The sequence below is a fragment of the Haplochromis burtoni genome, unplaced genomic scaffold, assembly GCF_018398535.1.
Source record: "Haplochromis burtoni strain Fernald_Lab_line unplaced genomic scaffold, NCSU_Asbu1 Contig_88, whole genome shotgun sequence".
Lineage (NCBI taxonomy): Eukaryota > Metazoa > Chordata > Actinopteri > Cichliformes > Cichlidae > Haplochromis > Haplochromis burtoni.
Window position 1 is genome coordinate 663,415 of NW_024582449.1, and position 72,089 is coordinate 735,503.

The 72,089-nt window shown below is 39.9% G+C and overlaps 3 protein-coding genes across 8 annotated transcripts in view; 1 reads left to right on the forward strand and 2 right to left on the reverse strand.

Annotated features, from left to right (window-relative positions):
* Positions 1-11,917: 11,917 nt before the first annotated feature.
* Positions 11,918-39,774, reverse strand: kcnj5 (potassium inwardly rectifying channel subfamily J member 5). The gene is made up of 4 exons (XM_005927286.2): positions 39,328-39,774; positions 29,419-29,498; positions 26,427-27,300; positions 11,918-17,727 (listed from the first exon to the last, which is right to left on the reverse strand). Exons 2-4 carry the CDS (start codon positions 29,479-29,481, stop codon positions 17,342-17,344), a joined length of 1,323 nt encoding a protein of 440 aa, XP_005927348.1. The 5' UTR covers positions 29,482-29,498; positions 39,328-39,774; the 3' UTR covers positions 11,918-17,341.
* A 7,406-nt stretch (positions 39,775-47,180) lies between these two features.
* Positions 47,181-50,816, forward strand: kcnj1a.1 (potassium inwardly rectifying channel subfamily J member 1a, tandem duplicate 1). Its single transcript, XM_005927288.2, has 2 exons — positions 47,181-47,322; positions 48,937-50,816. The coding sequence occupies exon 2, from the start codon at positions 48,975-48,977 to the stop codon at positions 50,094-50,096; it is 1,122 nt and encodes a 373-aa protein (XP_005927350.1). The 5' UTR covers positions 47,181-47,322; positions 48,937-48,974; the 3' UTR covers positions 50,097-50,816.
* A 3,396-nt stretch (positions 50,817-54,212) lies between these two features.
* fli1 (Fli-1 proto-oncogene, ETS transcription factor) overlaps positions 54,213-72,089 on the reverse strand; it is a 34,125-nt gene continuing 16,248 nt past the window's right edge. For 3 of the 6 annotated variants that reach the window (XM_005927289.3, XM_005927292.3, XM_005927295.3), the window contains 7 exons: positions 71,467-71,621; positions 70,401-70,604; positions 63,705-63,773; positions 57,860-57,919; positions 57,402-57,461; positions 56,518-56,565; positions 54,213-56,363 (listed from right to left, as the gene is read on the reverse strand). In XM_005927289.3, the coding sequence (XP_005927351.1) occupies positions 55,834-56,363; positions 56,518-56,565; positions 57,402-57,461; positions 57,860-57,919; positions 63,705-63,773; positions 70,401-70,604; positions 71,467-71,621 (1,126 nt within the window). In that variant the 3' untranslated portion in view covers positions 54,213-55,833. The remainder of the gene's footprint in view (positions 56,364-56,517; positions 56,566-57,401; positions 57,462-57,859; positions 57,920-63,704; positions 63,774-70,400; positions 70,605-71,466; positions 71,622-72,089) is intronic. The other 3 variants (XM_005927290.3, XM_005927293.3, XM_014335173.2) reach the window with 2 other exon arrangements.

Genomic DNA, 72,089 nt, shown 5'->3' on the forward strand with positions numbered 1-72,089 from the left:
TGAAGACTATTAGTTTTATTGGGAACGACTATTCAGCATCCAAAAGTATAGTTCATTTTGACTGACATGACATAAGCAAATGATAATGTTGTAGACGGTAGAGAATTGTATGAAAGCAACTGATACATGTCCAAGAGCATTTGCATTTGACGTCTAAAGTGGAGAAAATTGCAAAAACCCAAAGTTTCCTCTAGACCTCTAAATAATTATTCCAAAATAACAGTGAATGCTGTACATGTATTGTCTTCAAACAACATTACAAAACTTTTTTTCCATACTGCTCCACAAATGAGGACAGGCTGTTATTAGTAATAGTAACCCAGCACCAGTTCTACAGCCTGACTCGTTGCGTGAGCAGTGCTGGAAATGATGAGCACATCGGCTCATGCTATCTGCGTCATTTCTTCTTCTGTGCCATTTGTTTTGTTCTATATGTTTCTTTCCCTTTTATCTATCAAACAGCTCAGATGCCTGCCAGTGTGTATTACAGCAGTGTCCTAGTTTACTTTCCCCCAGCATTCTAGCCTTGGCACAGTCAGTGCTTTAAAAATCAGCCAGTGTATACAAAGCAGAAAGGATAAGTAAGGTATTTACCTAGACTGTCCTCTAGCAGGTAGGCCTGAAATGATTACTGCAGAAGGCAAACATGAATTTCAATTTTATGCTTGGGTCCAACTAAATATTGCCAACACGTTCATTTGAAGTCTTCAGATGAGAAAGATGTTTAAAATGTATTATCTTAAGGCAGTGTGTTTGATCATCTTATACTTTGCAGTAAATAACAGAGGATTAGTGCATAATATTCAGGATTAATATTGGTGTTGCATACATTTGCAACTGTGTTAGACTGACAGAAAAAAAGAGTTGTGTTCTTCTTACTTCAAATGCATTTTCTTTTTCTCCGTCTCAGTTACTTTCCAGGTTTATATAGCTATAGGATGCATTTAGAGAAAGCCAAGTGTAACTGATGGGAAGAATTGGCAGTGATGCACAATTTCACTCCCATATTTCTGGCTCAATATAAACTGCCATCTGTCTGCATTTGACTGACAGCTGTCGCAGAAAGAACACACTACTGGGAGAGACAGAGAGAAGTGCTCAGGGTGTAATAAGACATACTATGGTAAAACCAGGCAGTAGATGAAAATAGGGAAAGTATATATTGACTAGCAGCTGGTGAGGTGTGTGAGATTTGGGTGGAGTGAAGGGTGGAATCAGAGCTATTAGACAGGCTATCCACGTTCAGCGTGCTAAATGAAAACGCTGGCTAATAAAAACTCAGCCACAGGGCCGTATTTTATTCTGCTAGCCTCACATCAAAAGGTGGCTGTCTAACTTTGTTAGAGGGTGATTGGTGTAGAAAAAGTGAATGAGTTAAAGCTCCAGTCCAGATAATGATGGTGTCACAGAGAGTTAGACTGTTCAGCACTACAGCTCAACTTTGGTAGCATGTTTGTTGGAAGGCATCCAAGTTGTAAATTACCTTTACACACACACACACACACACACACACACACACACACACACACACACACACACACACACACAAACACACACACACACACACACACACACGAAACAGGTACTTTCAGCTATCAAATTCATTGTTCAAACATTTGGACACATCTCAAACACAGCTGTCAGAGTAAAGGCAAGAGACTGACAGTTACTCTGAAATAGGAGCGTGCCACACTGTGCACAGGGAGCCACACAAGACTCACTGTGATTGCCAGTAGACACTTTACACAATAGTTCCTTCTGAAACATCTCTCCCCCCAACTTTTACCTAATATTTTAGTTAATTTGCATTTTTCACATTTTCTCAAGCACACACAAGCGGATAAAACGTACCTTCCATTAGGGGAAACTGTATTCAGGCTTTTATGTTTTAAGAAGAGAAAAAAGAGAAGAAAGAAAATTGCCTTACTGCAAGTAATCATCTTCATCTCAAGCACCACAGGTTCCCCAGAAAAGAAGGGAAAAAGGGCTTAAGGCCAGTATATGAAATTTTTAATACTCACCCAGCATAATCTCTTTGCCACCTCTTACTCAAGTTGAGGCCTCAGCATGTGTCATAATAGGATGCAGGAACACTTGAGGCTGAAACCGCAAGGTAGGCAGTGCAGGCCAGTCCTCACAGATTATAGGCTTGGAGATGTTTTCTAAATTAGGCCTCTCATCTGCATCATTTCCACAACCACCCTTTCCCTTCCTTTACTCTCATACCAGTGTGTTAAATTCTAAATTCAAATTATACTGACACACTCAAATTGTACCTTTAAATAAAATTAAATAAAATTAAACATTGTCACGGTCCTGGGTCTTATGACCCAGTGTTTTGAGTTTGAGTTCATTTTGATGTTTATAGTTTATGTTAAGCCCTTCAGGTTTTCTAAGTTCATTTGTTACCATGTCTAGGTGATTTTAGTTCTTATTAATTCCCCCTCATGTTTCCAACCCATGTTAAGTCTCCCCTGCTCTTCATGTGTTTCATGTCTGTGTCTTACGTTGTCAAGTTCTGTCTGCGTTTCATTATGCTTCCTGTTTTATTTTGGAAGGAGTCGTGTGTTCTTGGTTCTTTGTATTTAGCTTCACTGCTCCTGTCATTAGGTTCATGTTAGTCAGCTGTTTCCTCATGTGTCTCCACTTCCCCTGATCACCTCATGTGTGTATTTAAGCCCTTTGTTTTCTGCATGCCATTGTCGGGTCGTCTGTTTACCTCACCTCAGTCATAGTTATAGTTTTGGTCTCAGTACCGTTTAGTATTTTGTTTCTTAGTGTCTTGTCAGTTTACTTTGGTTTCCTGTTTACTTCCGCCGTCATCTAATAAAGGATCACTTTTTCTGTTCAAACTTCAACTCCTCGTCCTCATCTGCTTTTGGGTCCTGTTTCCATTACACACCGGCGCACCCCGCCGTGACAAACATTGGGGGAAAAATGCCCTAAAAGGAGAATAAAACATTGGTACCACAAGGCAGTAAATCTTAGATCAAATCCTGGGTGAGCAAATACATTTACTCTCCATCCATCAAATTCAGTCTTGACAGTTGCATTAATCAGAGTTTGGGCCAGCATTAATTAAAGGTTGTGTTACCTGTAGCTCCTCATCTTTGGTGTATTACTTTGCCTGTCATACCTGCTGCTTCACATATTTTTCATTTGGTAATTTCCTCCCTGCTACCTTCATTTTCTTTGATTTCTATTTACTGCAATTATGTTACTACAGTGTTATTCATCCACATCATTTTCACAGCAACATCCAGACGTAGGCCACAAGCTGACAAGTTGAAATCTGTTTTCAATATATATGTAAATATGCATGTATGCATTGTATCGTCACCGATATCAGTCAGTGAGGCCAATAAGTTGTTGCACTCAATTTAAGGGTCAATTGGAAATCTTTGGTGTTTTAATGAGAATCAGTGATAATAACTGGTGTTGCCTCTCTGGTAGGTTATTAATCATTTGGTGCATGTAGATGTCATGTTTAAAAAACCTGGTACAATTTTTGTAGTCAGTGAAAGAAACATCTGAAAAAACTGGCTGGGAATTTGTATTTCTTGCACAGCTGATCTTAGCCAAAGCAGCTCACATAACTGCTGTAAGTGGGCAGGAATTTCAGCCATTTAGATCTGGCACGCTGAGCAAAACAGACTGCTCTGATGAAGAATATTACCTTTTCAGCTGGAAGGAGACGAGACAGTTATTTGGTGATTCTGTCTGTGCCAGCAGGGAAGTGTCTAGTCGAGTCTCTGATCAGCTAAGAAACAGTTTACAAACACAAACCCACGGGAAGAGATTTATGTCATAATACTGAGTACTTGTTTAAACTATTTATGAATGGGTTTCATGTTGATTGCTGTTGAAAGCGCCACGATTATACACTGTGGTTGGCAGTAATTTTAGTACCATACTTTAAAAACAACACTTGCTGAGAGAAAAAGAAAAGCACTAACAGACAAATAAGTACAAGCATAAAAAACAACTGTGATCTAAATAAAGAAAACACAGGCGGAAACATTTCATTTAAACATTTCATTTCTCTGTTCCTTATAGAAGCTGCTTTTCACAGTACAGCACTGCACAGTACGTGTCACCAGGGTCTCATAGGAACTCATCAAGTCATATGACATTGTCCTGATTACGCTGTCACACTGCAGATGGCTGACATCTCCTTCACCCGTAACATCTACCCAGTGGGAATATGCGTGGATTTAGAATGACATTAACAGAAGCCATCAAAAGACATCTGTCAGATGGCACATTAGTGTTTTTCAAACTACCAAATCATGTGAAGCCATTGTTGCTTTGTCATCATTCTGAATGCCACCGCCATGGAGGACACAAGCTAAAGCAATTAAAGGCATTTGTGAGAGAGATTAGTTTTTAAATCTAGTTAAACAGCAAAAACACAACTTAACACCTAAGTCCACACTATACAGCATAACAACAGAGATAAATATGAGACCTATTGTCTTTGATGAATAAATATAATGATAGCAGAAATATTAAAGAAAAAACAAAAACAAATAACTACCCCCCACCCCCCACCCAGTTGTCCATGTCTAATTTAGGGAACCTTTTCCCACCGGAGATCTGCCACTGTGATAACTGACAATAATGCATGAAGCCATCCAATCCTAATTAAAACCTTTTACAGCTGAGTCCTCACAAAAAACAGACATGCACAGACAAACACCAGTACACGCATGCAAACACCAGCAAGAACAGTGCTGGCAGCCATGGGTGCCACACATCTGCAATGGCTAGAAATGGAAACACACAAAGACGAACACACGCAAAGACAAACCATAGTGAATTTTCTGAGACTTTTTAGAGTTTAATATCTAAATTAATACTTTGACACATTTCTTGTCAAGAGTTAAGAGACAGCTTTAATAAAAATGGAAGATGCAGAGAAGAGATGGCTAGCTCTGTCAAAAGGTAACAAACCCTGATTAATCAGCACCTCCAAAGGTCATCCAATAATAATTAGTATTATCTTTATTTTATTTTTTTAAACAAGCAGAAACCAAATTCTGATGGGATGGGATGGCATGTCACTGCAGGATGCTGTGGTAGCCGTGGTGGTTCAGTGTGCCTTCAGTTTTGAATAAATCCCTAACAGTGTCACCAGCAAAGCGCCCCCACACCATCACACCTCCTCCGTGCTCCATGGTGGGAACCACGCATTTAGAGACCATCCATTCACCTTTTCCACATTGCACAAAGAGACAACGGGTGGAACCAAAAACCTCAAATTTAGACTGCTCAGACCAAAGTACAGATTTTCATTGGTCCAGTGTCCATAGACATTTGACCATAAAAGCCTCATTTGCGCAGTCTCCTCTGATCAGTTGATACAGTGATGTGTTGGAACTGTGGCATTTATCTGGGCTATAATCTGAGGTGCTGTTAACATGTGATTTCTGAGGCTGGTGATGCGATCGAATTCATCCTCAGCAGCAGAGGTGATTCTTGGTCTTCCTTTCCAGGTGCGGTCCTCATATGAGTTTTGTCGTAGCGCTTCATGGTTTTTGCAACTACACTTGGGGACACATTCAAAGTTTTAAAACTTCAGCTTTTAAATTAATGATGAACTGTCATTTCTCTTTACTTAGCTGATTGATTTTTGCCATTATATAAATTCTAACAGCTGTCAAATAGGGTTGTCAGATGTGCACCAACCTAACTTCTGCACAGGTTTCTGTAGTATTTTCTGTAGTTTATTCTGTAGTATAGGTTTATATTTTAGATGGTAATTATGAAACAGTGCGTGCCAGGTAATGCAAAGAGTAGTGTAATCAATTACTTTTTCCTGGGAGATAGTACTGCATTAATTGTAAGAAAGGTTTTCCCTGTATTATATATAATACATTGCTTTTTTTGAGTAATGACCCCAACATCACAACAAAGAGAGGAAATACTTCCATCATGCACAAGTATTTCACCTCATGACATGCAATTAATTTGCACAAATGTGATGTCTTTGATATGCTGCCTAGTGATGGTGGCGACCCTCATTCATTTCATAGCGGAGCCAGTGAGATCCCAATGAGAATCAGTGAGCAGATCGATAAGGAATCACACTGATAAGTGATATCAATAATGGAATCGGAATTGCTAAATTTGTATCAATTCTGAAAACTGCACATTTACGTGGATACTAAAAGACGACACAACTTTCAACATTTTGCTTTAGGTCAGACACTTTGACCCTCATATTGATATCAACAATAGAGGCTTTTGATGGCAAGAATAGAAATTAAGATTGAAATGATGGAAAAGGCAATGTAGTACTGTCATGCCAGTGTTTTGAGTTTTGGGCACGTTTGGGAGTTTTTTCGTTTGTTTAGTCAGTCTGAGTGTGCCTGTGTTTTCAATGTGACCGTGATTTCTGTCTGTTTCCTGTTTTATTCTAATAGTCATTTGTCCTGTTTGCGTCATGTTGAGTTTTGCTTTGTGTCTTGTCAGTCAGAATATGTTCAGCCTTGTTCCCCAGGTGTTACCTCTCTGCCCTGATTCCCTGTGTGTATAAATTGGCTGCATTTCCCTCTGTTCCTTGTTGTGCTCTCCTTCGTCCTCTGGCTGTGTTCTGTCTGTTAAGTATATCTCAGTCTAGGTTCCTTGTGACTTCTTTGGTAAATGTATTCGATAATTCAGCAACAAAGGTGCATTTAAGTTTAGTTTTACCTGTAAGTCCTGCACCTATGGGTTCCTTCCTGCCTTACACAGAAATGACAAATACTTGGTAAGGCAAGGTGATATTTCATGGAATGAATGGCCACACCCACCTTTTATGTCAATCATGGTTCTTTGCATGTAGCATTCAAATGTCAGAGAAAATGCCCTTTCTCTGAATGTATTTTGACCATCTTTCAGCCTCAGTTAATGGTATAGAGGCATAACGGCATGCCCGATCAGGAATAAAAACATGCCCATTCTTAAAATGTGACAGACATGAGAATGTTATGTGGACAGTTATGTTCATTTATGTATGTAAAAATGGCATGCGTTCCAAATTGGCATCATTCAGGCATACAAACATATGATCATTGCAGTAGGACAATAACAAATAAGAGGTTTAATGCATATTTGCCGTTTCTCACAGTTTTCTTTAATGATTTCAAATCTGAATTTGATTGTGCAGATAAATATGCTGTGAATGGATGCAATGATGAAAATCAGGTTAACATGAATTCAAAATGACCAACCACCAGCTTTATAGTTAAAATAGCGATTCTACAAGAAAACTTTAAATCATATTGCACCTTGACTCATCAGCAGTAGAGAGGTTAATCAAAACAGCAGCCCATTATAGTATCACAAGAAGCTGATTTCACAGCCCATCACAGTTTAGTAGCACGTTAATAAGAGGCACATCAGTGGACTGAAGGATTTACTAAACATTATTCATCATCTCCTGAGAGCCATCGAAAGTCTGCTATCATGGGATATCTGCTTGATTAGGTGATGTGGAGTGCGTGCACATGAGATACGAGGGATGAGGTTTTATTATGCAAATGATGAAAACTTCGAGCACCATGTCTTGATGAGCCAACATCCGCCTTAATCTGCTGAGCCACGGGGAAATGACCAGTGAGGATTTTTAAGAGCTTTAAAACATAAATTTGATCCATCCCGGTTAAGGTTCAGGAATATAAATTGCACTGCACCGCCATGGAGATTTTTAAAGTTGTCAGACTGCGTCCATCAAGAATCAATACCCAGATATCACTGCCTGCAGCGAAGAGCAATCTGTAAAACCACAGAAATCCCAAAGCGTCTCGTGGTGAAGGTTTATTTGTTAAACGAGTTGGTAAATTGCGTTAAGCTTTAAAATGTAACATATCTGGATGTATTCTGTGGTGTAAAACAAACAAACAAACAAAAACTGGTAACTTGGTATTTCATTATTTGTAAGGGAGAGTGTGATGAATCCAATTTACTAATATTTTCCCAGACAAGTCAATCAATTATAGCTTCAAAATTACAAACCTATGGATAAAAGACAGTTTTCAGAATTTGCACATGCTATAGATTTACTTGTCCACATAACTGTTTCAACATATACGGCATGGTTTTGGTAAAGGTTAATTAATCATTGTAACATAGAAAAGGTGTTTGCTGCTCGTTTTTGTAATTTTTCCTAGACTTTTAATAGTTTACATTTCCCAAAATGTGTCTTCTAATATCAGTGCAGATGGCTACAAAAATCAATACATGTGGTTTAAAAGCTTCCTGAAAATAACTTCCATTGATTTCAAGAAAACCGAGTGCTGCTTAATTAGAAACAGTAAGCAGTGCTTTATTTCTTCCCTCAAACAACACTTCACATCAATATAAGATTTAAATCAATGATGTTTGTCGGGTTGATGATTGTCCTTGCTTTTTTGAGTGTATCTGTTAGTCTAGATAGCAAAATTAGCCTGATCATTTATTTTTTAAAATGAAACTGAAAAATAATTTGGGTTTGGTGAAGGCTGCAGTGTTACTTTTGTCTACTGGTGGATAACATGACCTGACAGGCTAATTTAGATCGTAAAATTAATATAAAAAGGTACACGTGTGTGTGATTCACCAGGCTACTCAGCTCTGGCTGGACAGGGGTCACAGTTCTAACTGCTATCTGAGAAAGCACAGTTACGCAAGAGTTTTCTTTCCTCCTGTCCTGTCCAACAGTGTAGCAATCAGAATTGTTGTCTTAAGGCCAAAACATGCCAAAGAGATTTACTTTCACAAGTGCAGCATTAAGGCACTTGCTATAATGATCCACTCGATAGTCGTATTTTATCAGAACTTTATGAGGATGTTTTTTAATTTTGGGTTATTACAGCCACAACAGAAAAGATTGAAGGGCAGAAAAGAAAAAATAAGTAAGAATGTGAAGCTGGTGAGAAAGTTAACAGAAGCAAACACTGCGAATCTGCTTCAACACTTGCTGAGAAAATAAAAGAAAACAGCAAAGAAACATCAGCAACAACCAACATATGCATAAACAACAGTGAAGACCCAGGCCCCACCACCCCACCGACATCCAGGCCCTGCTGGGAGCTGGCTATGTCAGAGCAGACCGAGCTCCGGCCACGGAGACCTGAGACCCAAGGACACCCGACAGAGCCAGTGGGCCTGGGTCCCGCTATGGAGCCGCTGGGAGTAAGCCAGTACACACCCGAGCACCCAGCCCCTGACACTGGCAGATGGGGATACCAGCCACTGGCCACTGGTTTTCTTTCACAGGGGAGGTCTGCTGTCTGTCAAATTAAGATGCATTTCAGCAACCAATAAACATCCTGCCACCCTGTGCACCCATGTCAACCTTATCTCATGCAAATGCTTAAGCATTTTAACAACAAGACGAGTGAAGAACAAAAAAAAAAAAAAGAAAAGAAAAAAGAACAGGGATAAAGATTCTGGATTTGGCAGAGTGTGGTGGAAGCTGTCAGATATGCCTTCCAGAAACTAGGTGCTCATTAGCATACTTCATTGGGCTAAATATAGTCCTAATCCAATGCTGAAGGGCAAACAAGCAAATCGCATACAGCATGCGAGTGTGTGTTTGGTGGGTGAGGCATTTAACAAATTCTTCACCCCTAAAGTATTTTGGCATGACAGCACAGTTTGTGTAAAAAAAAAGAAGAAAAGAAAATCACCTCTGATGGTTGACATACAGTTTATGACCCTTTTGGAAACGTTTACTATGCTGCCTATGACAGTGCACACTGCAAATGACTGCAGGCCTCAGTGATGCCAAGGGAATCTGTTAAAAGGTCACAGGCAAAACAAGTAGCTTGGCTGGAGGGAGGACATGCAGTGACAAGGAAGCACGTGTCGAAGATGCACAAAGCTTCTGGGACTTCAAGAGTCTTTGAGACTCATTGGCTTAGTTTGCACAAAAGGACTAAGATGTACGCAGCGTTTCCCTCAGCGGTGCGCTCTGAGTGGCATTCTGTCAGCGCATGTGAAACAGGAGCAAAGGATGTGTGGTGAGGTATATGCTTGATGTGATTATAGTGTGACTCACAGAGGGTGGCTGGCTTATGCGTGAAGAGATATATGACAGAGCAGTTCACAGATGCATGTTAATGCCAGGACCCAAAGGAGACAATAGGCCCGGTTGAAAATGCTTCAGTTTAGTACAATTTGCTGCAGCTTGGTTTTGTCACATCTATAAATATTTGATGTTTCTCTCCTAAACCGAAACCAACCCACAGCTGAAGTGACTTTGCACTACACAAGTGATGTTATTTGGTGGTGTGAGTAATAAATGAGCATGTTTTATAAGAGGCAAGGATTTGCCCAGCACACTCTCACACTGTCAGCTGGTTGAGTTGCATATTTGTGATACAGTCCTTAAGGAAAAGCATTAAGCAGAACTTTCTAGTGCTAATCTGGTAATTGAAAATTTTGTTGCAATCTTCTGCATCAGCCAAAACATATAAGCAATCATCTACAGGCAGGCAAAAACTGGACAGCTCTCTTTCCTGTTCTAGTACTGTTTTGCTGCGTAGGAGGGAGAGGAATCATGAAGGTTACCAACTCAATGAGCAGGAGCAATGGATAAAGAGAGCGAGAGAAAGAAAGAGGGAGAGAGAAATAGAAAGATAAATTTAGAATACAAGCTCATCTCTGCATGAGGTAATTCGGTTTCCCACAGTTGCCTCTTTCAGATGCTGGTGAACTGTGCATTATACAGTCAAGCATTATTTTACGATTTGCAGTGCTTGTTTTTCCAGCACTGCAAGTCTTTGACACACAGTGCCATCTTTATTGAGAGCACACAAAACTTTTTGCACTCTTGCGCTCTTGCAATGTTACTATTTTCTCAGGTAAAATCACACTTTGTTTTGTTGCTGCATAATGCACGGAGTATTGGACACATGAATAAGCTTGCTGTAATTTAAACTGTATGATTCACAGAAGGAGGCTTCTTCATTGGTTTAGGAATTTAATCAAACACTGTTTGTCACTAATTTGCTATCTGTTTTTATTGTCTTCTCTTATTTGCTTTCACAACACACATAAAGAGGTTTCAAGTGAATGGCAGTCAGCCTACTACTTTAAACATGACTGCTTGAAGTCAAAAAAAGGGCTTTTTTTAAGGCTTGATATCCTTTTAAAACAAAGTGCTTCTTGGTAGCCGAGTTCTCAGAGAAAGACAACCCATGCATTCATTTGAAGCCATTGTGTGGAAGTATTGATGTTATCTCTATCACTGACGTGGGATATCTCACACGCTTTCTCTCGCCTTTCTCCTACTCATTCAAAGCTTCTCAAGTGGGCTTAAATCCACCAAGAGTTCAAAAGCAAGCATCAGTTCCACACCATTTTTCCTATACTTACCACTGTGATATTGAGATAAGAGAGAAAAACAGGTTCTATGTCATAACTGAATAAAAATATAGCTCACAAAGTTAGAAGTTGTAAAAAAAATACTCTGAAGAGACTAGACAGTACTCCAGGAAAGTCTTGAGACACGCGAGTTCCTTTATATTTTTCTTCCAAGGAGCCACTCTTTCTTGTGACTTTTTAAAATTGGTCTCAAGGAACAGTTCCCTGGATTTCTGATGGCTTGTATCTTGCCACTTTCCAATTTTTTAATTTTATTTTCATAAGTGACCTAACAATGACCCGTGATTCATTCAGTGCAGTGCGCCGTTAAATATTTTGAGTAAATGAATGACAAAAGAAAAGGTGACAGGCCTAACTAAAAAAGATCTATTGCAGATGAACAGTATCTAAAGTCATGAACTTCAGAAATAAGAACAAATAATCAGCAAACACCTGACATAGATGCATCTGGCCCCTCAGTTGATCCATCTACTGCTTACTGAAGCCTCATGGAAAATGGTGGCTGTGAACAAGCCATTCGTAAGGAAGGAAAACGTATGCCAGATTACACAAGATCAGTGGTTAAAATCAGTGGCAACAGATCTTATACAGTGATTTGAACCTAAAAACCTTGGTTCAAATATTAGTATGTACAGTGGAGGTCAAGGAGTGTTTACACCCATCTGTAAAACATTGTGGAGGCTCTGTCATGGTTTGGGCTTGCATTACAACAGTGCTGTTGGGGATCTTGTTAAAAATTGTGAATCCAGAAAAGTACATTTTTTTCCACCATGCAGTACTACCTGGAAAGCATCTGATTGGGAACGCCTTCATCAAAGTAAAGAAACCTCTCAGATAATCTGCCTGTTTTGTTAAAAATCTTAAGCATCTCAAGGTTTGCGGCATTGCTCTTATTTCCACTATCAGGATAAGCTTGCAAAGTGGTTACACTTTTCTAAGGCTTCTCTCCCACACATACAGTAAGTCTAAGTTCTGTTCGTGTATCACTGCAGTATTAATGTAGAAGCAATGTCTGACAATGACGCTAAAAGGTTACTGTTAATTAATCCAGCAGTGTATGCTCCATTGGTTTGTACAATGGTGTTTAAAACAAGGCCTTGAGTGATAGAATTGGCTCACAGGGCATTAGGAACAAAAATGCTCCAGAAGTTTCCAACATGAAGCAATCCTTTGAATTTTCTTTTATGGTTTCTCTTCTATGGTTTGGAAAAACTAGTGCAGTGCTCACTATCACAGGCATTTTGGCATCATTAGATGTACGGTCACAGTCACAGTCTGGTAATTTATGAACTATGTGATCAGAACTGGTGACATCTTTATCAGGTCCCAGTCCCTCTAATGATGTTGCTTAGCAACAGGGAGATGACCCCAAAAATGAGACAACCACTCAAGCGTGAAACAGACAGAAATGGAGATCCCTTGGTTTATTATAGCGACATATGAACAGTACTGCTGTCGCAGGTCGATTCCCCCTGACCCCTCCCCTTTTGAGCCTTAACGTTGAGTTCTCCAACAGGAAGTAGCTAGACATAGTTTGTTCATCTTAGCTTTACTGTTTAGAATTATACAGAATTAGAATTTCATCGACATAATGTGAGCTATGAGCAAAAACAGTAGCCCACCATAAAAAAAAAAAATTCACCCAATTATTCTGAAAGATTTTCTGCATTAGAAAACTTTGTCAGCCAGGTGCTGGCTATCGCTTCATATTTGCCTTACCACACAATCTTATCAGCATGAATTTTTTGGATTCTTAGTGTTGTACTAATGCTTTATTAACTTTAACACTAACTAGTTCCTTCAGTATGTTTGGTTCTTCCTGGTTGTCTGTTCTTCTTAGCAGGTAAATTTGAGGGAGCTCAATCTGCAGCCACACTCTACAGCCATAGAAATCCTCATCAAAGGCTGCCATTGACATCAAAGGGTAGACCTCTGTCTACTGGCTGGAAAAGGCAAAGGTTTCTCTGTTTCACTCTGTGCCTCCATCTGTCTGTATCATTCAAAACTCGGGAAAAAGATCATTCCTCAACTCGCAGTGCTATCGATTTTCTCTTTTTATACATCTTTAAAAGTTTTTGTGTTGACTTAACGGTGGAGTGTGTGGTGATGATGCTGTCCTTAACACAAGGGTTGCAGCATATTTGTGTTCTAAGAACAACATAGCTGCTTTATGAAGTTCAGAAAACTTTTTTATGTGGATTTGCAACTACTTGAACCACAGACTGTATAACTGACTTGCAGCAGACAAATTTTCATCATGAACAAACAGCAGACTGAATTACGTCACCGCGTAAATTGCAATTGGTTCCTTTCCTCCATCTGAAGCTGCATTACATAACGTTTTCTAACACGTTCACTGCTGGATTCAAGAGGATTTCAGCTTCTGTTCTGACTAACACTGCAGGGAAAGATTCCCAGGAAACCCAGCAGACCACGTGCACAGCTGTGTGTGCAAAAGTGCCTTCTGCTGATGTGTGTAGCACACGCAAGCGAAGGAGTTAAATTGCAGCCTTTCACGAAAGACAGAGACAAAGAGGGAGAGAAAAGATATAAGTGACACGAACCCGTCTTTTACCAGTGGGAGCTTCAAGGGAATGAAACGAGGGGAGTCATTACAGTATCATGTAAGAGGAGATTTGAATGCTTAATAAGATATAATTGCAGCAGGGAGACATAGTTGCTAAAAATGGGACAATGGGGTTTAGGAGCTTGTCTTTTAGTCTCTGGATGGGTTCTGAAAGAAAGAAACGTCTCAAATCAGCACGGGCATAAAGTATTTGCTCGCCTTACTCGGCTCTGTCAGTTTGTCCGTGTTTGTTCTCGGTGGGAGATGTTTGACAGGGTCAGCTTGTTTGCAAAACAAAACATGATGGACAGAAAAAGAATATGGAAAAAACTCAAACAACTGCAGAAGTCATCCCCGCCTGCTGTCTCTCAGGGACTGTGATTCTTTCCCTCATGCAGGATGCTTTATTCTGACTACTGAGATGTTAATGGCCAACGTGCTTTCTTCTTCATTCAATACATGCATAATTTAACAGAAGGGGGAGCGTTTTAGCTAGGCGTCTTAAGCAGACGAACAATAGTTAGTGTCTTGAAGTGGTGCCATTCATCTTTATCTTTAGAAATGTACCTGTCTTTGATTTCCTTTTGGCAGAAATAGCATGTGCAACTTGGCAAAATAATAAAAGAACATTTTGTGTGTTGTTTTGTTTGCATGTGTCATTGTTGGCACGAGGTTGTCATGACTGTGCAGTCTTGTCTGTCTCCTCTTTCTCTCTCTCTTTCTCGCAAACACACACACACACACACACACACACACACGCACACACACACACACGCTCATCCCCATGCACCTGCCTTGGGTATCTATTTCAATGCACCACTGAATGGATGCATTATATTCATCATCGTACATTATTCAGATTTGAATCAGGGTCTGTCAGCTTGCTGGCAATTCAACTTCCACATTTAATAGCTTGGACAAGAATAGCCTTGACAGCACATTGCTGTGATTCACTGAATTTCTATGGCACGCTGGCCACTGAATGTAACACCATGTTTCATTTTCCTAACTGGTTGTACTCTTTGAAATGTCATTACCCCTGTGACTTCTGCAGTGTTTTCTCTGTTGGTAGTTAATAGCTGCGGTGCCTTTCTTAATCAGTCTGCTGGCTGTTGTGCATGCAAATTCAATCGTAGTCACAGAAAACACAAAGCTGACTCAGGGAAACTGTTTAAGTCCTGAAGGTTCTAGCAGCCACAGTAATGTTAATCCATTTTTTGAAATTCAGGTGTGCGGTAGGGGCTGGGGATGTGTGGTGGAAACAAAGTTGCTCTAATCTTCCCACATTTGTTTTCCTTGCCTCAAGCTTAAATGCAAGACGAGATTGTTCTGCACTCATAATTGCTGGTTGCTAAAGTTCCCTTCTCATGATTTGATGCACAGCTAATCCAGTTTTCAGGTAGCATGTGTACGAGGCGCAGTCGTTTCACCCAGAGCCACTTGAGTTAAATGTGTCATTTTATCACACATCAGCTGATAGAGTGCAGAGTCACTCCACATCAAGGTACTTTTAAATCCTCAGTCGCAACATCATGTGCGAAATGCCTACACATTCATAGACTCCCATACACTTGTTTGTACATGTGCAGATTATCTAAAAGGAACATGTTGTTCTTTCGGCCATATTATGTTTATTCCCACAAGAACACACAGAAAACAGATGACATTCAAGGAATGAAAAAAATGACCTCACTTGAATGATAAATATACTAAGGTGCCAAAATGTCATAGTGAAAATCATTTTTAAAAAAAGGCATCAAATTAAATAAAAGAAATTACCCAAAAAATGGGGGGTTTTCTTTTGGTGATTTTAAAATTGCACATCATGTGACAGTATACTGTAGAATGAATGTAGAATTAATTAATGTATAATTTGGCTGACTAAAAAATACCCTGTTTTTCCTGTTACCTCATCCATGCAAGCTCAAGTGACCTTCAAGGACAAGTCTAAAGTGATATTGTAGGAAATGGCTCTCATAGTTTAAAGTTTAAAGGACCATAAAGTATATAATGTGAAACATCTAGGGCTTGTGTGATGGTGGTGAATTTGCAGACTGAATGTGTGTGCTCACTAAAAAAGTGCCAGATTATAGGGCAAAAGCTGAGGGTGACCTTCAAAGGGGGGGGGAAAAAGGACAGCAATAAGTTAGCCAGATGCTAAAGTCACGAAATAAGACATCCTGTTTATATCTTTAGTATATTTAGCTTTAATGCAGCTGAAAATATCAAGGTTGATTATCTGTAAGCTTTTAAAACAAACAAAAAAAAAAAACATAAAAAGGATACATGAAATATTACATTTTGCTTGAGGAGCATTTGAAATTGTCATATATAAAAATCAAGAGCATTTCAAATAGGATTTGAGCTTGAACATTACATATAAGTGTTGAAAGCTATATCTGGATGTTAGTTTTAACTAGAACTGACATGCATTAGCCAGTGGCGGTGGCTAGGTGGGAGGGTAGGGTAGGTCAGTGTGGAGTCCCCTTTATAAAGAAATTGTGCTTTATGTACCAGGGGCTTGAAATGAAAGCTTCATTTGCTGCAGTGGGCAGGTGAATTAAATCTTTAACCAACCATACCGTAGCACATTTATGCAGTTTTGCCAGCATTTGCCTTGTTGTTATTCTTAGTTTAAAAACCTGAAAATGAGTAGAAAATGAGGTACTAGCTGGTTTGTTTTGGGTCAAGGCTCCCAGTGTGTCGAGGACAGAATTAGACATCTATAACGAGAGACAGCACAGACGTGAGGAAAAGTGTGATCAAAGAAAATAACACTGGATTGTGGTTGCCGGCACACATTGCCTTCATAATGTTCTTATTTGTTTGTGCATACTTGAAGACTCTTTCCTTCTAGGTGAGTGAGATTTCTGACGCAGAAGAACAACAGTGACAGAGAAAGGATAATAATCTCCTATATTAAATCAAAAAATTGCAGATAACAAGGTTCCATTACCACACAGAAGCTGCTGTCAGACACACGAGCTGAGTTATGAGATTATGCTTTAACGAAGCTGAATTAACACACTCTAAAATGAGAATACTGGATTCATAATAAGCCCATGGTAAGCTGTCATGGCTACCAGTTTCCGCTCAAGTTTACATTATACAACTTGAACTGTCAGAGTTATAGCAGTAAGTGGTCATTATTGTATATAAAAACACAATCTGAACCCCCCCACCTGTAAGTGTAGATATAGATACTGTACATGTGTTTCTCTGTATGTGGACTATTTGTCTACAAAACCAATCTATACTATAGATTGACACTCTAGTAGAGGAATATTGCATGAGTTGGTGGCTGGAGATATGTCTTTTATCTCTGAGTGCTGCAATGGACCAAGCCGGCCATTGACCAAATGAAACCATATAATGTCATATGTCTTTATCCAAAGTTTTCTGGGCTTTTAGCTGTCAAACCCATCAGTCAGACAGTCTGTCAGCAAGTGGGAGCTCCTCTAAAGCAGCGGCTGAGCCATTGGTCTCCCCTCTGTCACCCCCTGAAACCCTCTCTTCAATCTCCTCATCTTGGCTCAGTGGATCCTGCTGTGACAGTCGATTTAGGGGGTCAAACGTATGCATTTTGGGTTCAGGGCTGAGGAGGGAAAGCTGTGGCAATAACGGCTCCTCGCGAAGTTTAGCCGCCATCTCCTTGGCGCTGCAGGTGGGTGTGTTGGTCTCATAGACATCGTGGAAGTTATTGTAATCTACCTCGTAGAAGCCCTTCTCTAAGGATAGCACTGGAGTGAAGCGGTAACCCCACAGGACCTCAGTGTCCAGGTACGAACTTCTTGCCTGACACGTCATCCCTGCCAAAAGGTAAAGACAGGTGTATGTACACACACAAACATTCACACAAAATCAAAGAGCACACACGACAGTCCGAGGGGTCCATACATGAGAAACCAGAGAGCCAAACACACACAACCAGAGTGGATAGGTAAGCACACAATGACATAGAAAGAGGCATAGGGAGAAAGAGCATCAGTTAATTATTCATGGTTACAAAAGAACAGCAAAGACGTACATACTGTTTTCTCTACACTCCTATCATCAGTCTCCAATCATATAACTAGAGTATTTTTTTAAACACTGAAGTATTTGGCTAGTTTGTTGAGTTTACACATAAAAAAGACTGTATATATTCCATTAGTTGTGTTTTAATAGTAAGCAAATCTGAATAAAAATAGTACACGTCACATGCCAATATTGTGTGTGCACATGCTTTGATAGTCAAAAGGCAAAACAACTACACATTGATTCATTTAAATGCTAAAGGCACATGTTAATTGTATGTTTGTAGCTTTTGCTCAGTAAAGTATTAAAGTATGGTTTAACACTGTGGCTAAACACAGGTGTGTTACTCAAATAGCAGCAATAACAGCTTGGTGTAAGTATAAGACTTGGGAGGCAGCATTCACAATATATTTTTTAACAGCATTTCTGCTTGCAAAAGTGTAACTGGTAACACTAACAATATATAAATAACGTCCTCATTTTATGTTTGACAGCATTTTAGTAGGTAAAGGTGAATGGCTTGGACATGAATTGAGCTGTGGTTTGGGGAAGGCCTCGAAGGGGACTGAAGAGGAAGAATTGAAAAGGGGAGGGACGGTAGGGCACGTAAACAAGATTGAACAGCTTGTAGGACTGGGGGAACCTATATAGATGAGAACCAGAAGGAGCAGTATGGAGGCGTGGTCCGGCTCGTGAAATTCCGATACTTAATCTCCAACTAAATAGCATTCCTTTTTGATGAGCTACATCCATGGTCTTGTTATTATACATGGTGGATGTGTGGCACAGCTACTGGAGCAGTGCAACTGTAAAAGTCCCTTTGCATGATTTCTTTTATGACAAGTGCAAATGTCCACTCATGTTTACATATCATTTGTAGGGCTGAGAAAACTGGCTAACCTAAGTCGAACTCTTGCTATCGTTGTCATTAGTTATAACTGTGTTTTTCTTCCAGTGTAGGTAGCTGGTGTGAAATAGCCTTAAAAATGTGAGCTGCAGAAAGTTAGTGGTGCAGTTAATACGTTCTTGTTAATAAATTAAATATGACCTAAAGCTAAATAGCAGCTAGCATCAGAAACCACTGCATTTTTTTATTGAGGAAAAAATAATAAAACAGTATTTCACCATACCTCCTCATTGATAACTTTAAAGCAATTTTAAAATGGAGCATTTCAATATTTAATCATATAAAGTTGGGCTCAGAGGCTTACATTATTCATCATGGGCATAAATGTCTTGCTAATCTTGGGCTTTTATTGATTTCTTTGAACTGTTCTTTTTCCTGGGTGGAATTTGAACAGCATACATCTTTAATGACTTTACAATACAAACATTAAGTGCACAAGTGTGAATTTTCTCTAATCCACACAGGGACAAAATTCTTCCTACAGGGAACTAAACTAATATTTGGCTAAATGTCCAAATATTGTTGCACTGGACATGAGCTTTTTGCATATTTCTGGCTGGATCTTTTAAGCCAAATTCTTTGCAGAATTATTAGAGATTACTTAATTCTTTAGTTTTCCTGGTACGTACCTGGCTTTTAAGCAAAGTCTACATATGTTTATGTGGTTGAGGTCAGGGCTTTAGAAAAATAAATTGAGTGTGGACAGTGACACTGATGTTCTAGTAGTTTCCAGTTCATGGCAAGCTTGAGACTTAATGGTTCCTGGGTTTATTATGAACATCCTAACCATTTCTCTGTGACAGTTTGGCTCTTCTTTTACGTCTTGGCAAAGGGGTGCCATACCCAAATAACTTATATTTACATAGATTTGTTTGAAATACTGCTCTTGGAATCTGCAGTTGTTTACTCAATATGCCTAAGGCTTATCAAGTTAAAAGGCATTATATAACCTTCAAGTGTTTGTATAGATTTGGGTCTGTATAGATGTGCTTTTGTCCTTGCATGGAACAAAGAATTCCAAATTGTATGGAAACCTGTCCACGCAATTTGTTTTTCAATAAAGATGTGTGCTGTACAATCATTCCACCCAGGAACAAAGAACAGTTCAAAGAAATCATTAAAACCCCAAATTACCATGGCATTCGTGCCCACAGTGAGTGCATATAAACTTCTGACAGCAAAGTAAGTTTTCCCACTTCTCAGTATTCTGTCTGTTTTTATATCAGCAGCTTTGAAAAGTCTGCGTCAATTAGCTAATAAGACTTACAGCTTTTAAAATAGCCACAAAATAATCACTGCCACAACTTTCCAAGCTGGAGCAATCATTCACACGCTCGATATGTAGCTGTATATCACTTTTAACTGCAAACATCTGACTTTCCATCGATAACCTTTGAAATAAATAATCTGTATCTATGTAACATCCCCAAAAACATCAAGCATGGGATGAAACTGATATGGTATCTAGTGTGAGAGGAGAGGCTTTTGCACATTTTCTTCAGCTTTCCCTCTGGATATGAGTGGCCTACTTTCCACATTTAACTTGTGAAATATAACATCTTTCAGTTCCTAATGACAAGAGATTCTATAGTGTATTTTAAGGTTGTTGAAATAGTATTTGATGTGTTTGTTTTAAAGCCCTAGTTTAGTAGTCTAAATCCATTAAGCTGTGCAATGAAGATCCTTAGTACCTTCTCCTGTTGGCATGTAGTGGTGCACAGGCTTTGTCTTTAGCAACCTTGTTTATTAGCCATTTTAATAAACAAAGACCCTCCTGATAGCCATGTGTAGATTGTTATTGTAAATTTCATTGTGATACATTATAAATATACAGTAAAAAAAACAACTGATGTTTCTTTTAGGATAATTTGGTCACTTCTGCAGAAGCAGTATCTGGAGATTTCTACAGCTTGTAAAGAGGACTCAGATTTGTTTCATCCATACAGTGAGTGCAACGAGTACATTTCCTCCAAAACAATGCCACACAAATGTAGTAATCAGGGTGAATTTAAAAAAAGGATTTTCCAAATGGAAACCATATATTTCATTGGTTTCCATTTGGAGGTGCAACTTTAAGTCTCATGGTATCATGCCTGCTGGAAAATGGAACAGATTCTTTTCCAAAGGAAAAAGGCTACCATGGAAAACTGCCGTCATGGAAAAAGATCATGACCTGTGAGCATACCATGACTTGAAATCCAGGTGGAAATGATTTGTTGAACTTGACATATCCTTACAGTAAGTGACAGTGATAGAGCCTAGAACATCATTGACACATAATATGTTAGTCTCTTCTAGGTGATTTTGTTTACTACCAATGTGTCCATCGTGCAAATAGTTGTAGTAATCTTGCTAACGGATAAACCATATAAACAGTATCATCAAAAAAGTTAAATTGCAAAGGTCAAGTTGAAGGTTGTAACTTGACCATGGGTCTTGTCTCTTTTGTTTTCTGCCCTCAAGGGTTCCTGTCAGTACACACATGTCCTCTGATGAACAAAGATGCTGAGGGCTTATCTTGTGACTTTCTTTCTGCTTTTTGTTTGTGGGCCGAGGCAAAAACCTCGCAACAATCGACCATCCTTCTTCAATCTGAAAATCTGCTATTAAACATGCTCTAATGAACTTAACTGCTGATACATAGGCTGCAGGCTTTGTATTGTAAATCAAGAATCAGCCTCTATCAAAGAATCACAAATGATGACCAAACAAACAAATAAATAAACATAAACAATGAAAACGAACCAACTAACTAAATAAAAAAATAAATAAGTAATGACTCCTGAAATTTCATTCTAAGCTTAGTTATTGTTTGTATTAAACTTTAATGGCCCCATCTCAGTGTTTGAAAAGATTGTTTGCTTTATATTAATTCTGACAGTCATATTGACTTTTTTTCTTTTCTTTTGTCTCTCTTTTCACCATTTGAAATTATATTTGTGGGTCCTGCTGCAGATATCGGTTTTATGAATTTTCTTACAAAGTATAAAACAAAAAACAGCAGTGCAGACACCGTTGTTTTCACAAGCAACAATGATGATGATGCAATATTCTTTCTGCATTCTGAGAACTGGCATAAAAGAGGGTTTATTTTATATATAAATATTGTCAAGGACACAGGGGACAAACACACTATGTTCAGTTCAGTTTAGAAACACTTCTCATAATGACAGCAAAGTTTGTTGTTAGCAACATAGTGTATATGACTGGGCCTCCATCACAGCAAGTACTAAATAGAATGAAGCATGGTCACGTACAGTTTTAGTTTCCTAATATAAAACATCAAAACTGCATCTGCTGTATGTTGCTGACAACAAACCTCTAGTGGCTTTATTGTTTTAAAGTACCGCAGTGAGTGTTTTGTGAGTGAAGATGCTGTATGACTTTATCTCTTACATAGCTGTGGAGGAGTTTTGACCCACTCTTCTTTATAAAGGTGTATCAGTTCATCAAGGTTTGTGGGCCTGCATTTATGCTCAGCTTTCTTAAGTTCCTGCCACAGGATTTCAGTCAGGTTTAGGTCTTTTCTTTTTCAGCCATTCTGTTTGATTCTGTCTACTTGGGTTCATTGTCCTGTTGCATCACTCAGTTTGGGGCAAGCTTTCACTCTAGGACAGACTGACTCACATTTACCTCTAAAATACTTCAGTATGCAGTACAGTTCATGGTCTACTCAATGACTGCAAGGTGCTCAGGGACTATGAATGCAAAACAAGCCCATATCATTAGCCCTACACCACCATGCATTACAGCTGGTATAAGGTGTACGTGTGGATATGTTGTGTTTGGTTTTTACCAACATGGTGCTATGCATTATATCCAAACAACTTGCTCTTCTTTTTTCAGTTTCTTTGAGCCTTGCACAATCTGACCTTGTAATTAATTTATTGGGATATCTACTCTTGGGAAGATTGGCAGCTGTCTTGAATGCTTTCCACTTGTGAATGATCTTTCTCACAGGAGATGATCGACTTTATGCCAAATTGACTAGATTTAGGATCATTGCTGTATTGTCGCAGGGCCATTACCTTACAATCTGAATTGCCTTGAGGCCACTGTTGTTTTAATTTGGTGCTATATAAGGAAAATCTAACTCAATTGAATGTATTTCCTCCAAACATTGTTTTAAACTGAGTGTTTCAGACCTGACAAATACCTAAAGCTCTACCTTTTAGGTACACACTTGCTGATGATCACTTTATCAAGTGCATTTAATTAGGAGCATCTAGCTGCTACTTATTCTCTGAGTTTATATGGAAACATCAAGGGTGTACCTTTTATATTAAAGTGTTTCAGAATTTTGGCCATTGTTTTGTTTGAATAAACTGTGTAATATATATTTCCTGCTTTGCAGTTCATCTAAGGCACTTTTATTATTTCTTATCATATCCCAATATGTAAAACTTTAGAATTTAAAGAGGGTGTACTTTCTTTTTACCGTGACCGTACATCTTAAATTTAGAGTCTGACTCAAAGTCACAGCCAGAGTGCAGCCAATGAGGAAATTACAAGCAAGGCACACTTTACTAAATTGAGTGCATAAAACGTAGTGCATGCACATGTAATACAATTTGCTCCCATGTTTTTAATAAATGTTGCCCCACATTTCCATAATTCTTGGCCACAGGATTCATTCCAGTGTTTTGATTCTCATTAAAGAAGCCACCCTCCAAAATGGATTATTGAATTGCACTGGACTGTGATGTAATTGAGAAGAGACTTTCCTCAAAAGTGCAACTTTGTAAAGGGATATTTTCCCAAAATCAGTCAAGACATCAACAGCGTCCTGTTTGTTACACCACAACATTTTGTAAAAGAAAAAGGAAAAAAAAGAAAAAAAGAAAGACGAATTTTACATCATTATTATTGTTATTAAGATAACTAAAACCTCCACTGCAAAGGAGGGTCAGCAAATTGCTGTTTGCAATCATTGAATGACTTCTCTCTCATGCTGTGTTGCAGCATAAAAGCTCAAACCAAGGCACCAGTATTCTCATGTCGGGTATGGCTATTTTGAGAAAGATAGATGGATATTTGTTAATTGAGTTAATACAATATGGATTGCATGTTTGAGTCTGCATGCCAATTAATGAAAGAAGACTGAATCATTTATTTGCACTTTGCACACAGTCTCTGTGTGCTCTTCTCATAGCTGACTGCACGGCAATGTTATTTGCCTACATATGGCGTACTTTCATAAAAACTTGATTGTACCTCATTGTCCCCCCTTTACAACAGGGCAGAGGTGTTTGTGCTGTTGACCAGGGAAGTTTGGATCTCTGCTCTTTCCAGCAAAATAGCTGGTGCGATGACCTCATTTTATATGGGAGAAAGACTATCCTGTTGTGCTGGACTTCTCCATAAGCACTTATCACTTATATAGCATTTAACAGGCTCGTTAGTATCTACATCTATGGATATGTAGGAAAGTTTTTCAATCAAATCACAACATTACCACTTTGGAATTTTCAAATAGGTGTCATAAAACTTTTTAAAAAAGGTTTTATTATTTTTATTAAATAGTATTATTAAAAAAGTATTAATAAGTACTAATAAGTACTACTACTACTACTACTACTACTACTACTACTACTACTACTACTAATAATAATAATAACAATAATAATAATAATAAGTATTAATAAGTAATTCCCATTAAGACTTTATAGAAAAGGGAGTGAGGGAAGCAGGGGTGGCCTATTTTTTTGTTTGTTTTTATTAAAGTAAAACCATTCCTTGCTTTCAATTAAATATGAAATTGATAGCTTTTGTTGCATCAGCTAAAGTGATCCAAAGTCTTGTGTAAGAATCTCATTCAGTTTAAACTTTATTTTAAACTCCAATTTAAATTTGGAATAAAAAGTGTGAACATGATTGCATAATTTTACTCATCTTATACTCATTAGACTCGGTTATTGTATCGTGACATTTTCCCACGATTTTAAGTTGACTAACTGTGAAGTGTATCATAAGCTGCTTTTATTTCAGAGAGCCGCTTTGTTATTGCAATTACACTTGAAAAGCAAAATTTGGTTTAATATGTCATGTTTGTGTTTTGCTTTTTTTTTAAAAAACAAAACAAAAAACAAACAAATAATGTGGAAGCACCTCTTGTAAGTGATTTCCAGAGCCTGACTCACCATTATGCTGCACACCACAGGCTACACAGCTAACAAGTAATGGCTGCGAGAGCATGAAGCCAGTTTCACCACCCACGTATGTATCGCTTCCAAAATATACGTGACGACATCCACGTGAGGTCGTACGCAGGATATTTTGTTTATTAATGACTTTTTATTAACGACACGTAAAGCCTGGGCCTGAGGTAGCTTTCTGTCTGTCACTGTGTTCTTTCTCACGCACAGAATGAAAGTCTCACATACAAAAAAGGAAGTGGGGGAGGGCTGGTGGATGGTCAGATTAGTTTGTTGCCTAGCGGTCAAGGACAGTGACGACATAACCCCTGCATGATGCCATGGTCTCTGCCGGTGAAGCGAAAGGTGATTTAATGCCTGAGTCAAGTATCAAGCAGTGTGAGCAGGAAGTGGGATGACTGCTGGTGCTTTGCAGGAAAAAGGAAATAAATAAATAAATAAGATGAAATAGAGCAGAAATATTCACACGAATGCAAAGCTGTGTCTGGTCATATTAGGTCATTTGATGGTTTGTTAGAATTTTCAAAAAGCCAACTGTGGCATCATCAGACCGCTAATCACTGTGTGTCTCCTTAACTCATGTGAAGTATGATGCAATCCAATAAAGTAAATTAGTAGCATGTATAATTAAATTAATTTAAAATGAGTATATTGTAATAAGTCCTTCAACAAAGGCCATTAAAAAATGCAGGTTAGGCATATAAACAATACTTGATTTAACCACAGGAACAAGTTAGATTGACAAATGACTTGTGTTGAACTTTTAGCCTTGACTGCAGTTTTAAGCTGGGAAATACTTTCTGGAACTTTACAGATACACCTGGTCATCTCTGCGCCATTAATGTAACCAGTCTGCAGCACTTTTCAGGACTGCTTGGTTTTTACCAAAAACACACGCCAACATTGCAGGTAGGTACGCTTCATTGAATTGAAAATAAACAGTATCAAAGGCAAAACTTTGAAGTAGCAACAGTAGAGATGCCGGTACAGATAAACATTTGTAAAGAGGTTTTAGAGTTTATTTGTCTGCCTCGGTTGAAGGAAGAAATATTTAGTTTTGCAGTTATAGATTAAATAAAAGAACAGTCAACAACTGTTGTGGAATTAAGAAAATATACATTTCAAACAATTTATTGACTCTAAACTGACCCATATGGAATAGGAAAGATATAAAAAAAATGTCTTCTATTTTTTAATGCATTATTATTAGGTTTTAATTAGTATCTCTGTCTTTCCATCAATTACACCATTTCCAGTCAGCAGCGCTTACTGGCAGGCTCACCTTTCCTCTTTCGCCTCTCCATCCATTAATCCATCCTAGCTCACAGCTTGCAACATTTCCTCATCTCTTTTTTTATTGACTTATCCTCATTTGTATGCCCTCCCATACTTCCTTTACCCCTTCCTGATAATCTTACCCCCTTCATACCTGTGGCCTCCACCATTCCCTCAAGAATAACCACAATCTCGAACTCCTCCTTTTCCATTTGCGCCAGGGACATTTCCCAGAAGGGGCTCTTCTCATTTATTTCATGAGAGATGATGAGTGGTGAGACCAAGAACAGCCGGTCATCCCCTGTGTCAAAGCCAATGTTGATGTCAGTCTGGTTGAGCGGGATGAACTCCCCCTCTTTGGTCTGCTGTGAGCGGATCAGCTTTGCTCGAATCGATGCCTCCACAATGTGAGAGTTCCTCAGGTCGCCCACCCGAAACATCAGGCACATCTTGTTATCTCGCACCGATATGACAGCGTTGTGTGAGAACATGAGGGTCTCAGCACGGTTCTTTGGCTGTGAAATCTTAACAAACATGCAGCCCACCATCATGGCATTGACAATGGAACCCAAGATGGCCTGCACCAAAAGTAGTATAATACCTTCAGGGCATTTTTCGGTAATTACACGATAACCATACCCAATGGTGGTCTCCGTTTCAATGGAGAAGAGGAAGGCTGAGACAAAACTATTAAGGTTCTCCACACAGGGGGTCCAGCCCTCCTCGTCACCATGCACTAGATCCCCACGGATGAGTGCGATCAGCCACCAAAGAAACCCAAAGAAGAGCCAGTTGACTACATAGACCAGTGTGAAAATAAAGAAACTAAGACGCCAGCGTAGGTCCACCAGCGTAGTGAACAAGTCACTGAGGTAACGGTAGGTCTCTTGCACGTTTCCATGATGAACGTTGCATTTACCATCCTTTTGCACGTAGCGCTGACGTGGCTTCTTCACTGGGTCGGCTATCAGGTGGGTTCGCTCTGTAGAGATCTGAGGCTCCCTCAAATGTTTGGGAAGCTTCTTCACCTATGTGAAAGAAAAAAGACAGAGAGTGCCAAAGTAAGGAAAAGAAAGACGGTCAAAGAAATTAGGCATGAAAAGACAGAATTAGAGGGATATTTTACCCGCATTGATTTGCTCTGAAGAATTTGTTAGGCATAGTGTGCTGGAAGATGTATGTGTTAACTATCACTGCAGTATGGGATTTTCTATCAGGTTTTGCTAAGCCACACTAGAGGTGAGGGAGAGAAGATAAGCGAGGCAAATCAAATTAAGAGCCGTTATAAAGTCACTTTGTAGATGTCTATGTATACACAGAGGGCAAAAAAGAAACAGAGAGTAAGGACACAACAAGAACACAAGGACACTCAAGCCTTTGTCTATGTTGGCCCAGCTCCAGCGAGGCAATCTGGCTCCACAACTGTGCCCTGCCTTCCTCCCTGTCCCTTGTGTTCTTTTGCACTCTATGGAACATTTGCAACCTCGGATAAGAACAGATCTACCACCATCCTTTAAAAGACCCTTTAAAAGACCCTAAAAAAACTGATGTATAACTAAAGAATCACCTTACACTTGTAGGCATTATTATAATATCATATTATAATATCATATTTTGTTGAGTTTATTTATGGTTAGAAAAGGCAATGCTTCACAATGTAGCTATAAATTCAAACATGATTTGGAAAAAAAATGTTTTTTTGGCCTCCCTCTTACACAAATAAATACATAAAAGACCAACATACACCAAAGACAATGTTTTAAGGGACCTTTCAGAAAAGCACAGGGACTCTTTATTGAGACATTGACGCTGTCAGATCTCAGTTGGTAAATGAAATGATTGTGTCAAGACGAGACAACGATTGTGTCTCTTTCTGCTAATCTTACACCTGCAAACCATTTCTCCCCACAGCCACACGTTCATCAACAGGAAAGTTACATCCATCATAGGGATGATCATTATCGTAGTTTAGTTGGAGAACAGCACAGTGTGAGCCACAAACAGTGTCCTTTTTGGTGCCTTTGATTGTAATGCCTGAAAAATAAAACCTGCCGGATTTTTATTTTGATTTTCAAATCGTTTTACTGTGTCAGCTGCTTTTTAACTGCAGCTGTGCTAGGTCACATCTATATACTATTGATTTTCTAGATATAGATTTAATGTAATCAGTTTTTAAGGACTATTTCGAAAAAGAAGAATTGAAAGACTATTCTTATTGATCTGCATTGCAATTAGTGGCTTGATGACCGTGCGTTCACTAAATGTCAATGCGGTTCCTTATTACAGACCATAGTCAGGAAAAATGCATCAAACAGTCATGCAGAATGCAGTCGGCACACTGCTTTTTAAGGTAATGCTTTAAGCGTTTCTTCTCTACTGACAAGATGACTTGACGTATGGCCGTGTTTTCTCGAGTTGTTAAACGCTACTACAGAGGTTTTCAATGAAAGACAGCCAAAACAGGCCTTTTCATTTCCACTCTTTGAGCTGGGTTAATTGAGTGATAGATGAAGACATCACAGCTAGTGCTGCCCAAACTCCAGCCTTTGTAGTCAATACTGTCCCTGGGGGTGATGGCCCTTAAAACAAATTCATTAGCTGTCTCTGTTTGGCACTAGTAAGTACTGGGAGTTTTCTCTCACTGAGCCTCGCCAGACAAGGTTGAGTAAGCTGCATAAGTTTCAATCAGCTTGGGAATTCAGGATGGATAACAACTCCACTAGTTATTTGGGATGGCTGTTTTTTGGTCATTATCTTCACTGCCAGGTAAACTGAATTAAACACTTACCGGTATTTAAACTACTAAAAAAATTACACTTTGGTAGCCTTAATTCATGTCCATAGTACTTATTTTATCTATTCAATAATTCTACAGCATATCTACTTTATAGGGTAGATAAGTTCTTAAGTTCTTAAGCATTTCCATAATGCTTTGTTTTCAATGTCAGATCTTTCCATATTATTCATTCTTATCTTCTCTCTATATATATCTCATCTATTTTTCTACCCCTGCTTTCCCAAAAACGAGGTCTCACCTCCACTCTCTCATATAGTTTCTCTAGTATTTCACAGTTAATCTCTCCCAGTTGTTTAAATATAAAGTAATACAGATTGGGCAAAATACAGTGTGTGTACTGTGCGAATACCTGTGCAGGGGTGACGCCTATCTCCATGTTGTGGTCCATTAGGACTCGGGAATCTCCTGCCATCCTCAGCTGGAGCTAACCTGTCGAAAATGAAAAAGTGCTTCATGGGATTTGTTATACTAAACATATTTCCAGAATGGTCATTTGTTTTTTTAAAATAAACCAATGCGACAAACAATAAAAGGTCATAGCCATGTTACTGAAAGAGTACATACTGCATTGTAGGTACAATCTCAGGCTTTTTACATTTCAACCCCTAGGTATTGCATTACAGATACAGGTATTGCGTGAACACATTGCATTTAGTTGCATCCATTACTGAAGCTGATTTGGTCCGTGTGCAACTGTAGCAAGATTTGGGTGCTTTGGAAAATATGTTGGTCATAACTTTTGCAGACAGGATTTGTAGGCGCAGCCAGTGTTTTAAGGCTGTCTGGTTTATGTTCACAGGATCTCGACTCTGCTTTTTGTGGATTGTTGACCTCCAGCTTACACTGGGGCAGTTTTCCTTAGCACCTCCAGATCTGAGGCAGTGGTTTTAAGCTAAAAAAAATGGTAGGTTCCAGACTGGGAAGGAGTTGTTGCACCAATAAAGTATCTCAGGCCTGGTTCAAAGGAGGGATGAGGGTCCAGCTTGAAATTAAGAGGTGGACTGGTGAGAATGAGAGGTGAGTTGAGTGAGTGTTGATTTGCTGTTTCTTCTTCACTCTTTTTCCCCCCCCCCACTAACTGTGTTTTTACACCATTCTGAATTTAATCATTAGTTATTATTAATCTCTGGCAGGGTCTTTAGCTTGCAACATAAAGTACCTTGAGACAACTGTTGTTGTGATTTGGCGCTATATAAATAAAATCTAATTAAAACTGAATTAAACCACGCCTACAACATATAGGTAGAAAATGAAAGAATAACATCACCCATGAAAGTGCACTCTTTTACAAAATAGACTCAATAAAACAAACTTCAAATGGTTTCTAGGTTCACTCTTGGATCTCAGTAATTCAGGAAGTACTCAGAATAGAGATGGCACATTGAAAGAAGACAATTTGGGCAACAGCACGCTTCCTGGACACTTCTTAAGGCAAGGTGTTTTGAGCACCCAAAACACTTGGCCTGAAGAGGATACACTTAGGAGCTCATGTCTCATCTGGCCTGTGGCTGCATAGAAAGAAGGTGTGTCTCTGCTCAGACTGCTTCTCCAAGACCAGAACTCAGATAAGCAGAAAATGGATGAATGGCTTTGAAATCGCATGAATTTGTCATCATGTCAGGGTTTGCCAGATGGTATATTAAGATGTCACAGAAAGCTATAAGGTTAAAAAAGGTCAAGCCATTGCAGTTGTAATTGTTGCAATATATTTTTTCAAAAGTCTATATAAAGATTTTTTTCATGTAGGCATTTCCAGGGATGTACTTGTGGGGGGAAATTACTGTTATGGCAGCTTGACTTTGCTGCGTAAAAGAAAAAGTAAGCTTATTTTTATATTTAAAATATAAAGGCACAAAATGTCTTTATATTTTACCCCTGTTTAACTGCTTGTTAACCCAAATATCTAACCAACAAATCACAAGACAGCAGCTCAATGTATTTAGGAATGCAGACATGGCCCAGACATTCAGCTAAAGTTCAAACTGTGTCAGAAATGAGGAAGAAAGGTGATTTATGTGAATCTGAACGTGAGACAGCTGCTGACCTGCTAGGATTTTTCCCATTTTTCCTGACCTTTTTGTTTTTATAATGGTCAGTTAAACACAAAATATCCAGTTAGTGGCAGTTCACTGGCATAAAATGTCTTGCTGATATTAGAGGTCAGTGGAGAATGACCAAATGCTGACAGGGAGACAACAACAACTGAAAAACAAAGCAAAAAAACAAACAAACCAAACACTCATTACAATTAAGTTATGGAGAAGAGCGTCTCTGAATGCACAACATGAAGCAGATTGGCTACAGCAGCAGAAGACCACACAGATCCCAATTATGTCATCAAAATTAGAAAATGCGTCTAGTTGTACCAGTTAAGTAATGCAGCCCATCTGAGTATTGTTGCTGATCCTGTTATCCCTTTATGACCACAGTGCACCCATCTTCTGGTGCCACAAAACTCCTGTCACCTCAAACTGGTTTCTTGAATGACATTGAGTTGAGCTTTAATCAGTGAGAACACAGCCATATGTATTTATTAGTATTTAGCTCAAAAAACTGCTGTACGTGATCACCCCCAAGAAGAGCTAGCATCATGGCCGCACGCTGCTAGTTAATGAACACAGCACACTGCCAAACTAGAGCACTGAACGTGCCAAAATGTTTGCTGACAGTGTAGTTTGCATGTTTTACCAATAACTGTACTGGCAATGCACTATCTGCATGTAGCAAGTCAAGCATGAATATTTTTTCACGGTTATGTTTTGGTATACACAGCGCAGGGAACATTTGAGGTCAAGACTGAATCACAAGACAGGATGTGAGCATTTGTTACATAAACCTAACCACACTGAGGATATCAGCTGTGAGGCTGAGCATTTCCATGAATTCAGTTTCTTGTAAACTAGGTTTGACAAAGCAAATCATTTGTGCATCATTTCATGCACAAAATAATGCACACAAATGGAGGATGTGAGGGCAAAAGTCAGCACCTGAACAACCCTGATGTGCTCCTCCCTTAATTTTATTTCCAGTTCAGACTCATGAAGTAAATATTAAATATTTGACTATAACCACCAAACAAGACCTAAGTAAGGGATTAGCTGACCTCATCACGCTGGAGGTGACCCAGTGCCCAATGCTGACCAATTTGCCTGGATGATGAGGCTCAGCTGCACATTTTTATTTTAATGATGTCATTTTCCCAAAGAGCAGGCTCCTCATCGCCATCGTTGCCAGTTCTTGTGACTGTGTGTACCCACTCGCACACACTGCTCTCTCGATAAAAAACGAAACAACAATAACAAAAAACCCCGAACACTGCTTTCACTCTATTTATCATCCTGCCCATTAAATTTAATGATTATTCTCTTAATCAGTTAGTGGCAGAGAAATAAGCACCTTCAACTGTTTCCTTCCCTTTACATTCATTCCAATATAAAATGAGAATACATATTTTCTTTGTGGTTGTTTTTAGCACAACTGAAGCCAGTAGGTGATGTGCTGTGACAGCCTCCGGTGCAGTGTGATGCGGTTTTAAAGAGTTTTTCCTCTGCTGTTGAGTTGTATTACAAAACAGGTATTTTTAAACATCTGTTGTGTGAGGTCCAAAGTGACAGGGAAAGTAGAAAGGGAACACTTTGAACGTCTCCTGAATGATGTGGGATTTAATTACTGCCACTACTATAATTTTAGAGGGAAGTGGTGTGTATGTGGGGTTTCAGATGAAGCCCTAGTTTTGGAAGCAATCTTACTACACCTTTGGAGCCCCAAAAGAGGCAATTAATTTATAGAGCCCCTGGGTGTTATTTGAAAATCAGATACTTTTAATTTGCTCAAAGAACAAGGGATACACGGGGCCTTGAAAGTAACCAAGCAAAGGAACAGTAAATTACCTTTGTGGCTCGTTCTTGACCTTAACAACACCTGACATTTCTTTGCCATCTGTCTTTGATGTTACTTTATTTGATCACTGACAAACGAGGGGAGGGAATACAAAAGCGAGCACAGGGGAAGTGAGAGGACCACGTCACAAACCAGATCCACACAGGAATGTAGTGTTGACAATGTTCGTCCAAAGCAAAGGGCAGAGTGACGTGACAGGCATCTGAGCAGAGAAAACACAGACAGACAGACAGACAGCAGAGGTGCGCACAAAGCTTTCAGCATAACTTGCTGAATACATTGCAGGGGTTGCAAGGTCTCACTTTCTGACTCATTTTTTTAGGTTCTCCCATGAATTAAATATGATTCCCCAGAGATTTGTGAACTCCAGACCCGTGTGCGCTTTCAGAAAGGCTGTAATTGCAGTGTCTGCTCGCAGTTGCAGATTCAACAAGCCCGAATGAGAAGTGTTCGAAATGGATACCAGCTGGGGTGTTTTATCTCAGCGCTTTAAGAGGGTAACAAGCATTTATCTTGTTACCCGAAGAGTGACAGGATGCTTTGGTTGAATTGTGTTTGTGTCCTGATAACAAGAGCACTCATCTATTGTGTTTAAAGCCAAGAGGTACTAGTAAACCAGGCAACTTGCCTCCTAAGGGATATCTACACTACATATATTTCCCTTATTTGCTGACACCGCATGCTATAAACAATTATCCATACAGAGCGCAGCAAAATGTGCTCTGTTCTCCGTCTAACCTGTAGCAAGCACTATAATTTCCCCTCAGGGGCTGACTGGTACTGAATAGAATTTGCTTTGTGATTTAATTTCCTATATTTTCCTGAACTTCAGAAACTTGTATTGTCAGCTTTGTGAAGTAAGAGCGAGCTTGTAACTGAGCTAAGAGAGGTTCACATCAATACTAATCAACAACATGCAAATAAAGCCCTTGAATCAGATCCAATCCTGAATTATAATTCTTACTTGATCAACTGTTTGGTTCAGTAATCCCCCAATTTCTTCTTTATTTCACATTATGTGGAGATTATCGATTGTGCTTTCCTTATTTCCTGTCCGAAAGCTTTGCAATTGTGCTTATTTTGGAAATGCTGACACTCGCCCCAGTCAGGAATAACTTTCAGGATCCAAAATAAAAGATAAAATCTGCAGTATTTTTAATACAAATAAAACAGCATGCATTTTTAGTGACTTCACACTAGACTTTTACCTGACAGTGGTGCTTCATTTCACCATTCCTCATTGACCTTTCTGCTGAGCATGACAGGGTTACAAATGGCAGCAAGATATGCAGCAAACACAGCAGTATCCCTTAGTTCAACAGTAAAAACAGGACTATTGGAGGATCTCATCCATAGATTTTGAGCTCATGGATGAGTGTTTTCTGTTGTTTCATCAACAAAAGAAAGACAAATGGTGCTGATAGTGAGAAAAATAAGTAAAAACACAGGCTGAGGATGAAGAATAAGAAAAACTAGAATAAAAAGAGAAGAAAGGCAGATGTTGCTAATTTTGTGAAGATGTTTTTAGGATTATCTTAAGACATTAAGACGTCAGCTAGATTTAGGTTTACCAGTCCCTGCATGGTAAAGATATCTGCACTGGTAGAGTCTTTCTACAGGAGCACAAGAGCTTTGTATTTGCTTGACTGTCCACGCTTCTCCACTCCTCCCTTCAGTCATGGTTACTGGACCTGTCATGATTATCCAAGGCTAAGACTGGCCCATAAAATAACATGGCTTCATCCCTATCTCTGCTCACTTATGACACTTTGAGGTCGGGCAGGTCAAATGACTAAAAATGTCCCCAGCTAGTTTGTCTCCAGGCTCTGCAAACACACACACGCACACACACGAACTTACCAACTTACCATGTACCATTTTCCCATTATGCCCGATAGTGAGCTGAGTGTATCCAGTTGTGCCCTTCCTTCGAATGACCTTCTCCGGAGTGACACTGCTGCACCAAGACATTCCATTCACACTGGAGAAATAATTTTCCTAATGATTCATCCCACTCTCTCACACACACATCCTTTGCATCACACCTTCCTTGATTGAGTCTTTTCACTACTGTACAGTTTTTACAAAAAATTCACCAAAGCCAAAAATGTCAGTCTTCCACTAAGATGAGCACCTTTACAAAAGAAAAGGTGATGGCCATTTCACATTGCTGCTGAAGTGGGAGTCGATGGGATTAAAACCCAACACCTACTGGAGCCAAATCGCACCCTCTTCAACCATGCTGGCCTGAAGTGTGAGAGACGTGATGGAAACAGAAGTGAGATGTGTGAGGCAGAGAGGTGGATATGCTCCCTAACACCCCCTAACTTCTTCTGTGCAGTCTATAAATTGGACCCACTGATACAAATTCTCTGCATCCAAAATCAGTCTTAGTGTACTTGCTTATTAATCCTCTGCCTCATCTAACTGTAAAGGACAGAACAGGAGGGGAAGATGAGGTGAAGTGAGGCCACAAGCATGGTAGGGGTGGGGCTGCAGCGCCGGGCAGCACATGGAGAATGGTGGAAGAGCCAAAGGTCATGATCTGGATCAGAATTCATAACATGCTTCACTGTGTCCCCGTGCTTGTCCCTTTGAGGATGCTCCTTCTCCATAGTCAGCACATACTAAGTCAGAATGAAATGAGATTAGGGTCTGTCAGTTGCATGTTAAAAAACGAAAAAACAAAACAAACCCAAACCTTATTCCGGTGTGTTGGGTATAGCAGCAGAGTAACAAGGTCTCTGCTCAGTTTTTTGATGATGTGTCCTTCAGCGGAAAGCTCAAACCTCTGTTTCTGACAGCAGATGACATGCTGTGAGTGAGTCCAATCTGCATAAATGTGAAGCAAGTTGGTGTCGAAGCAAAAAAGCAGAGCAATCTTGAAAACATTCTTTCAAAAGATGTCAAATTAAAAAAGAACATGGTGTCACTCCATAGGCCTTAACCGTGCAGCACGTTGCTCTTGCATCTCTGCTAATGAATGGTAAATGTACGGAGACTTTGCAGATCCATCATCTTCCTCTTGGTGATGGATGCTCACATCCCGTGCATAAAACCTGATAAAAATCACTCTGATCCGATAGAACAGATCCGAGGTGTATTTACATTTTCATCCTTTTTGACGTTATTATTGTAATTTTTTTTCGAGTGCTCAAAATTAAGTATGTGCATCAGCAGTATGTGCTCTTCTGTATAAAAAGCTGTATTTATCACAATGCTGATTAATGCGCATTGTTCTTACGAAAAGAGAAAGGAAAAAAACATGGTTACACAATATGGATCGAATTTAGTCAAGCTGTCATTGTGTCTGCAAATGATATTCATGGGCATTTGTTATACTGGCCAAACAAAATAGCAGACTGGTGCATTTCAAACTAAACAGCATCCAATTCTGCCAGCATGTCTGAAGACAGATATTTACAAGTACATGCACCATGTAAATGTCCCACAATGCAATTGCCCTTGTGTGATTTAGCTAACTGGCCTGGCTTGAAATGTTATCCACTGGATATGAGACATCAATGCACATCTCCTACAGACTGCAATGCCTGACAAAGGCAGCCATGTGCATAGTGGAAGCATTCTCCCTTAACATAGTAAATAAAGGATAGTGCAAGCAATAACCTGCTGCTAACAGAAAGGAGCGCGGCCCATCATGAACATGTCCACTTATCCTGGAAATGTGACAATTTTTCACATTTTTTAAAATGTAGCCAGTGACAGAGTACATTTCACAGTCCTGTTGTTAAAGAGGTAGCTTTGCAGCATTAGTTTTTAATCCTCTCACACCACCTGGACAGCATATGTTACTAGAAAGCTCACTGAGGGATGTTCAGAGCAAAGTGTCCTGAAACATCCAACAATTTTTAAAAAATTTCTTGGCAATTACCCACGTACAGAAAAACACTGCATCAAGCTACAAGATCCCTAAAGCTGTTTTTTTCCCATTCATGATGGGTAACCCTAGGTATATGTAGAAGTGTAGACATGCTTTAATGTTTTTTTTATGTTAGTATAGGTGTGCTGGACAAAAAGACAACCATGACACAAAGCAGTGATCCCTGAAGCAGTCATCTCATTACCAAACACAGGGTGAAGGTTTATTTGTGTTGTGTGTAGGCTGGAGCAACAGCAGCAGCAGTCTCATGCACTCTATCAACTTTATGTGTGACGAGACTATAGAGAAAACGCACGCTCTGTGAAGTGGCAGAAGCAGAGAGTGTGCCATGTTATAAATCTGCTACATAAGCATTGTAGGTGCCACTTTAACATACAGTGGACAAGCACAGATTTCCATTGGTTGCAGATTTACGAGCGCATAAACAGAGTGATTGATCTTCCTGAGGGAAAGACTAGATTATTTAAGAAATTGTATTCAGCACATCTGTCTCTTGCAAGTAACACAAGCATCAGATTGCTTGCATGTACAGCTCACAGAGTGGCGGGGCTTTGAATTATAGACAGTAGTTTATCAAGAGCACAAGCTAAAACTGAAGGAGAATTTATAGATGGCAACTAGTTCAGTAGGGCTGCATAAATAAGGCATCTTTATGTAGATCTATATAAAAATAAGATACTGTAATTCTGAGCTGCACTCGGAGATGGATGCACATTTTCCAGGGTGTGTGATACTAAAAAAAAAAAAAGAAAAGATGCAAAAAGCAAAAGAAAGACAGACAAAATCTTCACGGCTGGCTAATCTCTTGACACAAATGTGCCACTGTGGTATTAGAGAATCGCGGATGTGGTTTTCTCCCCATCCCCTTGAGACACACAGTCTTAACAAAATAAACACATCCAATTAATTATTCACACTGTCTTGTCTTTTGAGAGTCTCTTTAGATCCTCCTGAGCATTATTCCTGCCCTTTGCCCTGTTTTGTCCACTTGTTAGGGAGATCTGAACACGGGCTTAGTAGGAGGGGGGAATGAGGTGCACAGCCATGAATTACAGTTGCAATGATAGCCCTATGAGGTCAAAGGCCTATCTATCAAAAAGCATTACATCACAGCAGTTCACACTTTCCATCTGCAGCCTTGAAATAGCAAATCACTGTTCAAGCAGATGCGAGAAGGGTCACGGTGAATTGCAGTGATTAAAAGTAACGTCGAGTGTGGCAAATAAGCAGGTTTTTGTTGCAAATTTCAGCATTAGGATATCACCCCGGGCTTTCCCTTTTTCTGGGTTTGAGTTTGAGTGATGTGTAAAAATGTGGTTAATGATCAGAGCATCGGCTTTAGTATTCCTCCACATTAAAAAATCATGATCGAGTCTGCACATTGCCTTGACACCGTCTTCCCGATGTGCCTTGATGAGACGATACCAGGACAGACAGGAGCTTTAGAGATCAATTAATGTGACCATTAAGCCCGCTGCAATGTCATCAAAGTTTTACAGCAGCAACTCTTGAGATGTGTCTCCCACAGAGTCCGCCATACAGTAAGGGAGGTTGGGGAAAAAAAGTGGGGTGCATGAGACATTAAAGCGAGCAGCTGTATAATCTCCAGGCCAGAAAAGAGGAATTATTTTCTCTTAACACTTTTGATGCAGTCTGCAATATTCATACCAGCAGCTATCACGACCCAGTGTCCTTTGCTTCATCTCCAACTTTTATAGAATGTAAAAAAAGAAACATGCAAAGCCCAAACATGCTGCGCTGCATGTTGGACGTGCGAGACCCCCTCCTCTACACACACGCGCGCACAGTCACACTTACAGTAACACACAGATGCACGTTCACTTTAGGTTCGCTGCTGCGCTTGTAAAACTCCTGCATTGTACTGAGAGAACTACAGCTCGGAGCCCAAATAGGCACAAACAGTAGAAGTGTTGACAGGCTTTTCTCTGCTTGCGTCAGAGATATTCAATGCCTTTTTGATTACCCTGCCCCCTGCAATGAGGGGATGCATAGTGATGATCTATATATCACTGCAGTGACATAGGATTGGGGTGGGGGTAAGGAGGGGGGGAGTGCAAGATGTGGTGATAAAGGTTATTGCTGAAGTACCGTAAACATTTTTCTTTTCCCGGTCTCTTCCTCTTGAATTAGCTTACATGTTCTCTTTCAATCGGCCATTGCATTCGCTGTTTCTAAATATTGGATATTGGATTCTCACAGTTTTGGATTTCTCCTTGTAGTAATGCACACTTTTTTTATTTGTCAATTCTCAAACAAATAATGCTGTCATGCTATGCCATTCGCAGTCAAACTGAGAGAAGACAGCTTGGACGAGGTGCCACGGTCGTATCATGCATCAATGGCTTTAAAAACCTCCCCTCTCCTCTTTTGCCTTCCTCTCCCTGTCTCTTCCTCTGCTTTTTTTTCCCTCCTCCATCGGCGGTGAACGACGCTTACCTTCAGGTCTCTGCAGGAGTAGCTGGCGGGCTCCCTTCGAGGCATTTCACAGCGGCTCTTCTTCCCAGGACTGCACGCTCCTTTCCTGGCTTTGTTCAATAAACAACAGCCCTCCTGCCTCCCTCCTGCCACCCAGCTCCTTCTGCTCTTCACCACTCTCTATCTACTCCTGTGTGAGAGGGGGGTCTGTCTGTGCTTGTGTGTGAGGGAAAGAGGGAGTGAGAGAGAGAGAGCTAGAGGTAGAGTGGATGCGAGAGGAGATGGGAAGGATGTTAATATGCATGTGTTTTTTTTTCCTGTCTATTTTTCCTGTTCCTGTCTTCTCACGTCGACTGAGATTGTACTCTCCGTCTCTCGGGATTTGTCCTTTATTGGAGTGTATGTGTTTATGCCTGTTTGCACTGAGCATCAGTTTCAGAGTGTGTGTGTGTATATACATCTACCACATGGTTCCTTTTTTATCTGCTGCATAGGCAGAGAGAAATAGACTCCGAAAAGTCAAGTACAGTGAGAGGGAGGCAAAGTCAGATGAGGGTGGTGTATGTGTGTGTGTTTGGCTGCAGACAGGGAAAGAGCAGTCATGTACAGTAGTGTGGTATAATCAATTGCTCTAGAACTGCAGTTGAAAAAACACCCTGAGGGGTTGAGAGAGACATAAAAAAGTAGAAACAGTGAAAAGAGATCTCATACAAAAAATAGCTGGATCAAGACAAATAAGAGCTGAAAAGGGAAAAAAGAACCAAAACATACGAGACAGAGGTGAAGGAGGTGCTAAAAAGAGTGAAAAGGACCCTTTGGACCTAGAAGTTCAGTTTTCAAGTCACACACTAGCACCTAACGTAGAATAAAGGATGCCTGTATAAACCAAACTGAAACTATAGTCTCATGCAGTCACATCAGCCACGCTGATGGTCACTGAGCTCATGGGGCAATGATCAGTGTGGAGTTTATTCAAATACATCCATGTAGATATTCATTGATCATATTTCAAATTTTGTTACCAGGGTAATATGTACACAAAATATGATACCCATCAGGCTGCGGGCAGAGAGGTGGATGCTTGACACTGAGATGTTATTAGCATGACATACAGAAAACTGAATGTGCGCTCTCCACTTAACAGACGACGAAAGATGAAAATGAGAGCAGAGAGAAAGAAAGATAAGGAGATGATGATAAGTAGGGGAGGAGCAACAGAAGCAGCTATTACCAGAAAGGCTCTTCTCGTACATCCTACACTGAGTTTGGGAGGATATTTATGACTCTGCAGCCCCCCCCCCCCTTTTTTTTCTGCACATCACCCCCCACCCACCACTTCCTGTCACCAGGATAGACTCTTGTTTCTGTTTCCCAGGATTCACCGACTGGGGAAGCGATGACAGCGGATTATGGGACATCAATGAGCGAAGCTGCAATAATGAGGAACTTGGGATTTGGCCGAGGGTTATGAGTTCTGGACTGTACTCAGGGTTAGCGGCGCTAAGCTCGACGGTAATAATGAAATGTTGGTGATTTTAATTGTAATAATTCAGGTCCTTCAGCAACAGCTGTGCCGATCCCGGCTGTGGATGAGCCCCGCGTGGCTTTGAGTTGTTCAGATCTGGGGCATGTTTAATTATTTCCCCTCCTGAGGTTACACGACTGATCAAAGCTTGAACCCCCTTCCACCTTATTACTTCTCCACTTCATGCTGTGGAGAAATCCCTGCAGTTGACTTTACACATATCACAACCACACATCATACATTAATAAAGCTTCCTAGCACATTTTGCTATTACAAGTGCTTGAAGGAAACCTGTGTATATTGTACACCCATTTGTATGATGCTTAAGGGGGGTGCAGTATAATAGGCTCTTTGTTGTTCCTGTAATAAATAATCCATTAGAAGCATGAAATGGTTATCCTGCTAAGGTGAACTGCAGGATAAAGAAGCATAATACAAATGTTGTTAAGTGTCATGTATGCTTCCAGTCTGATTTAATATCCATCAGTGCAGAAATTTCCATATGAAAAAAACGCGTGGTATCTCCTCTTTTCAATGCAGTTATTCTTGATTTCCCTCCTACAAAATGAAAAATATATGAGGATAGCAAGCACTGGGTAAGCTGCGGTTTAAATCTTTACAAATAGTAGAGATTGCAAAAGGGAAATGTACGATGTAGAAATGTCGGCAATGCCCATTTCTCTGCAATGTAATGATAGTATCATAGGTCAGCAGATTGTGGTCCACAGATAACGGTGTGTGTTATTCCACAGGAAGTGAGGAAATGGAAAAGAACTGGTGGAAGTGCCATTTTTCTTAATCCCCCTCACTGCATCCTTGGCACCGCCACACCCGCCTCCATCCTCACATTCCCACCAAGTCCCCCTTCGGCGCCGTCCCTCTTACACTTCTCTCACCTCCTCCTAGGCTTCATTAGCTCTGATTGATCCTCTTGTCAGAGCTTATGGCACAACGATGAAGTGCATTGTTACCATCAACCCGGAACACAGTGGGAATGAAAAATCAGAGGCCAGCCAGGAAAAAAATATAGTAGGAGGGCATAATACAGAGCACTGAATAGTTTCCCACGTGTGGGACTAATAAAGGTTATCTTATCTTATCTTATCTTATCTTATCTTATCTTATCTTATCTTATCTTATCTTATCTTATCTTATCTTATCTTATCTTATCTTATCTTATCTTAGCAGGATTTCTGAAGTTTGAAGCTGCTATGATTTTTACTGCTATAGTCTCATACACTGTATGGCCAAATGGAAATTACACCTCCAGGAGCTGCTCGGCCATGGAAACCCATGATATGAAGCTCCCATAGTACAGGTTTCATGCTAATGTTAATGCCAGAGGAGGTTTCAGCTGTTTCAGCAACTTTCAGCGATGTGTCTAACCACTCTGCAACCCCACATGACTGAGTTTCTGCGGTTCGTAAACAGTTCCATTCTGCAATAATACTGCTTACAGTTGATGCTGGTATTCTATTATAGTACCCGGCTTGAATTCAGTGAGCTCTTTAGAACAATCCACACAATGTCACAAATGTCTGAAAAGACAAAGTGAATGGCAGGGCAATGGGACTGGGGACACCTGAATTCAAAGACTAACATGGCCTTATACTTCCATCTATGTTATATATCTATACTTGAAACAAGTGTTTTTTGTTTGTTTGTTTTTTAATTTTGCACTACAAAACTTAGGGGCAAAGCTGTAGGTTGGAATTTCATATTATGACAAACCAGTCACTGCATGGAGAAGAAAGATATGCTTGGTATCAGTAATGTGTAAATTATCAAACAATTTGTCCTACTTACTCAACATTGTCTAGTTCTCTAGCTCACATCATTTTATAAAGAAATATTTAGGTGACTGTCAGTGAATTGTTTTTAGTTATATACAATTTTTAAAGGCAAGCAAACTTTTGGTATTAAATCATTTAGTATTAAATTGTAAATAATATAAATGTGAAGCTTAAGTCAGCCCACTGCTCTTGTTTTATGTGTGAACAAAGCTTGGACTGCTTCCTAAAGGCGCATTGATCCTATTATTTTTATTGGCAACATAATAGCAGTCAGTGACTTTTTAGAATTACAACCACAATTCCAAAAAGAGTTGGGGTGCAGTGGAAAATGAAAATAAAAACAAAGTGTAATGATCTGAAAACCTTACATATTTTATCCTTAACGGAACATAGACAACATATCAAATGCTTGAACTAAGAAAATGAACCATTTTAAGAAAAAAAATGGGTCATGTTGAATTGAATTGTAGTGTTGCTCTCATTTCAAGGCCATCTTGATGGGCATATGCTATGCTATAACATATATGTGCCTTTCTGCACTGTTGCAGCCTTTCCTGATGTTCAAGCTGCCAATTCCATGCAAGCTAATTCTCCTTTCTACCACCAGAGATGCAGGCTTTTGAAGTGAGTGCTGGTCCCACTCCTCTTTATTCTGGAGGACACAATGTCCATGTATTCCAGAAAAGAATTTCAAATTTCAACCTGTTCAACCACAGAGCAGTTTTCCACTAATTCCATTTTAAATTAGTTTTGGCCCAGAGAGGGTGATGGCATTCATATGTTCACATATGGCTTCTTCTTTACATGACAGAACTGTACCCTGAATTTCGTGGATGGTACCCTGAACTATGTTCACAGACACTGATTTCTGGAACTGTTCCTGAGCCCATGCAGTGATTTCCATGCCTGAATTTAATGCTGTGTCGTCCGAGGACCCGAAGATCACGGGCATCCACTGTTGATTTTCAGCCTTGTTGCTTGCCCACAGTTTTCTCCAGATTCTGTGTACTATGAGATTTTCACTGTATTTGCAGTTTTAAATTAAAGAACATGACTCTAATTTTTTTTTGTGGCTTTGTACATCTTTGCCCATCTTTCCTTTTGACAAACTCTGGCTCTCTAAGATTTTTTATACCCAGTTAACCTAATTATTTGTCAAATGTTGCCCCACTTGTTTCTTTTTACAGCCTTTTTGTCTCCCCCGTTCCATTTTTTTTAGATGTGTTGTTGCCATTAAACTCAAATTAAGCTAGTATTTTCCATAAAAGTCACAGTTTTAACATGTCATGTGCTTCTATGTTCTGCTGAAAAAACAAGATATATGGGTTTGTGGGATTTGTAAATCCCTGCAGTCTGTTATTTATATTTTACATTTTACTTTTTAAAATTGGAGTTGTGCTGTAATATTTCACTATAGAAGCAAACTGCTGTAATTGTATCACAATGTATCAACACCGTTAGAACATCTTTAAATGTAGTCTTTTGCATCCATGACTGTTCAAATCATAAATCCTGTTTTGCTGTTTTACACTTTTAACTGGGTGAAGAGAAAGTGAATGATCCTTTTATAGACACCACTGCACTGCCCTGACACAGTGACACTATGTGGTGATAATGGGTATAGCAGGCAATAATTCCTATATTGCTCTTCTGTAAGAAGTTTAGCATTTGCAAACAGAAAGATCCTTAAAACCAGACTACTATGGCCTCTGAACTGGAATATTAGAATCTAAGTTTTGGGGAAATATTTGTTGTCATAAAAGCTTTTCATATTTAGTCTCCGATTGAAGAGCCTAAATAGATTGCATTTTAGTATCGGTTTCTGTCTGCGCTACATGCATGGACTGACATAACAAAACTATTTAAAGAGTTTTTGTTGGCTTGCTTCCTTCCACAATCTTCCATTATCTTATGCAACACTTGTTTGTTAGTGTATTCTCACGCTAAAGAGAAATCTTATACATTTCTTGGGATCTCTCTTGATTTCTTGATATGTCACATTGACTGACTGAAACACCACAAACAGCATTTTTCATTATGATGAAAATAAAACCAAATGGGGTTTTGTTAGGAGTGTTTATAGTTTATATTTAGAGTTTTCAGTTGAATTCAGAGCAAGTATGGTTATTACCGGAAGAGTCCTAGCTCAAGACCTGAAGAACAGGACACCGAGTACTGCAGTGGTGTAAACTTTTGCTGTTTTGAACATTTAGAATTTGTAGTATAGAGCAAGGAAATCATTCAGGCAAGTGAACAACTAGTAAGGATGAACTGAACATTGTCTCTTCAAAAACAATATTCGGTTCTTGTTCTCAGTAGGCCTCACTAATCCTATTGCTAAGAAATGTGTACGAAATCAAAGCTCGTGTCTTAGGTATGGCATTATTTGATCTGTTCACAGGGATTGGATAGCATACGCAGTTTTTCCCTCGACTTCCTTTTCTCATATGTTCTTGCCTTACTGTTTCCCTCCCACAATTCAAAGGACTTCAGCTTGCATTAGTAGATGAAAACAATTAACTCAGTGAAGAGGAAATAAAATACAAAACCCCTTTTTTTTATAAGCTTAAATCACTTCTCTCATTCAAAGTTGTTTTTTTTCTCACCTCACCACTCTGCAATCGCACAAAGGCTTGCGAGGAATAAAAACAAATAAAATACTGTATAATGTGAAATGACACCAAAATGCTAAAATATCATCCCACTGAAAAATAAAACTGTACAATTGTTCATTGGCCTTGATTTCTTTTTGTATTTCAAAGGGTGATATGAGACCAATAAAAAGAAAGACTCCTGTGTTATGAAGGCCACTTTCTGCTGTGCAGTGGTACAGTGGTACAGCATTGCTAGAGGAGAAGGTGTCTCTAAACCTTCATAATAAATGTTTCACTTATATATTTCATATCATGCCACCAAAAGGCACCAGAGATTTGAAAATCTCTAAATCCTTGTACCACCAGAGATGTAAGAACAAAAAGTGACAGTTTTTTCCCTATAGGCTTTTTTTTTTTTAGCACAGCACCCATTAGAGGAGCAGGAGGTCAACACTTTTTGACAATGATGGCCTTGGACTGACACATAACATAACTTTAGGGGGAAACCAGCTGAAATAGATGGACTTTAACTTTTTTATAGGAGGCTTTGTAACTTCATCTTTATTAAATAGTAAAGAAATAAAGTCAGATCTCCATCCACACTACTGCGCAAAACTCTTTTCTTTATATGTTTAAATACAGTATAAATGTTTTGCCGTACTGAGCAGCATGGTGTTTCTGTGGTACCACTGTTGCCTCTCAGTACAAACATCCTGGATTCAAATCCAGTCTGCAAAGCTTGTCTCCAGATACTCCAGATTCCTACCTACAGTCTAAAGACATGCGTGGGGTTCATTATCATAAATTTAAAGCCAATCCTAACTCCACACTGTCGGTGTGAAAGTGAATGGTTGTCTGGCTCTATGTGCTGACTCTGCAACAAACAGATCAAATCAAAGACACAAACTGAATGACTTCAAACCTTTTGTTCCAAAAGTGATCCAGAAACAAGCACTGGTCAGCTAAATGTTTTAGTTAAGCTGGACAGGAACTGGCATTGTTTTCTTTTACTGTGAGACAAATAGCCACAAAGCTGACCAGTAACTAGAGCACTGTGATAATTTTGTGCCATTCAAAAGAAAGAAGAAGAAAATAACAAAATCAGCCGACATGGCAAAGTTTGAGTTTGTCACTTGAGACTGCAGCAGAGACTTTGCATTTAGAATGATGAAATCATTTGATTCCTGACTGACCGCTGACCTTGCAGCGTTTGCACCACACCTAATGGTGCAGTGCAATGCACATGTTGCACTTATTGCTGTATTCCACCACAATGGAACGGTTTACCACAACAGTAAAGAGGGGAAAGTGTTTTTTGCTTAGAGAATGATAACTCAGAATTGTGAACAGTGTGAGTGCAGATGTTTTATTGACAGTGCTAGCACTATGCATACAGTGTGCATTTCATATTTTTGTAGCGGTCATTTTTGGTAAAGTGCATGACTTAATTGTGAAATATACACGCTACTTGTTAAATGGACAATATACCTGTTAAAAAACTTCAGATACAGAAAATGGTCTCACTGTCCAAAAAAAAAAAAGAAAAGAAAAGTTTTCCTCCCAAACTGTCAATAATATTATGTGTGTATAGAGTTTACAGTAAATAATGCAACACAGTCTGTTTCGTCATCAGCATCCAGAACACGAAACGTGTGGTGTCAACACCACACAATATCGAAATGTGAGGGCAACTGCACGAAAGCCGCAAAAAAGAACCAACAAACTGTGAATTCAGAGGAACTCTGACACCACAATAGGCACAAAGTGTGATGCACAGAGGTCAGGGTGGCTCTAGGTGCCAAGCATGTATGAAATAAACCGTATTTCTTCTAACTTGGGAAGCATGTGCATGGGTGTGTGTCTTAGGATGCTTGGTCATGTGTATGTTTTGAGTCAGAAGTGGGGATGGGGGTGGGGACACTTGATGTGTCTGTGGGCGTAAACATCACCTGGGTGATTCCAGCACATTGAGACAGGACGATATAAAGCCACTCAGGTACAGATCAGCAAGCACAAGAGAGGGACACGCCTAAACTGTCCCAATCAGCTGGAAGCAAGAAAGACAGAGACGAAACTGACTTTTCGACGTGAACTTTTCACTTCGGTGAGTTTGGCTTCAGGCCTTTTATTTTAAAGTATGAATTTTCACATTTTTACTTCAAGGAAGTTTAACAAGGATACTTCACTCGTGACCTGTTTTTGGTTTGTTTCTACCACAGCAATGTACATATTAGACAAAAAACATACATAACATACCAGTGATGATTTTTTTATGGGTAGCTTTAAGAAAGTGTTTTTGCTACAGCATTTCAGTCACAGCAACAATTGCTCAATCAAAAAAAAAAATCCATGAACTAAATTTTCACTACAGAAAAAATAAAATACAGAAATGTACACGTACTGCTTTACAAACATGAATTACATTTAAACTTTGAATATACTAAACTTCTAATATACTATGCTTTAAATGTTAAACTTCAAGCAGTTTTAATGTACATTTAAAGCTATGAGGACGCATATCAAGAGTTCTCTTCTATGTCACGTTTTCAATTGTGATTCTACCTGTTTTTTTGTACTTATCATATCTGCAATTAAAAAGCCTATATAATTTGAAATTACTTCAGCACATATCTTGTTACAGCATGACAACATGGTGACCTAATGATTAGGTGTAAAATGACTACGTTTGCTTCTAAAAGCATTAAAGCTTGCCAACAAGCAACAGTGTGTAATTATCAGATTTCTTTTGGCAAAATGTCACGATTTGAGCTTTGAGGACTGCAAACAAAAAAACAAACTCGCTGTACTGACTTTTTTGTCCTACTTCACACTTGCTAACAAGCACAGCATGATCCAAATGGCTGTTTGCATGGCTTGGCAAGAACAGAGGCCATACTTATTTGGAAACCTCTGTACAGCCAACACTGCCAGCTACCATCCATCAAGCACCAGACTTATGAGAGAACTAAAAGCTTGAATAAAGTCAAAGATTGTTATGCCTGTGAGCTGTTCCCCTTCTGGCTGGGTTTGCTCAAATTATTTTAATGCCACGTTAAGTTATGCTACATTGAAACTCAGCAAACAAAGATGATCCTTGTGTTTAGACACTTGCGTAGGACCAAAGTTCCCGAATTATTTGGTTTATTTGGAACACTTACATGTTATGCTTCAGTGGAAACTTTTGTTTCTCATTAATGTCAGGACTCCACTGCAGCGCTGCATTTAGGATTACAGGCATTCAGTGATGATTAAATTTACTGTGGGACAGGGAAGCTTGGAACATTTGAGGCTGTGCATAGGGAGTTTACAGTGAGACTCAGCTAATCATGGGGCAAGGAGTAAAATCTTTCAACAGGGTATCAAAAAGTAGAAAATGCCCTGAAATAAAATATAAAATCTGCCTCTTAAAGTTCAAGAATGATTGTTTTATTCATTTACAATTATGTTATTTCATTATTTTTTATGTTTCAAATTGAATATAGAACTCAAATTGTGTGCTAAAAATATCTTTTTGTCAATATTAAGGAAACTAAGCGATTATTAGTCAGTTTTATATTCTTCTTTATTATAACGAGTGCAGAGCATATTTCTTTTTCTCAATATTTTTTTGTCATTATCGTAGCATCTTTGGTCTAGAGACTGTTTAATGATTTGCTATTACGTATTTACATGTTGTGCATATCCACGTTACATCATTTCCTATTTTATTGTATTTTAGGCTGCTGACTCGTGAAACAAAACAAAACAAAAAACAAAATGTGTGGATCCATAGGCACAAGAATCAGGAAGTATCTGGATGAAAGAAGAAATCACAGGACCAGGCTAGTGACCAAAGATGGCCGCTGCAACATTGAATATGGAAATGTCAAGTACAGCAAACACTTTGCCTTCCTGGCAGATTTCTGGACCACCTTGGTGGAGGCCCGGTGGCGGTTCGTTTTCTTCAATTTCACTGCAACTCACACCCTCACCTGGTTCATTTTCGGTCTGCTGTGGTACTGGATTGTGCGTAATAATGGAGATCTGACCTGGCAAAACCCCTCACCAGATCACACTCCGTGTGTTTGGGGTGTTGCAGGACTCACCACAGCATATCTCTACTCCCTTGAAACACAGACCACTATTGGGTACGGCGTACGAGCACTCACACCTCACTGCCCGGGTGCTGTTGCTCTTGTCACTATCCAGTCAGTCCTCGGAGCAATTATTAATTGCTTCATGTGTGGTCTTATAATGGCCAAGATCTCTTTACCTAAAAAGAGAGCTAAAACCATCTCATTTAGTCCAATGGCTGTGATTAGCCCCAGAAATGACTATCTTTGCCTTTCAATCAGAGTGGCCAACCTACGTAAGAGTCTGATGATCGGCAGCCAGATCTACGGTAAGCTCCTGAGAACGACAACCACACAAGATGGAGAGACGATAATCATGGATCAGGTGAACATTGATTTTATGGTGGATGCTGGGAAGGACAACCTCTTCTTTATTTGTCCTCTCACTCTCCATCACATAATCGACAAAAGCAGCCCCTTCTTCGAGGTTGCAGTTGACACACTCCACAATCAAGACTTTGAGCTGGTCGTCTTCCTGGACGGCACAGCGGAGTCCACAAGTGCTTCTTGTCAAGTGCGGACCTCCTATATTCCTCGGGAAATTATGTGGGGCTACAGCTTCTTGCCCATCATCTCAAGGAGCAGGGATAACAAATACAGAGTCGATTTCTCCAACTTCTCCAAAGTGGTGCCAGTAGCCACTGCACACTGTGCCTATTGTTTCCACAATATCAAGGGTCATCATCACCACTCCAGAGAAGGACAAGACAATCCCGGCTTTGAGGTGATAGAAATCACTGAGTCCCAAGATGCCACCAAAATGTAAGAGGTGGAAAGCAACACAAATAGAAATGGCAGCACATTGTGTAGCATTTAGATATGAAGTAAAGAAATCTGCTTACTTGCACTTCTTTTGTGTGTGTGTGTGTGTGTGTGTGTGTGTGTGTGTGTGTGTTGTGAACTATTTAGATATAAAACCACACCTGCCACTGTCTGCTGACCATAAGGCTGTTTTCAAAAAGGGAGGCCTGGTTATACAACACGCTTCAATGCAGGAACAAAGTATGCTCCTGCTTTAAATGAAGAAAAGCTCTTCTGTTTTACCACTTGCCTCACCTCAGGTTCATAGAGCATGGACATGAAGAAAAACAAACCAATGTGTAAAACTGTATTTAACCCTCACAATGCAGTTGAAGAAGCAACGTTGTTGCCTTTGGTGAGAAAACACCAAAGTTTAAGTTTTCTTTAAGTACTGCCATAACGTGTAGAAGAATTGACACATGAACTTGAAACACTGGAATACTATTCAGATTCTGAGGTACAGGCAAATGGTTGGGTACTGGCGCAAGTCTTTTCAACACTAGTTTATATAGTTTCGTGTCTGTTCTGTTTGTTTGTTTGTTTGTATTTTTTAAATGAAGTGAACAAAGTTCACAGAAAACAAGCGTGCAGCACTGAGTACAGTATGCATTTGTGTTTGTAAAGTCTTTTTGTATTCTCTCTCAGGGAGAAAATGTTGATATCAATAAAAAAGATTTTCAACCAATACAGTGTTTGTGCCATATTACTGTTTCTACTGTCCATCTGAAGGAATCAAAGCTCCTTACAAGGACTTGTGATCACAAAAGGTCAAAGCACATACTGTGACTGGTGCCAACCTCTACTGTGGCTGTTTTAGCTGTACACAGTGTAAAGTTGTGACATCAAACAGGAAGGAAAAGACAAACTAGCGTAATAATTCACGAGATGACAGCTGGGAGCTTACAAAACCATTATTTAGATTTCAGGGTCAGAACATGAAACCAAAATTCACTATTTGGAGAAACAGCACCACATACAGTTCATTATTAAGGTAGACCCCAGAGCAGCTCTCTGTTCCCAGGCATATGCTCTCATGTAAAAGTCTGAACATGATGTTGCAAATCAATGAGTGAAATTACTAGAAAAAAATAAAGATGGTACATGCTCCACAATGATATTTCAATTAAAAAAAAAATGTCTGTGATGGGCAGTAACACATAACGAGTAAAGTAAGGGATTACTATTGCAAAAACGGTATTTAGATTACTGTTACTTTCCCATAAGCACGCTGCGTTACTGCGTTACTAAAACTGTGATTTTTTTTGCGAGAGTGTCTCATGACAATGACGTAAGCGAGTGCGACGTTCGTGGCAACAGCTGTGTGCAGATCAACAATGGATAATATATCGAGTGCGGGAGAGAGTATGAGCGTGCAGCGTTTAAAGCGTGGAAGTACTGACCTTACTTAGAGTTTGATTCCGTAAAAAGTGACAAAAACATTAACGTCCGCTGTTCACTGCGTGGGAAAAAAGCTTCTTTTTACTTCCGAGCAAGCACCGAGTACGCTAATGGGAAATTCACAGACAAACTCGCAGATTCTTCCACTGACCGCTGCAGCACACCTGCAACAGAGCAAACATCTGCCTGCCATACAGGTGAAAATAGAGCAACAGGACCGCTGAGTGTTTGATTTTATTTATTTTCTGCTGTGTTTCACTTGTATTTATTTGAAAAATATTTTTATTTTATGTGCTGGAATGTGCAGAAAATAGGTTTAAATGTCAAACAAATTTCTTCCAGTCAGAGAATGTTGCATATAATTTAATGTTTGCTTGATGCATAAAGTTAAAAGATTAAAAAAAATAAAACAAGTTTTAAAAAGAGACTTTTTCATTTGATTACATTTTATATGATGGATTATGCAGAAAAAGTAGAATTGGGCTGAAAGATCTATCGCTTTATTACCTATTCAGGTTGTAAATTGTGTTTTTAAAAAGTAACTAAGTAATTAATTACTTTTGAAAATAAGTAATCAGTAAAGTAACAGGATTAATTTTGGGGGGAAGTAATCAGTAATTAGTTACTGATTACTTTTTTCAAGTAACTTGACCAACACCGATGGCGATTCTCTTTCCCTGTTATAATAATAATAATAACGGATTGTATTTATATAGCGCTTTTCTAGGCACTCAAAGCGCTTTACAATTCCACTATTCATTCACTCTCATATTCACACACTGATGGAGGCAAGCTATAGTTGTAGCCACAGCTGCCCTGGGGCAGACGCAAGGCTGCCATATTGTGCCATCGGTCCCTCTGGCCATCACCAGTAGGCTGTAGGTGAAGTGTCTTGCCCAAGTACACAACGACCAGGACAAGGGGGATCGAACCGGCAACCTTCCGGTTACAGATGAGCTTCCCAATACCCTGAGCCACGGTCGCCTCCATTATATACATTTTAGACAGTATGCTCCCACATGCTCCCACATAGCTGCTGTTTGACACAGACAGCATGCACAGATGCTAACTGCCAAAAACATTATTTTAGGCTGCCTTCAGAAAACCCATGAAGACACATAGAAGTCTCACACTGCTCTGACCTAATTAAAACTAAGGAGTTTTGCATCTGCACGCATAAATGATTAGATTTCACCACGACAAACAAATATAAACACATTAACTTTGACCTATAGGAAGAAATGTGTGTAAATAGTTGCAATTCTAGGTGCATCTTTCAAGAGGATGAAGAAGGCACATGAAACTCAGATGCATCTCTGCAAAATATATTTAAAAAAAATTCAAACTCAAAACGGAGATGTATTGTGTAATTATGCAAGCTACTGTCAAGATTACACTACTGTGCCTTTAGAGATATGGTTTCTTTGAGTCTTTGTTTTTATTAGCACTCACTTTTTGGTGAAACCACAGAAAGGCAACAGGGCATTAATTGAGAGGTAAAAATATTTATTTTGTCACATTTTCCTATACAAAAGCCCTTTTTCAAAAGGTATTACTTCATACATTGCAGGAATGACAATAATAACAATAATACATTGGTAAGTGTAAAACATAACACTATTATATATATATATATATATTTTTAAAAATATATATATATATAATATATATATATATATATATATATATATATATATATATTTTAATGTATTCGATATCCCAAAATACATTGCATATATGAAGTAGCAGAGATCCCTTTCATTGATAATGCTTGTGAAACATGAATAGTCAGGGTGCATTAGAAAAATTTCTTTATACTACAAATCATATTCTCCTTTCAATTTGCTCACTGAATGTTATAAGTCGTCAAAAGAAATTAATCGTGGATAATAATACTGTTAGTATTATTTTGCATAAAATACCTGAAACTCTGTCATTTGGCAAGAAAAGTGATTGACCATGGAAACAAGGCATCATGATCACACGTTGCATATATAGTAAAGGAATCCCCGGCCATCGGGTTATCATTCAAGCGGCATTCATGGTTTTGGGAATACACAAAAATATAGTTTACACCTAATGGCACTTAGGATTTTATAACTAACTTGAGAAATAATAACAATAAAGAGAAACCAAAAAAAACAAAAAGGTAAAATGTATTGCCCAAATGTACAGATATAAAAACGCTTAAAAAGCTTAACAAACCACCTAGCAGAAATGGACTTAAAAGTTTTGCATTTTTGACCGAGGTCAACTCGTGTATTAATTTTCTTGACTTTTTTAATACTGTGTCACATATGAAAATAACTCTGCATAATTTATACAGTAAGTTGCTTTAATGCCTAGTTGACTGATGCTTATAAAATAATAAAAAATAGGTCTGACAAACGCACAGCGCTTGCGAATCTGAGGATTTCTTTGCTTCGTCTCGTCATACTTTATCGGATTTGTTCTTTGATAAAGTTCCCAGGTAATTTATATTCAAGTGTCCATTCTCAGTTACGCTAAAGGAATACTTCCGATATTAACAGCTTTGAACACATGAAGATGGATATGTCTTCTTACATTGTGGTAATGAAATCCTGACTTGAGATTCATGTGCATTTAGCTGGGCTTTACGATCAGTGAGAAACTAACATTCAGACACACATGTTACTCTCAAATTAGGATCCAGCCCTGGTGAAAAAAAAAAAAATGCAACTTAACTGTCTATTAACATGACTTGATGCATAGCCACATCTACTGTGCTGACCTATATGGTCGTGACTGGCCTACAAAGAGTAAAGAGACACCACGGCAGCTTTTACTGTCAGAGTCCATTTCAAAGTCCAAAATTGTCAGATTTGTGGTGTGATAATTCATTGCGTGCACTTTAAGATGAAGTGCTGTCTCATCTTTAATGAATAGACAAAATATGGTAAAAAAAAAAAATACAAAATCAGCAGTTAAAGCATGGCAGGATTTTCAGGACAGCACATATTCAAAATAGAAGAACATTTAAGACAATTTTGGATAGAAAATAAATAGCCACCAAAGGGCAGTTGATAACATCTACACGTCAACATGACCACATCTGCAAAAAGGCACGTTCGTGTTTTTTATCCATGATCTCAAGTGTGAAGGAATTACTTTTTTTTCATCAAACGTTTAAAAATAAAAATGAATACTTCTGACAAATTTAGATTTTTGCCAAAGGGTATCCCTTTTTTAAAAAAATTCACAAACCAGAAGACATTCACATTAATACTGACACGGTCAAGCGACAACACATCTGGAAATGGCACGGTTGAAAAATGCGAAGACTCTGCAAACATTTAATAGCCTAATGTGTGGCCCCGAGTGAAAACATCTGACCTACGTTGAATTATTGTAACAAATTACTGCAATTATATCTTGACTCAGCTTTCCTGGCACAATCGAGTCAACACTTAGCCTAGCTCAAACGCCGCAAACAACTCACAAGAAAACATTTTAAGCAACTGAATTGACCCAAATCAGCAAAAACATACAGCGCTTCCCTCTTAACTGCATTCAACCCTTCTCTAGCCTTCCAGTTTGGAGGATAAGTTAAATGGCATAGTGAATGGCATATTCCAGTTGCCAAATTTTATTCAGTGCTGAGAAAAGTCCACCTCAATGAGAGCTCCTTCTTGTCCAGCGAATTCCAGAAGACTCTCCACATGCACACACACACACACATGAAAACATGCAGATTAACAGAACAAAAAAACATAGACAGTCAAAACAGAAGGTTAGATGTAGTGGGAATAAGAAATCCTGTCAAGGCTTTAGATGAATGAAAAGGCAGATGCTCTACAGGACAAGGTACATACTGAGAAGGATGCTTTTTGAGACCCATAAGTAATAGGCCCATGTCTGGTACTGTAAAGGGAAGATGAGGCAGACAGACTTGCGGGTTATCTTCTGTCTTCAGGCTTTGGTTTAGTAAGCTCCTTGAACACCCACTTGCAGCTACTGTAGGTGCAGCTTTCAGGAGGAAGGAAAAGGCACATGAAACTCAGATAAATGTCCATAAATCATAAAAAATTTAAAAAAAACTTGGTAGTCATTTAAAGGTAAGTAGTATTCCATTTTTTGGACCTTAATATCCAGTTGTTTATATAATCATACAAAAAAATTTCCTTTAGTTTGATCATCCTTCATTTTGGATCAAATTTCTTCAGAGGACAAAATACCTCTGTCAGTTCAGTCTTCATTGGTTTGGCGTCATTGAGAGTGCATGTCAGCAAATGGCATGGGCCAGGGGAGGTTCAAGGGGTGGTGGATGATCAGAAAGGGTGGTTTTAATAATAACTACCCAGGTGGGATGGCACATGCGTGTTAGGATGGCGAGGAACATTTGGGTTGGGGTAGAGGCCTGCAGTGGGCGAGCTCCAGTACTGAGCAGTGGGTCCAAAGAAATTGGAGGAGGTGACTGGCATGGATGGAGGGTGCGGGGATACAAAGTTGACCTTCTGCTGGTGGGTGTGGTAGGAAGGCACATAGGCTAGGTCCGAGGGGTATTTGTACATAGAAGACTCGGTCGGGTGCGGTTGCAGCGCCTGAGCGATGCCATGGAAGTCGAACTTGTAGGCATAGCGTTTGCCGTGCACTTTGGTCATGATGTTTTTGTCATAGTAGTAGCGCAGTGCACGGCTCAGCTTATCGTAGTTCATGTTGGGCTTGCTCTTGCGCTCACCCCAGCGTCGCGCCACCTCATCTGGATCTGTCATCTTGAACTCGCCATTGGTGCCCTCCCAAGTGATGCAGCCCGCATTGGCACTGTCAGACAAGAGCTCCAGGAGGAACTGCCACAGCTGGATCTGACCTGAGCCTATTGGAAAACACAAGAGCAAACGTTCAGGCATGGTTGCTTTCTCATCCATCTGGAAGCTCAGTTGGATACTAACAATGCTGTTCAAAGGTTTTGGAGAAAGTGTGTTTTTACAGCTGCTGAATTGAAAACCTGGTTATGGTGAGAAACTTACCTGGGTTGGCTAAACGACTACTGGTGGGACCCAGAACCTGGTAAGGGTCTGTGGGCAAAAGGAGAGCTTTGTGAGTCATCACAACTAGTATTATGGCAATTAGTGCTGTGCGATACTGCAGATTCTTTGGGTTATCTCCAAAATTTACTTGGTATCAAGTAAAACCAAGTAAATACAGGGCCAGTACTGCTGATACCATTACCCATACCATAAATTGTATTTCATGATTTATGAAATGATTCATCATTAATTTGCAAATTCTAAACACATTTCAATGACAAATAAATCGTTATGATATTTACTTTCCACAATTATTAGTTGATACAATAAAATACACCTTTCAACTTCAAATAATTGTCATAGTGCATGATACGCTGAACTTAGTCTGTAGATACTCTAAAGTATCTATCCTATATCCATAACAAATGAATCGACCATTCAAATAGGTGGATTTGGATGAATCGATACAATTTCACTTTTTATAGCTCTTTTCATGTCATTACATTTGAAATGAAGTAAACACAACTAACAGTAACACTGACAAAACAAATTAGTGTTACACGCTGAAGTCTGTCAAATAATAAAGCAAGTAGAAGAAGCAACTACACTTGTTGGTAAGTGTCAGTAAACACTTTGCTTAAGGCTGGAGGATTTAAAGAGAAGCTTTAGCAGAATCAGTCGAGTAAACAAACACAAAATACCAGGATCTTAGAATAGATAATGCTATGATAAACACAAAGTGATTATGCTTCACTGTCTCGACTGTTAACAGAAAGACTAAAAGAAAGATCTGTCAGAACAAGCGGCACAACAGACAAGCTGGTATGACTCGGATTTGAGTGTTATACTAAGTAGGTCAAGAAAGACACCACGTAAGCCAGTACCTGGCTGAGCTCTGGGTTGCTCAGTGGACTTGGTCACATTTTGAGTAACCACTGGCGAGCCTGCAGAGAGAAATGGAATAAGTGGAGGACAAGAGAGACACAGAAAACATCAGTAGGGGTGCTCTGCAGATAACCAATATACACATCTTAAAGGAATGCCAGCAGTGGTCCAAATTAAATAAGGCAGTAGCTGGTGGTATGAGTGGCTTCTTTTGGCCGAGTGTAATCTTTAGGAGGCTGTCCCACATGTCTAGACTCTCTGTGGATTCTGGAAGGGCTGCTCGCATGCTGCAGAGTTGCATTAAAGGGTATCTGAAAACTATTTAACCTCCACCCCATAACAAATGATTGGGTTTGTCACGAATCATGCCCCTGCTCAGTAAGTTGCTCCACTCATACTTACCATTACTGTTCAGCGAAAAAACTAAAGACATTATTGGTGATTTGTGTGCCCTCACCTTTGCCACTGTGCATGTTGTTGGACCAGCCTGTCCGCCGTACAGCATCATATGAAGGGTCTAACAACAACAAAGACAAAAGAACAGACAAAGTTTCAATAGGAAAACAGTTACTGTTTTTTTAAACATGCTAAGTACAATTCATAAAATGCCACGGTGCACAAGCCAATCCTAACAATTACAGCTGGCCAACAGTTAGGGCATTAATAAATCCATCAAAACATCGTTAAAATGTTCTTCACAGGATATCTGGACATGGAAATGTGGTTTTGTTTGGCTTGCTGTGGTGGTTAAAATGTAGATGGCACAATCTTTTACAGAGAATACAGTTGGTTAAAGAGCTTGCAACACCCCGACCACAAATGAAAGGGACTGATGCAAATTAACGTACAACAGAGACACACACAAAGACAATACATGTGCATGATATCCACTATCATCCTCTCTTCCCACACATGCGGCTTTCACGAAACCTTGACAAACAGCCAAACTGGCCCGGTTTCCATGGGCTCTACCTGCTGTGTGTGTGTGTCTGTGGTTCAAACTAACCGAGTGTGAAGCTGGACAGCTTCCAGTAACAATCAATCACTCTGACACAAACAGATAAAACAGAGGCTGTGTCGTTCCTCTGGCAGTGAACACCCTTGTATACTCAGAGTGCACCTGGCCAGCACCCTTGATGGTTTGTATTATTATGGAGTAAAACAGTTCAAACAATTGTCAGAACACGAGGGGAAAATATGATGAGGCCAGACGTGCTTTATGCTGAGTAGCGCTCAACGGTGTTATCGTGATCGGCCAACTTTTTCTTTTTTTCTTTTTTTTGTCGGCAGCGTTGCTCCCAGAGGGCAGCAGATAGAGATGGTGCAATGGCGATGACAAGGGATTTGAAGTAGCAAGCTGCTAGAAGGTCAAGAGGCAATTCTATTTCCCATCAGTGAGGGACGAGTCTTTAGTTGTCTTGTTTGATAAATCAGATGCTGAATTGCAACTTTTTAAGACCAGATATGTTTGAAAGGTTATCGTGTGCTGGTTTTTGTAAAGATCTGAGACGATTCCTATGCTGATTAAAGTGAAAACAACTGAACACAATTTCATCTCTCTTCATGCTTGTATAGAGCTGATGACATTAAACTGTGACTTTGTTAACTTTGACTTAGATTTGTCTGACAAGTAATGGGAAATTTACTTCCATTTCCATTTCATCAGATCCTTGCAAGATATCAGTCATTAAAAACATAAAACTATTAAATTCATTTTAGTGTAATTTCCTGTGTTTTTCTAAGTCTGTAGATTTCAGTTATGGGGAAAAAAATCACACATTATCAATTATTGTAAGTGTGCCTGGCTTTTTAAAAAATGTGTTTTGGGTATAGCATCTTGACCCATATTACCTCATATAGTCCAAGTGGGAAAAAACCAAACGAAACCAAGAAAGAAAACATCCAGTGACATCAAATTGTGCATCATTCGCTTCACTACACGGACAGACATTTCTACACACTGTGCGGCACTGCCCTCCAGTGGACAAGAATATATTAGCATCGGTGTTTTCCTTATAATAAATAATGATGACACATTCCACATCAAATGATTATTTCATCTGAGCACAACTTAATCTCACTAGAACGAAAAAAAACAACGTTTCCCAAGTTTGGCTGGTTCTAGTTATTTTTCTTTTTAAACACATTTTATATTCATGTTGAACCTCTTGTTCTCTTCGCTAAGTTCTATCATATCAACTTTTAACCTTAAACGCTTCAGCAAAGGACTCGTTACAATCTGCAAACAAGAGAGGTTGTCCCTGTCTCTGTGTCCCCTGCAGAGTTAACAACGGCAGATGCATGAAGCGAAACATATATGAGCTCGCAACGAGAAAAGAATTTGGAACACGATCAAATGAATAAAAGAAAAGACAGTATATGAGGAGAGAAAGACAAAAAGAAGGAGAGGAGGGATAAATAACAAGCGGGCTGCTGTGGCTCAACGGGGCTGTCAGGTTCAATCTGGTGTGGGCTGGCAGGATAGCCAAGGAGCAGTGACTGGGGGAGAGTCCTGAGAGACTTGCGTTTCCTGCCTGCTTCGCCTGCAGACAACCTCTCTTTGTTTTACTGGCCCTTTTTTCCCCTCTACTCACCGCCAGTCCCTCCACCACCACCACCACCCCGAAAAAACACGACGGGGTTACCTCCATCTACGTGCAGAAGGGGTTTAGGAGATGGTGGGGGAGAGGTACAGATGAACGAGAGAGATGAGAGTGGAAGTGAGTAAATCGCAGAAAGACGTACTGAGAAGCAGACAAATTATGGTCAGGGTATAAAAGCACAAAAGAGGTACAGAAGAGAAAGAAGTGAAGAAGAAAATCAGGACAGAAAAATGATGAAAAAAAGAGTCAGACAAAACACAACTTTGGAATCTGGAAAGAAAACAATGGCTGCAAACTCAGCTACTGTTAGCTGTGGAAGAAGAAGAGGGGAAGCTGTGTTATTTGGGTGTGTTTTCTGCCTTAAGACACCTTGACTGGTTGGTAGCATCTGCCACCAAAACAATTTTCTCTGGCCAAAGAAAAAGCTCAGCAAATACAATTTTCACCACTACTGTGCATTAAGTTTTAGCTTCATTGATTGAGTGAAAGTGAACATGCAGGAGGAAGAATCACAATGCACAGCGGTTTGGGGGGGCAACCACACAAACGTAGACTCGACTGTGCACACACAGAACCGCCTCACCCCTCACCACCCACCCCCCTCTCCCGCCTTCATTTTTCCAGGCCTCGCTCTGACTGCGACTTGAGCCAGTTTCCACTCTGGTCTCGGGTGTGGTGCACGCTCCTGGGAGACTTCAACTGCAGGACCAGTTAGTCAAAACAAGGCCCAAGTGCTAGACAGAGAGAGAGAGAAAGAGAGAGAGACACAGAGGGAAGAAGAAAGACAGCAAGTAGGCTAGGAGAGAAAGCGCAACTGAGCAACGGGAGCGGGATAGAGAATGAGTGGAGAAAAAGAGAGAGTGGAGCTGTGGACTGTTTTTAACCCAGGGTCCGAGCCAAGGAGAGAAAACCAGACAGGGTAAACTTTTTTAATACCCATAATACAGGTGCTTTAAAAGCCATCTGTGTGAGTAAGGAGCCATAAGAGGAGGAGAATGATGGCAAAGTACAGGAGTTAGACACAGCGAGGAGACAGTGGGTGCACTGGAACAGAAAACCATCAAAAAAAAAAAAAAGGGGGGAACATCTTCGCAACACTCTTAACATTAAACGTTTTCACTTCCAAGTGCGCAGTTTATCTTACATTATATTTAGCACAGAGCAAGGTGAGCATTTGAAAAAACACAAATCTGAGATGGTTTGTGTACGTAATGAAGCATTTCAAGCTGTTTTTGCCTTTGACTTGGCACCAGAGGAAATGCTTTTCAAAAGGTGAATCATCTTTCCTCAACATGGCAGGGGAGGATATGAATGCTTTTAGAACATTTCTACATTTTATTGCTGTGCTAATAGATCAGAAACCACAAAAGAGAAAAAAAAAACAAAAACAAAAACAAAAAAATCAATCTGGGGGAAAAAAAGTAGTTTACAAGTAGAAGTGTAGGTGTTTACTTGTAACAACCACATGATGTCTAATTCCCAGCAACGCCCTATAACTCTTACACTCATGAATAATGCAGTCCACGTCCAAAAGATATGCAAAGGCATAGGCATAGTATAATATTTGTATATATATAATATATTATATATATAAATTATATATATATATATATATATATATAATATATATATATATTAATATTACTTATAATCTATATATATATATATATATATATCACACTAGTAAGGTATGCAGGAAACCCGTACTTACAAGCCGATCAGCAGGCACATAGCAGACGCAGACTTTGAGAAAGCCACACACACACATCGGCGCGCACGAGTCCTTTCATAGCTGCTGCATTCCGTGTTTTATATGCTCTCTTTTATTCATAACATTGCATTTTACACCGCAGAGTCTGGGGCAGATTAAGGGTTGTCTCCTGCTGTATGCTCGTGCTTACTCTACCCCAAAGAGCCTGTATGGTATTTGACTGCTCTCAAAAGGCAATATGAAGTGGAACATCTGGCAGTGCTGATCTGAGCAAACGCTGATAAAGGCTTCTCCTGAAGCAACGCATCTTTTATTGCCGAAGCAGAAACTCTGCACGAAAGTAACACTTGTGCGAGCAAAAATACTGTCGTATTTCCTTAATTTGGAAAAGTTAGCATGTTTTAAATGCTACAAGTGTTCTACTTAAGGCCAGAGTTTTAGGCCACAGTTAGAGGAAGGCGGTGTTACAGGAGCACTTAATAGAAATCACCTCTTGAGAAAGGGAAATGCTGCTGATGGGAGTGACCCTCTATTCCTGCCAGTCCAAATACCTGGAGCTGAGAATCAGGAAGACCAAGGTCGGGGGGTGACCGAGCAGAATCTTATCTGGCCTGCCCAATGGCCTATTAGTATGAAGCTGGGCGAGAACCACTACGTGGCCTGGAATTCTCACCAATGGGGCAGATAGAGCGAGAGGCAGAGAGCATTCTCTGACACTTATCAGACCTAGCATTTCCTCTGCTGCTGCCTTGATAGGGCCTCTCATCCTGTTAGCAAGGCTATCATTGTTATTGCAGTCTTTGCTCTCGACTCTGGTGGTGACACCATATAGCCTATGTGAAGGATGTGTAGTTTTTTCTTTTTTTTCTAAACAGATACGAAGCTATCGCCTGTCTGAACCATGTCAGCACACCAGTGTTTGTAGGGCGAAAAAGGTATCGGGAGGAAAAGGACCGTCATCCTGAGCTGCTTGGGGCATTGTTCTCAGCTTAGCACACTAGAACTGGTCCCTCTGACCGCTCCTCTTCTGCTTTATTAAAAATGTATCGCTAATTCAATTAGTTCATTGTGTCCTTTAAATTTTGGCCAGATTAAGATGTGGAGAACACCAAGCTGCTTGTATGGTAACATTTTTTTTAAAAAGTCATTTTCACTATTGTTTTTAATCAGACATTGGTTCCTTAACCATTAAATCTTTTAATAAAACCAGCTAACAGTTTATGTTAAAGCCTACAATTTACATAAAATAGCTGAAAATGGCTACTATCATTTGATTTTCATTAAAAGCTATATATATATTTATATATATCTACATATATTAGTCAAAGGGTCTCAGTGCTGCTGGACACTGTCTTACAATAGCATATTTTATGTGTAGTGTCCCCTTAACCTCTTATCATGATTTCTGCCACTATTTCACTCATCAGAGACTCACACATGTAACCCCTATTTCCCCTCTAGTCTATTCTAAAGCAGCCAATCAGCCCCTTTCTGTCATGTTTACCAAGCACATTGTTGCTCGGGCACCTGTCTGTGCTGCCCGTCCTTCCAGTAAACAGCTTCATTCACATAGATTCTTTCCATAATTACTACATTTACAGTCTGTTCATGCTCCCGCTGGTATGGAAAGAACTCATCAGCACTCTGCTTTTGTTTTATTGTTAACATGCCTTTATTCTTCGGGTTCAGGTAGTAGTCCCGAATAGCAATAGCAGCCTGACTCAAACCAAAAGGTGTACTAGCCCAGAGCTTCATCAGAAACAATCGGTGGCTGCATTGCGCTTCCTTTTTGTTAAGTGGCGTTTGTTCTCACATGTGTGTGCTTTTCTTCATGCGAAGCCTGAAGGTTTGGGTATTTTATATTTTTGCCTTACACGATCACCTTTAGCTTTGGTTGCACCATTCCCACCTTGTTCAGTCTGTACAGCATTTAAAACAACTCTAAATATGTGGAGAGAAATGCACAGAAAATTTCTAAACTTCCCTACCCTCTTTGGCAGCCAGCCGTGGTGATGGATCTGTGTGAGATGTTGTATTGTAGGATAATGATGAGCTACCTGCAATGAGACAGAAGAGAGCATGGTGAGATTATTTTTGTTGGATTTTTTAAACAATTAAAGAGTCTTCATTGCTTTATAAAGTGTTTACTTTAGAATAAAGTATCTTGAGGAATACATGCAGAATATATTTCATTTGAACTGAAATTTGCTGCATTTGCTATGAGAGGTTTTTTGTATGAGTGACAAAAAGCTCAAATTTCTAATACTCCCAGCAGGTGGCAGTAGAAGGTTCAGCTCGATACCTATGGCATGCCACTGAAGCCATTTTCATTGGATCACTTCTGTACCTTCTGCTCTTAAATTATTATTATTTTTAATAGGAAAGCTAATTAATGACAAAGAACTCTATTCTCGAATAAAGCAAACCCAGCACACAGCCTGTCCTTTGAATAGTGGTGAGGAAGCCCTGTAGTATGTCAACATTTTAACTGGAACCACTGCCCCTGAATAAAGCAAGACAGTGAGTTAAGAGTCCTTGTATGGCTGCCTGTTCATTTCACCTTATGGAGCAGAACTCTGCACTGCATTCCTCCACTTACACAGGCACCCTGGGCGGCACCAAAATGCTCTCTTAATTTTAGCTGCCCCCAGGCATAAATCAGTGAGTGGAAAAACAGACCCAAAAATGCACAGAGAAAACACAAGAGCAGTTACTACATGGATAGTGTAGACAAGATATAGCACTGAGCCAGCAACAGCAAGTTGCTGAGTAGGGACCGTACCTTTTCTGGTGGGGTGGTGCAGAGAAATCTGAGAAATGAGCTAAAGTACAAATGGAAAAAGAAAAATCCAGAAAGTCTGTGAAAGTTTCGATGCAAGGTCCTCGACTAACGTGCTGTGCTGCTGGTGGTGGGTTGGGGCCTCATAGTGGCAGACTAGGGGTCTGCTTTTTTAAGGGGGGAGAGTGGTGGCTGTGGGGTAATGTGGGGTGCTCCACAAATGTATTCTAACCCTCCAAATGTCCCCACCCCTCCCAGTTCCACCTATACTCCATGGCACCCCCAAGGCTCTGGGTCTAGTTTAGAAGGATGGGGGACTCAGAACAGGGGAGCCATTGTATGAGGAAGGGTCCCTGCATGGCAATCAAACGCAGCTCCCCCATACAAAAATAATTCCACACGCAGAGCGTAAGCTCACAGGGGCAAACGAGCCTCCGAAGCACCGACTTCTGGAATGAGGGAGAGGGTGTAAGAGAACGAGGAACAGAGAGGGGATGGAGGAATGAGGAAGGGGTTGTTAACCCCTTTCCTACTGTGTGCCACATATGTGGTCTGACCCAGACAGGCAAACAGGCAGCATTGCTAAGAAAACCTCAAACCATCCCACAGAGAAATTTGGGACTGCTGTATGGGAGAGAGTGAGAGCGAGTGGAGGGTTGAGTGAGCGACTGAGTGCGAGCTAGAGAAACACCACAGCTGACGGTTTTGGTGAAGGGAGCCTTGGCTGGGCTGCCTATTTATTTGGATGGCCTCTTCCTCTCTTCGAAAACAAACACATCCCGGTAATCTGACAGCGCAGTGGGAGGACTGGCCAGTGTTCAAGCTTTGAGACCCTCATTCTCTTGCTCTCCCTTTCCAATCACATCTGCTTCAGACTCTGTAAGATTACATAACACCCGCAAACAGTTTTCTTTTCTCTCCTTCGTATGACTGTTTGGTTTCACGAAAGCGCCGCCTGACGTGCAAGTAACATTGATCGATATTTCTAAAGCCTTGTACAGTGCCGTGTAGGACCTCTGGCAAGCCCCCTGTACTGTTTATTCTGTATAGCTATACGATACCATTGCCTCAACATGTGGTCTAAGCTTTGTCAACAAACTCAGGGTCCCCAGTCACCCTGTTTTAGGCACCTTGCCACATAAAGGGGGGCACATAAGTTTAGGCAAACCCATTTAGTTGTACTGGATAACGCTGCTGCTTGGCTTCATATTTCATATGAGGCATTTCTGAGTCTTCCACTACAAAGTATTGGAATTGTTTTTTTAACTTATGACCCTCCTTTCATGATGGCACTGTTCGCAAGTAACTGAAAGAAAAAGAAAACACTCTTCTCATTAAATTACATTTGTGTTGGGCACAGATTGAAGTTCCTGCCCACACTTCGAGACCGCCTCAAGCTACCAAACCAGTCTGCCAACTGAAGAGTTATACAGGTCCTTTATTAAACCCCTGGTAAAACAGGTAGTATCAAATGCACAAGTATTGTTGTACAGACAAAGGGTTTTTTTTATGTGGAGGCTGTTATGAATTGATGGACTGACAAGTGCCTCTTTTCCATCAACATAGTTCCAGTTCTGGTCCCAGTGCTCATGTGGAGCCAGTTCTGCAGTGATGCCCTTTCAGAGCCAAATAGCAAAATGTTAAATGTTTTCCATTAGAAGATCATGGTGGATGCAATCTTTGGGTTGTATCTACAAACTGAAATTCTTGCCCGCAGCCACTGAAATCAGGGTGTTCAGCTTTGGGCCGAGCAGCATCAGTCCTTTTTGAGTGAAAATAATTGGGACTAGTACTAGATTAGACTTGTTGGTGGAAAAAAGGTCAAACTATGTGAAGTTGACACCAAGATTACATCCCATCCTGCCAATGATCCAGAGAATGGTTATAAATGTTCCATTATGTATTAACGTGAAAGTGTTTATTGGTTAATGGTCAACACTTTTAGACAGACTCCGCTTGAAGGTATTTATAGTCATAAAAAAGGGCCAAAAATAGCTATAACATATCAATCCAACCCTGTCTCCCTCCACACACCTTCACATATCTGATAGTTTGTTGCGTGAAATGGGCGCAAACATCAAATTATCCATTTAGAAACGTTAGAGAGATCTGGATCCAGTGCTCTCCTATCTGATTGGACAAGTGAGAGGTGAAATGTTCAGAAATGTTTAATCACTATTCTTAGCTTTAACAATATCCTGACCACAGTTTATATGCTGTTCCTAACTGCAATCATGCAGTTACCAGTCCAAGATATGATGGGAAAAATATAAATCACTTAAAACAATTAGCATTAATGTTAAAAACAGGACTATAAAACGAGATATGCAGAACTGGCTGACATCAGTATTCTTAACTGGAAACTTACAATTATTATCTACATCTCGCTTCAATTACAGCTAGGCTCATCTCAGTGTTTACACAAATAGCAACTGCTTATTATCCACTTCCACTTATGCTAATGTGATATAGACATAAATTCCTGCGAAGCTCATAAGTGGCCGAACCCCAGCAGTTGAGTGAGCAGCCGCAGACTGCACTGTAATGGTGGCTAACAGCAGACAGCAAACGGCAAAAGGCGCAGAGCCAGCCTGCTGAGCCCCTCTGCACCAGTGATAATCTGCCAATAGAAAGAACTAATGCAAGGGGAGCTCAATAAAAATGTTTTGAGGGGAGAAAGAGGAGTGAAAGACAGAGAGAGAGAGAGAGTGTGTGTGTGTGTGAGAGAGAGAGAGAGTTCTCCAGAGCTCCTTTTTCCCTACTCAGCCTGCGAGCCCAGATGTTTATGGTCTGTATAAACTATTGAGGGCTCGAGAATGTCCCCCACTCTCGAGCGAGCGAGCAGCAGCAGTGCAGAAGCCCAGACTTATCACTCTCTCTCTCTCCTCTCTTTCGCTCTCTCTCTCTCCTTCTGGACTCCTTCGCTGTAAATCCATCCAGACACACAAGCAACGGCGACAGCTGGGAAACAGAACTATTGCTATTCTCCAATGGCACTCAATCATGACCATCTCAGACCATTTCCACACTCTTCGCAAAAAAAACAAAAAGGAATAGTTCAGCCACCAAATTTTTTTCTTTCTTCTTTTTTTAAATTTCGCACTCCCTTTCTATAACTGCCTTTCTTGCTTACACACACTCCTGTTTTTGTCCTGAAGCAACAACCCAATCTGTCAGTGACATATTTCTTAACTCCTACTATTATGTTCCTTCACATGCTTCTTTGGATTGTTCTGTCTCCCCAGTCCCTCTGCTCGTTTTTGAATTCGCCCCCCTCTTCCTCCCTTCTCTCTCCGCCTCGCATCTCTATGTGTCAGAAGATACAGTCTCTCCTTGTCTGAGGTTTGCTGCTCTGCTCCGTTTCCAGCACATGTGGTATCAAACCGACCTACATGGGTGCGATAAAGCAAACAGTCAGCAGTCCCCTCCCTGACAGACTAATTTGAACAAATTCTCAAATTGCGCCCCAAATTGAAAGCACATTGGGGTGTGGGCGGCCATCACTTATGAAAATCTGGATAAGTGACCAACAACGAGGCCAAAATAATGCACGGGCAACTACCCTTGTTACTGTAAGCAGCTGGGAAGCCAGACAGATGTTCAGGTTGTGCCAGCGGTTGCGCCAGTATGGATGTCTGAGCGGTATTTCTGTGTGTGTGACGTGGCAGGAATGTTTTGTTATGGTATGGCTGTAGGGTGTGGAAGTGCGTCTCCCGCCCTTCACCAAGTGTACATACAGAGTCTAATGACTCTGAGGAATGTTAATCAGAGGTTCAATAAACAGAACCAATCACACATATGGTGCACACAGATGTGTACGAAATGATTGCAGTATCCCTCTGGACCATCTATTTTTTTTTTTTTTTTGGTGTAGCATGGGGGGTGATAATTAAAAGATTCAGTGAATCAGATCACATGACCTGTAATCACTAATACTTCCAGGGCTTGCTTGAGCCTTTCCCCTTTTCTCTTTGTTTCTCTGCCTCCTGGAAACTAGTCCCAGCTCCAGCTCTTGTGAGTGAAAACAGAGGTCTATTTTCTGGACAGGGTTACTCCTAGTCTCTGATTGTGTTTGTTTGTGCTGTGGGGGGAGACGAGAGAACGCCTTTCATTTCTAAATTATCACCCCGTGAGGGTCGTCATAAAGCCTTGACCCCTTTCCTTTGCTCACAAACTGTTTTCACACTTGAGCTCCGGACAGTATCAAGAGAATCAGGATGCCATCTGATGTTTTCATACATGGCACGTGGCAGGAGATGGTCTCACAACTGGAAATACTCTTTTTGATTTAGGCAGCGAGATGGTATAACCATGCACTAGCTGTAAAATCTGTGCAAGTCCCACATAAGATGAAAAACTGTGCAATAGGACATGGCAGGCGCTTTGCAACAGAAAGCTGGTAGGCTAAAGTGTGTTCAGTGCCTGATCTGCTTTGGATATTTGTATCACATTTGTAATAGACAGAAAATTTTGTATGTGTAATGCAGGTACAGTATCAGCACTTCACCCCGCTTGCATCGTCCGCGAGCTGCCCTAAAACAGGTTACTCAGCTCAGGAAAGGGAGCGTCCATTTCGCTGATTGTAAGGAATTAATACAAAGCAATTTCAGCTGGCAAGTGGAGAGGATTCCCAAGACATCTTTTCTGTCTCCAAAGCACACAAAAGAAAGAAAGAAAGAAAGAAAGAAAGAAAGAAAAATGGGGCAAAATCGTGATGCAGCACGCCTAAGCCGTGGCTAAGTCCCACAGCCATTGGCCATAATGAAAACTGCTCTGCGAAGTGTGCCCAGTGGCGGTCAGACAGATCCACCCGCTGCACCGCTGCACAATGAGGCTGTTATACTCATGACAAGCATCTCTCTCTGCCCAGACGCAGTGCATAGAGAAAACTGTTGACACCCACAAAATACAGTTCCCATTACATCACATTGAGGCCCATCGCAATTTTTTGAGAGTAATGTTAAATTTAGTCAAGCCATCAGTCACTCCACCCAGTGTGCTGCGCGTGATATTCTGCAGCCACGTCGCAAGCAGCTCTAACTATTCTACAGTATCCAAACTTTTTAAAGATGGGGACAGACCGTTCCCTACACGTGCATCAATCGCGCCACTCGTTTGCTAATTTTTATAGCACACGGCTGATATTTAGCATTCGAACTCAACACCACGCTGCATGTATTCAAGCCAGAGCCTCACCAGATGTTACATTTTATATTAAAATGTCATTTGCATACCGCATCAGAAAATTGGCTTCGCTTCCTCACAGAAACATATGAAGCGGGGATTACGGCGAGATATTCTTCAAAGGTAAGGGGCTCAAATTTAGCTGCCACCATTGCAAATTGCAGATCAACTTTCTTTTCTTTGCTCTGGACATACAAGCCTAGCGTGATTCCTGAGGCAATGCACCTGGGCTTCATCTTTCTGTGGGCCATGCGGTATAAAAGTGTAGTGGGGGAGGTTGATGATGGTTATCTGGAGAGAGGAAAAGAAACCCTTTGGGTTTCTATGCTGTGCTTTAGACGTGTTAGCTATCGTAGAGAAATTAGTAATTTCATTGTTTATTTAGTAATGCAAGCATAGTGCGAATGAAAAAAAGTGACATTCCTTTTTTTCCTTTCATGCTGAGCAAACGAGGTCATTTTCATTCACACTTTGAATCAAAAACAAGAAGAAAAAAAACTAAATGACTTTCACCCTTTGGCAAACGTGGATGGTGATGCAGGTTTAGGCACAAACAAGGAAAGTAATGAAAACGAAGTGCAGCATGGCATTGCTGACTTTTCACTGTGTTTAATACTTTCTGATTTATTTTTTATCTTCTGTTTTCAACTGTTAAACACTTTTTGTTGCACTCCTATATTTGTTCCAGAGACCCGTCAAGTAATTACCAAAGTTTACTTACTTTCCCTGAGATAATTGAGATGAGAGAGAAGCACTTCTGCGTTGTACATGGTGGTGAGCCGTAGAAAGTCATCCTTGCTCATCTTGCAGAGCTCTTTGCCGTCCGTGTTTTGAAACATTGCCGTATCAATCTCTAACAAGCCATACTCCTTGATGGCCCACTCTAGCCACTGGCGCACATGGTCCTGGGACCACAGTGATGGGTCTGCAGGACGACAGAAGGAAAGGAGACTGGTTTTACTGACTGTTGTGGGCAGACTTCAGGAAAGACATATCTCTAAGTTAAAGGGAGGAGGAGTAATAAACAAACTGAAGGCAGTTTCTATTTTCTTTGTATTATTGCAGGCTCTTTACCTCACAATATAAAGTGCCTTCAGGCAACTGTTGTTGTGATTTAGCTTCATATAATAATGCTGAGGTGAACAGACTTCAGTTTGTGTGGTTTAGACAGAATACTAAATATTGCTTTTACTTTATTAAGTAAAATGAAAACAGAGCAGATTCCTAGTTCAGTCACCTATCATAGAATAGTATTCGTTTTTGAATCTCATCATTAAATTTACTGAACTTTGTGATACCAAAGAAAACTCAGTATTTGCAAATGTTACTTGACCCATGCCTGATACACAGCACAGCCAATTTGGAAACCAAACCCCAAACTTGCCACTTTGTGGTTAAGGAGTGGCATCCAAGTGAGCTCCTATTAGGTTAATAGATGAGTGGCCTTTGGCATCAGCTAAACACTAAAAAATGAATAATTTACCAAGTCGGCATTCAGTTTTAATTAAATAATCTGGATTTCTTGTTTTTTGGCACACTGTTTGCCATTCTGAAATGTACTGAAACGCCTTTTGTTTGGACTTTGAGTGAAAGACAAATTTCTTAAACTAAGTGTTCAAACAAAGGATATAGTAAAAAAAATAAATATCTACTTAGGTTCATTAGATTGTGCCTCAGCATTAGTGACATCATACCAGAACAGGCAAGTGACTGCCATCTAACAATAGTAATCAATTTTGTTCTCATGTCCTGATTAATTTTTCCTAACTATACACATCTGTTCTTACCTGCAGGTACAATGACTCTCCGTTCATTGGTGGTCATGTTGGGGGGAGGGGCGTTCTTCTCATCCATGTAGTTTCCATAGTTCATCTGAGATGTATCATTACCCCCCACCAGCTTATTACATTTACCCACACTGCAGTCCACTGGAGACTCCCTGCTGCACAAACATGCATGCACACACACACATGCACACCAAGTAAGTTGTAAAAATATTATCAGCAGATAAACTGGGTGTTGTTGAATTTCCTTTCCAGCCATTGACTTTGGCACGAGATATTCTGAGCCAAGCATATCAAAGATTAGATGTGAAACGTGAAGGTTAGCTGTGGTAAAGAAACGGCCCGCTGAATGACAAATGACAACAGCAGCAGAAGTGTCATACAAATGGGTGACAAATTAGAAGCAAAACCTGAAAATCTGCAATGAGTGTGGATCTGTTTGATCCACATAGCAGCATAATGTGCCATGGTTTGGGTCCACATGTACCATTAGAGGGAAGGGGCACTGAAAATAAATACAGCGTTTATCTGAGAGATCATGTTTATCCTACGCCGAAACATTTCTATTATGAAGGGAGGGGTCTCTTCTACGATGACAATAGCCCTGGCCATCTGGAGCAAGGAGT

Coding starts and splice junctions, on each gene's coding strand:
- kcnj5 (XM_005927286.2), bottom strand. CDS start 29,481: ATGGCAGGAGATTCCCGAGTCCTAATGGACCACAACATGGAGATAGGC. Junction 27,301..29,418: donor TAGGCGTCACCCCTGCACAG/GTATTCGCACAG, acceptor TCTTTCACATAG/GTGAAGAAGCTTCCCAAACA. Junction 17,728..26,426: donor GGGAATGGTGGAGGCCACAG/GTATGAAGGGGG, acceptor ACCTTTTGGCAG/GGATGACGTGTCAGGCAAGA.
- kcnj1a.1 (XM_005927288.2), top strand. CDS start 48,975: ATGTGTGGATCCATAGGCACAAGAATCAGGAAGTATCTGGATGAAAGA.